Genomic DNA, 63,657 nt, shown 5'->3' with positions numbered 1-63,657 from the left:
CACACCACCATGCCTTGCTTGATAACTTTACCTAAAAAAAAAAAGCGTTCCTGTTTTTTGTTATTTCTTTCCTCTGTTCACTCTTAGATTGTGTGGTTATAAAATCACTAAAATTTAATCAACTCCAAAGTTTAGGATTTTTCATATTTTAATGTTTTTGAAATCTGTGTGAGTCTCAAAATTGACAGTCAACCCAGTAGGAGTAAGTCGTGACATGTTGGAATGTGTTCCTTTGTACGTGATAGCTATTTGCATTGCTAAAACTGTAAATTATTGAACTGGAGCTCTAATTGCCACTGAAAGTATCTTCAAATAACATTGTAGTGCATAATTGAAATAAGTTAATTGTATTCAAGGAAAATTTATTGTGAGCATTCATTCATTTATCCATTCCAGTAGGTCTTAGGCAGCATGTTAGGTGACTATAGTACTTTGAAAACTAGGAAAGATCACAGAACAGGTCAAAATTTTCTAATTTGAGAGAAATTGATGTAATAAACTATGATGTCATGAATGACTAACATTCAGGTGCAAATAGATAAGCTTCCAACTGACTTTCAAAAGAACTTGTTTAACTTCTAAAAATCCATAATTCAGGTAAGAAGAAAATGAAACTATGAATAAAATAAAATGGAATGTAGACAAAAATCCCTGGTATTATTTTATGTGTCTTAAAATTCTGAAAGTTCTAAAGGGATAGGAAAATGAATGTGATGCTGTATGTAACTGTAATTAGCTAAGAGTGATTCAGAATAATTAGACTCTTAATGAAAAGAGGACGTAGGGAATTTAGTTTTTCATTTTATGCCAAGTGATTTTTCTGTTGTTTATTAGCTAGTGAAACCAATATTGGTAAAATTAAGTTAACAATTTTAGAGTTTGTGCTAGAAAAGATGTTCTGAGGCCAGACGTGGTGGCTCACGCCTGTAATCCCAGCACTTTGGGAGGCCGAGGTGGGTGGATCACTTGAGGTCAGGAGTTCGAGACCACCCTGGCCAATACGGTGAAACCCCGTCTCTACTATAAATACAACAACCATCCGGGTGGGGTGGCACGCGCCTGTAGCCCCAGCTGCTCAGGAGGCTGAGGCAGGAGGGTCGCTTGAACCCGGAAGGCGGAGGCTGTAGTGAGCTGAGATGGTACCACTGCACTCCAGCACTCCAGCCTGGGCAACAGAGTGAGACTCTGTCTCAAAAAAAAAAAAAAAAAAAAAAAAAAGAGAGAGAAAAGAAAAGATGTTCTGATGATAATAGTGGTAACTTTTTAGTTGGTTTAACTTTTGGGGGTTTTGTAAATTAATAAATTAGGTAATTGTGTTTGTATATTTGTATGTATAGAATTCCCCTTCATAATCTATTGTATGGTAATAAATCTGCTAAAAGGTTACCTTAGAATCATTACCTGGTTGGATTATGGACACGTTTGTGAGCCTAATCTCATTAATGAAAAATGCCTTTTGTGGCTCATGCCTGTAATCCCAACACTTTGGGAGGCTGAGGTGGGAGGATCCCTTGAGCCTAGGAGTTTGAGACCAGCCTGGGCAACATAGGGAGATAAATAACCAATTGGTGTGGAACATCCGGGAATAGATAACCATTTCTTTCCAAAGTCAAGATAGCTACCCAATGAAGATCAAACAAACAAACAAACAAAAAGAAAAACAAAAAGACAAAAGAAAAATGCATTTATGGGGATGAGGACTTTGAGAAAGCTCCAACTCTAGAAAGCTGAAACAACAAGTTTCTAGTCCTTAATGTGACACTAAAAGATTGATTAAATATCACAGGACATTGAATGTACTATTATAATGCTCTTGGGACTTTTTTTGAAGATCATTTGGGGAACTTCAGTTACAGAAATTTATCACTTGTTTTTGGTATAATTTAATCACTGTGGATTATTTTTGATAAATTTAGAAAAAGTATCTCTTCATTATCACATAGGTGGGAGAGCTGATGTGTCCTTTAAATGATTGTTTGCAGTGCTTCCAAATACTTACAACTCTTTATTTTTTATATATATATATATATGTATTTTTTAAAATTAAGACTGTATTTCACTATGCTGCCCAGGCTGATCTTGAACTCCTAGGCTTAAGTGATCCTCCTGCCTTTGGCCTCCCAAAATGCTGGGATTACAGGAATGAGCCACCACACCCAGCCACAAATCTTTAAATCATTAAACTTTTTTAAAGAGATGGGGTCTCACTGTGTTGTCCAGGCTAGTCATGAACTCCTGGGCTCAAGTGATCCTCCTACCTCAGCCTCCCAAAGTGCTGAGATTACAGATGTGAGCCATCACGCCCAGCCCGTTTTTTTTTAATTAAAAAAAATTTTTTTTAAATTATAAATCAGCTGGATTTTGGGAAGATAAATGCAAAGCATAGGGTTTTAAGTAGAAAAATATATAAACTAGATCAGCTTATTTTATTTTGTATGAGTTCATGCCTTCTTTAGTATAAACTTTTCTGATTGTCTAAAAGTGCACACTTAAAAGTAATATTTTGGTATATTTTAAGGCTCCTATTTCCTAATCAATTACTGGCTACAGAACCTGGTTTACACACCGACATAAACATTCCACTAAGTGATACTAGTTTTCAGAGGCAAATGATGACAACATTTCCTGGATCAGTTCCTCCTGCCTTAAGCAGATACTCCACTGGATTTGATTAGTACATACTGTGTACTATGTATATACTGTGTTTGCTTTTATAAATTACTTAGGCCAACACTCGGTCCAGGTTGTCCTTGTAAATGAAAATGTAAATATTTAATATACTTTCAGTTACATCAGTGTTCGTTTTGATGCATGTTTGCAGACAGCTTTATCTGGTGAGATAGATGTTCTATTATTTGTAAAATTTAAGTTAAGCAATGTTACCATTTCATTTAATTCCAGTTTAAGCACAAGCTTTTCCTTTGTATACAAATCTCCATGAGAACATTTAACACATTTCATTATTTAGAAATGTAAACATTTATGTAAAAGTAGGTGGCAAGTTAAAAAGGAATACTTGCCTGAAATCATAAAATATAATCAAGTTCCTTTTAAACAGTTAATTTTTTTTCTATAATTTACTTTCATCGAAAGTATCTTATCTTTGTTTACATGCTAGAAGCAATTTAGCAACATAAAATATATTAGCTATAGTATGTTCAAAAGAATGAGAAATGTAAATTCAGAGATGAGACCATCATTTTTTGCAGTTTAAAAAAAATGCTGATCCCGTTGCAACATACACTAATTATCCAGGTTTTACATTTTTGGGCTGAAACCCTGAGGAGCCTGCTGGTGACTGTTTAGCACAGAGCAGAGTTCAGTGTGCGTGCGCTTCCAGAGTTAAAAGCTAAAGCAGACTGAGAAACAAACAAAAAACCAACATCTTTGAATTTTTGAGTTTTTACTTGTAATCATAGGCTTTCCCAAATTGTTCGAAGATCTATACCTTAGCTATTTTACCAGAAAAATGATTTATGCTAGTATCGTCACTTTTTAAGAAGTTGGAAAATATCATTTTTTCTTTTTAGAAATTACTAAGCTCTGTTGGTACAGCTGATCCTTCTTCAGTTCCAGAGGCTTCTTCTGGTGTCTGCAGCTCTTGACAGTGGTACTTCACTTTAAGTGGTTTGCCAGGGTACCAGACCAAGTGAATATGACAGGGAATTATTTCCTAGGAAATAAGAGTTATAAAATACTATAATCTGCAAAAACTTATGGTAAAAACAATTCTACATACAATTTTATGTTTTACCTGTGTTGATAATTCATGAAGTAGAACAGTATAATCGAAATCAATTGTATCATCATTAGTTTTCTAGAGGGAGAAAAAAGAGTTAGTGTAATAAATATGATGGTATTTAGTGTAATAACTATACAATACATTCTTGTTTTGAATGGGTGCCTTGTGTCTCCTACTGCCTTTTAGATTTCAGCCTCAGGGTTTTTGGTAGTATTTTGCTTCAAGATATGGAAGTCATGGATCCTCATTTTTGTCTTGTCACTGAGTTATATGAAAGTCTGGTTGAATGTCTATCACTTTTTTGATGGAGACTGAAGTCTGTGGGAATAGGGAGATTTTTTTTTAACAACCTTAATGATCTTGATACTGTATATGCACCTCAAGATGATATATTAGCCCTGATATGACAGGCAATAAGACAAGGGGAGGGGCAACCAGTAATTCTAGAAGGCCTACCATGGGCCGGGTTCTGTGCTAGGCACCTTCTACATGTTCTCATCTAATTCTCCTTTACGATCTATGTATTATAAGCCTGGTTTTACAGGAGAGGTAATATGAGGTTACAGCTAGGAAGTGACAAATGGGAATTCCAACCAGATCTACTGACTCCAACATCCACATTCTTCATATATACCAACATGAAGCTATACCACAGTATTTCTAAAACCAGCGCATTGGATATTTTTCAGTAGGCAGGCAGTTGTCTTCACCTCTTTTATTCACATCGTTTCTATACATTTTACTAGTGACTAAACCAACTGTGTATTTTTTTTTGACATTTCCTCCCCACCTCCTTTTTTTTTTTTTTTTTTTTTTTTTTTTTTTTGCAAGAGTGCTTATCTGTTCACTAGTAAAAATGGAAGAAAGAATATTTTTTAAAAATACCTTAATTTGGATTATAATTTTAGTCTTTTCCTACTATAACTGAGTACTCCATTTTTCTAAGAGAAAGAATGAGTTACTTAAAAAACAATTTTTTTCTTTTCTCTTTCCACCTATTCCCCCTGTTCTCTACTTCCTGCTTAGCTCTTTAGAAATGGAATCATAACCTTTACCTTCCCTTTTACCAGACACTCCCTGCATGGCAAGCTTATGTATGTGCTCACTTCAAAGCTCGAGAGCTGGAACTCTCTCCCACCGGGAGAAGGCCTCATGAGACAACAGTCAATTTACAATCTCAGTTAGGCCCACGAGGGAACTCTGTCCAAGTATCTTGAGATAATGGCCATTTTACAATCTAGCTCTGCCCACAATGGCACCAGCTCTACCACCCGGTAGATACGGCACCCAAGAGAGTCACACAGACCCTGCAACTGCTCACTCCCTCCCCTGCATGCCATTTATGTCAGCTCCCCCTCTAAAAGCCCTTGTTTTTTGTCCCAAAAGGGAAACAATACCTTAAAGGCAGGAGCCTATACTTCTTCCCCTAAGCTAGCTTTGGAATAAAGTCACCGTCTTTATACCAGACCTCACTCTTGTGAATTGGATTCTGCAAGCAGCAAGCGACTACACTTGCATTTTGGTTACATTACCAGGTTTGTATTAAGACTACTAAAGAATACAAAAAAGCAAATCCCCACCCCTCCCCCCCCCAAAAAAAAGTTTTGTCTCCCCTTTGCCTACATTGATGGAGATTTTTACAAGCCATGAAATTTCCAGTAGGTGAGGAAGTCTGGAGGGAAGATACAGGAGAGGGCCTGGATACATCAGAAATCAACTGCATTTTCTATGGTTTTCTTGGCAGTACTCAGTAGGTTTCCCTCCTGTCTCACAGTGTACCCACAAATGTTCAAAGCAAACATCTGAGGCACAAGCTGCAAAGTCAGAGAATTCAGAGAAAATTCAGTGTTTCTTTCATAAGGGAACAGTTACTGGAGGTTCCAGTGATCAGTCTGGCATTGTCGCTTTGAAGGTGTGTTTAGCCTTGTTAGACCTTCATTTGGTGGCTGTCTTGACCTTGGAAGGAAATGGTTATCTATCCCAAGATGTCCCACACCAGCTGAGTATTTGTCTCAGACTTTTGTGCTGTCTGCACTATTTTTTAAGTCTTGACTGTTTACCATGTATTTTTATGATTTAAAAATTGGTTTTAGGCTGGACATGAGGGCTCATGCCTGTAATCCCAGCACTTTGGGAGGCCAAAATGGGAGGATCACTTGAGCCCAGGAGTTTGAGACCAGCCTGGGCAATATAGTGAGACCTCATCTCTATTAACATAATAATAATAATAATAATAATAATAATAATAATAATAAATATAAAAATTGGTTTTACTTATACACTTAAAATGTTTTATTGAGAACAAGGCCTTATTCTGCTTTTGAAAATGGCATTTCGGAAGGAAATCATGGCAGTCTCCAGTGAGGCAAAAAAGAGGCAGAGCTTAAAACAAATGTTAGGATTCCAGCCCCATTTGACAGACTATTTTGGTAAAAGCACAAGAAGAGTGTTACCCATTTTTAAATACAAAAATGTGAGTCGTGATAATGCTGGTAAAACCCTATATCATTTGACTGAGAACTTCCTCAATAAAGTTATTGAAACATCCCCTTACATTTTTGTTTTTATAGATTCCTTCTCCTTTAGGAGGAACCACCTTTAAACCAAACCAAAAGCACAGCTTCTTAAAAAACTGCATAAGAGGACATTGTACATCCCAGCCTGGCAAAGGATGCCAAGATCTGACTGCCCTCCCCATGTCAAGCTCTGCCAAGAAGTCGTTATTTTTAATATTGTTCAGAAATTATCTTTTTGGCTTCAATTCAGATCATCACAAGTGCCAAATCTTGTGGCCCAAATGGATGATGATTTGTTGTTACATTTCCTGGTAACTCAGCACTTAATCTTGTTGCAGACAGACTGGAAGTGTTTTGTTTGTTCCCTTTCACTTGGTCATGACCCAGCCCACCCCCTACCCCTCCACCCTGCTTCCCCCAAAAGGGAGCAAAGGATCTCTAACAGAACCAGGGTGGTTTTAGTAGGAAAAATTAGGCTTAAGTTAGTAATAGAAGTTATCAAAAGTAGATTTCAGCATAATAGATAAGGTAGATAGGATGGTTTCTATATGTAGCTTTGGCTAATGGAGACTTTTACGTAACGTGAAGATGAGCTGACTGATAGTGATGTGCTGCAGGTTAGACAGTTTGGGATGCTTACAAATCTGGTACTGATTGATAAGAGTTAGAGCAATACTCAGCTTGACTTTTCTCAATTCATGTTAAAGGCTAAAGGTATGGGCTTATCCATTTTTTCCCTAGCCAGCAAATATCCCTTGTTCTTGGCACAGTCCTCATAGTATTGGGAATGACATCTATTCTTCAGTTCTAAGGAAAGTGTCGTGCCAGTAAGATGGGTCTTACTTTATATTTGTATTTCAGTCCTTCTTTTTTTTTTTTTTTTTTGCACACTCTTCCCTCAGGCCTTATTCATGTGGGGCTGTGAGTTTATAAGCTTGTACTTCTTTACACATTGATTAAAAGGTGAAATTAGCCCTGAGTATCAAGGTAGTAATTCCCACCCAGAAAGTTTTTGGAAAAATTATCATCTTTATACATTTTTTGAGCTACCTTGGGCCAAGAGCACCTCCAGTCACTTCCTGCCTCCGTGCCATACTGGCTTTCTCAGCCCTAGTGTCCTGTTACTAGTCTCTCAGAATGGTATTTAGACCTTCTGCTCATAGTGTCTTTTAAAAAATCATTGCTTGTTGCTTGTGTTGCTTCTTTTGGTGAAGGGTCACAGGAGACTTTAGTGGCCACTCATTGGCAGAATTTGAAAATCTTTGTGCATATGTACATGCTTTTCTTTAAGAGAACTCTAAGCTGAAATGCATATCAACCTTGAAACCAAATATCCTAATTGCTCCAGGGATTTAAATTTGTGTTAGTTTCACTTCAATCCTTTGTGAGTCCTCATTTAATAGGCCCTAAGAGAGAAATGATTTGCCTTGGGTGACCCAGCAAGTCAGCTGCATATTCAACTATCATTTATCTAACACCCAGACATCACAGGGGGAAAAAAGAAAATCTAAAACTCTAACTCAATGAGCATTCTCCCTCTGCATTTCTGTTTTTGTTTGTTTTGTTTTGTTTTTGAGACAGAATCTTGCTCTGTCACCCAGGCTGGAGTGTACTGGCACAATCTCAGCTCACTGCAATCCCTGCCTCCCGGGTTCAAGCAATTCTCTTGCCTCAGCCTCCCAAGTAGCTGGGACTACAGGTGCCCACCACCACACCCGGCTAATTTTTTGTATTTTTAGTAGAGACAGGGTTTCACCGTGTTAGCCAGGGTGGTCTCCATCTCCTGACCTCATGATCTGCCTGCCTCAGCCTCCCACAGTGCTGGGATTACAGGCGTGAGCCACTGCACCCAGCCTGCATTTCTGCTTTTTAACTGTCTAGTTACACATATGTCCTCACTTTCCTACTTGCAATTTGGTTAAGGCATATTAGTGGACAGATGATGGACATGAAAGACTGGTTAGAATGGGAGAGAAATACACCTGCTATTTTTTATACCCTAGTATGTCCTAGTGGTAAAAATGTGTCATATGCAACTGCAAAAGAAAGGGAAACATGTTCGTTATCTCAATGTGTTGCTCTATTCCTATTAAGTTTTCCTCTCACATTTACTACAATTAGTTCTGTATTATCTTGATACCATTTTCTATGCTTAAAACAACCTCTTCCCCCTAACTTTAAAATCAGGTACAGTAGGCCGGGCGCGGTGGCTCAAGCCTGTAATCCCAGCACTTTGGGAGGCCGAGATGGGCGGATCACGAGGTCAGGAGATCGAGACCATCCTGGCTAACACGGTGAAACCCCGTCTCTACTAAAAATACAAAAAACTAGCCGGGCGAGGTGGCAGGCACCTGTAGTCCCAGCTACTCAGGAGGCTGAGGCAGGAGAATGGCGTGAACCCGGGAGGCGGAGCTTGCAGTGAGCTGAGATCCGGCCACTGTACTCCAGCCTGGGCGGCAGAGCAAGACTCCGTCTCAAAAAAAAATAAATAAATAAATAAAATAAAATCAGGTACAGTAAAAGCCTCTTGTTGAGGGTGTGGTTATCTTGGTAGATAAGAGTGTGTCAGAAATAGATAGAAACTTACGTAGCAAAAGATAGAAACTTATCTAGCAAAAGAACTGGTACCATATCTTGACTTGTTATGTGGCAACAATCAATTAGATGGTAATTTCTATTTAAAAGCGTTCTATATGGGAAAAGACATGTTCATTTTGATAAGTAAAGACAAAATCTAGGTTTCTAGTTGATGTGTGTTGTACATGTGGTCTTTGGAAAGCAAACCAAACTTTATTATTGGCATTAAAAATGATGACTTAATGCTGGGTAAATCCTGTACTCAGAAGATACTCACTGATGATCCATCCATGGGTGAACCTATGAACAAAACAAATTTTTTAAATTGGTGCTTATGATTAGTTCAGCTTGCCTCTCTGATACTCCCAACACTTTCGCTCTTGTCCTGCTCTCAGCTGATTACTTTGCCTCCTTTTTCACTGAGAAGACAGAAGCAGTTAGAATAGAGCTTCCACAAGATCCCACTTTGATATCTGCCCTCCTAGACTGGGCCACTGTTTCCTGCTTTCCCTCTAGGTGAACTCTCTGTGTTTCTTAATATCATCTGGATTAATCACATCCTCTCTTGCCTACTCAAAGATAGTAACTCTAACTTTTCCCTCTCTTTCATGCAATTCCTACTTTGCCTCTCTCTGCCGGACTTTTCCTCATCAACATATAAACATGCTGTTACGTCTCCCAACCAAAAAAAATACAAAGAAAAAACCCTTTCAGCCCTATGCCCACCCATTGTCCAGCTATAGTCCTCTTCCTTCCTTTTACTCTCCTTTATTATAGCTAAATTTCTTGAAAGGATGGAATGTCCACTTCCTCTCCTCTCCTCCCATCCTTTCCTGAACCTACCCCAATCAGGCTTTTGTCCCCACTGTGCCAGTGAGAGGGCTTTTGATAAGCTCTCCATTTGTTGACTTCCAGTTGCTCAGTGAAATGGGCAGTTCTCAGTCCTCATCTTACTTGAGTCTCCAGCAGCATTTAATACTACCAGCCAGTCTTCATCCTTGAAATACTTTTTTTCCCCATATCTCCAACTGCTTAAGTCAGAAGTGTTCCATGATCCAATCCTTTACATAACTTACCTTCTTTGTCTACACTCATTACCTGTGATCTCATCCAGTCTTGTGGCTTTAAATACTATATGGTGACAACTACAGCTGAGACCTCTCCTGTGACCTTTAGACTCTTCTGTCCAGATGATTATACAGATTCTCTGGTTATAGAATTTAGAATGCCCCAAACCAAGATAATTCTCCCTCAATTCTGTTCCTGCTATAAGCTTCCCCAATCGGTAAATGAAAACTCTGTCCTTCCAGTCAATTATGCCAAAATCCTAAAAATCATCCTTAATTCCTCTCATTTCTGATATCCATATCCGACCCATGAGCAAATACTGTCAATCTGCCAGAATCCAAACATCTCTCTAGCCCCATTGCCACCACCCTGGTCCAAGCCAGCGCCAGGCCTTGCCTAGAATATTGCAATACTTTTTTCTTTTTTTTTTGAGACAGAGTCTTGCTCTATAGCCCAGGCTGGAGTGCAGTGGTGCGATCTCGGCTCACTGCAACCTCCGCCTCCCTGGTTTAAGTGATTATCCTGCCTCAGCCTCCTGAGTAGCTGGGATTACAGGCACCCGCCACCAAGCCCGGCTCATTTTTCTATTTTGAGTAGAGATGGGGTTTCACCGTGTTGGCCAGGCTGGTCTTGAACTCCTGACCTCAAATAATCCGCCCGCCTTGGCCTCCCAAAATGTTGGGATTCCAGGTGTGAGCCACTGCACCTGTCCGAATGTTGCAATACTTCACTGGTTTTTCTGTTCCTTTATCTCCCTGTTGTCTGTTCTTAACATAGCAGCCATAATGATCCTATTGTAAGTCAGATCATGTCACTCCTCTGGTAAAAACCCTTTAATGGGTAAAAGAGTGAAAGACAAGACTCTTTGAATGGTCTGCAAGGTCTTACATGAACTGATGCTGTCCACTTGCCCCCCTCCATTTGATCTGTCTCTTGGCATGCTCCCCTCATCACTCAGTTCCAGCCACACCAGCCTCACTGCTATTTCTCCTGCTCTCAGCTAATGACTTTGCCTCCTGTTTCACTGAGAAGACAAAGCAGTTAGAATACAACTTCCACAAACTCCCACCCTGATATCCGTCTGTCCTTTTACCAGTATCTGCACTGCTGTTTCCCTCCAGGTGAACCCTCTGTGTTCCTGAGATCATCTGGATTGATCATATCCTTTCCTGCTTACTCAAAGACGTGAATCTTGCAGCCTCAGCTCCTTCCGTCTGACATTCTCTTTCCTTACGGGAGCAGGGCTCAGCTCACCCTCACTTCCCTTTGGCCTCTACTCCAAAGTCACCTCTGCTCAAATTAGCCTTACTTCAGACTAAGTAGTAATTCTGTCAATCCCCGGAATTCCCTGTTCCCTACCTCATTTTTTGGGTTTTCTTACAGACAGCATCTCACTCTGTTGCCCAGGATGGAGTACAGTAGCGCAATCATAGCTTATTGCAACCTCCAACTCCTGGATCAAGCAATTCTCCCAACTCTGTGTCCCGAGTAGCTGGGACTACAGGCATGTGCCACTACATCTGGCTAATTTTTATTTTCTTTGCAGAGATGAGGCCTTGCTGTGCTGCCCAGGCTGGTCTCAAACTCCTGACCTCAAATGATCCTTCCACCTTGGCTACTTAATTTTTTTTTCCTAGCATTTACCATCCTATGGTACATATTTACTTATTAGTTCACTGTCTCTTCTCTCACTAGAATTAATCTCAATGAGGGCAGCAACGTTGTGTCTTTGTTTGCAACTGTATCCCCAGCCCCTGAAACAATACTTGGCCCATTGCATGAACTCAAATATTTATTGAAATAAATGTGATTAAAACTCCTGATATGAAATTAGAAGTTCACATGAATTCAGTCTAAGGAGACTGCATTGATTGTAACTCTTGCGGCATAAGTTAATTTTCAGGTTTTTCTTACCCACTGCCTCACACTAGTGAGCTGTGCCAAGTAGTAGTGTGAAACCTGTGTTGTCATCTCCCACATCACGTAAGAGCTTCCAAGGAAAGCCAAATCCCAGATGGGTCTCAGATAGGGGTCAATATGTCCATGATTATCTGAAAGAGACAAAAAAAGCACATTTGTATTAATGCATTTTTAAGACAAAATCTCAGAAATTACAGAAATGAAATAGGGTTTAAACTTAGTCATAGCAGTCATCTCTCTCTCAGCAAGACCTTGAGCCAGATATGTGATTTGTTTGTATCTGTTTCTATGTTAGTATGTAGATTTATATTCTTCAACTTGCCAAACTGAGTAAATCTATTATAAATCAATGGCCATTTGCTGTACTGTATACATGCAAAAATAAGAGCTACGAAGCCTACATTCTATCAAGCCTATGTCCACAAAGTATCTTGGACCCATCTTGTCTTCTCCGAACCCACTGCTACCACCCTTCAGGCCTGGGCTGCTTCTCCCTGAGACCACGGCCACAGTCTGCTACCAAATCTCTCAGATTTGAGTCTTCTCCTTCCAACTGTCTCGCACCTAGCAGCTAAAGTGACTTTTGCATACTCATTACTGAATACTCAAAGATGACATTCAATTTAACTTAAGTCTTGTTAGTTAAGAAGCTTTTTTTTTAAGAGATAGGGTCTTGCTCTGTTACGCAGGCTAGAATGCAGTGCCACAATTATACTTCACAGTAGCCTTGAATTCCTGGGCTCAAGCGATCCTCCTGCCATGGCCTCCCAAAGTGTTGAGATTACAGGTGAGGGCCACTGTGCTGGCCAAGAAGCATTTTTAGTTAGGTTGAAAAATCTATCACTGATATTCACTGATACAAACCTTACCTTCTGATTTAGGTCTACAGTGAATGTGATGGTGGTCTTTGCTTCCTAGTCTACCAAAATATCTTTGTGCTTCTCTGGTCATTCGCTTTAAAGCTAATCAATGTGTTGGCAGCAACTCTGTCACTCTTGTTTAACACGTGAACAAATCAGGTGGATTTTTTCTGTGGCATTGTTTTCGGACCTAAAATCTTTTAAATTTGGCAAACATCTTTATTAAAACTTACACAATATTAGACACCGTGAGAGGTTAGGGATACAGTGACTAATAAATTACTGTTTGTGACTTTTAGGAGCTCAAATTTTATGAGATGACTATTCATGAACCATCATTTTATGCAGTTTTGCAGGGATACTATATTAAGGCCTAATAATAGCACAATACATGAGGAATACTAACAAGCTTATTAGGAAACTAATCCTTCTGGGTAAAGTAATCCTTAGCATAAATTCTCTTCTGTATTGGTAGAACTTGGCTGGTTTGTACTCAGAGGTAATTCAAACAGCATTCATTGATTTCTTGGGATCTGTGAAGGATACCAAGATGGGTCCCCACCCTCCACATGTTGACATGGTGGGGTTATAGTTGATACATTCCTTAAGAGAGGGAGGATCAGAAAGCTGAGGGACAGCAGGGAAGGGACAGGTTTCTTTGGGCTGGAGAGGGTTGGGGGAAACTTCACAGAGATGAGATTTTGGCTGGGCCTTGAATTGCTGTCATGTGTGTGGGGTCTGAGTGAGAAAGCAAGCATGTGAAGGTAGGAAGGCACCAGGCAGGGGCAGCCTCAGTGGCTGGTCTTGATAGAATATACAGTATACTGGCAGGAGATTTTGAAAGGCCTTGTTTGCAGAGATGCCAGAGTAGGTATGAACTGCAGTTGAGTAGTAAGTGTGGAAGATGACTTTGACTGCCGGGTGCGGTGGTTTCAGGGAGAAGCCCAGGCATGAAGGATGGTGACAGTGGATTTGGAGATGACAAGATTAGTCCAAAATACTTTGTGAATGCAGGCTTGATAGGAAATGGCAAGTTATTAAATGTTAGGAGATTAGTTGATAATGACCAAAATTTCTGGATAACTCTAGGAGAATAGTAATACCATTAAATAAATGTAGGACAGAAAGTGGGAACATTTTGGGTGAAAACAAGTTGAGTTTGTTATTAGGTGTATTAAATACAGTATCAAGAAAGTCATGAAGGTGGATGACGTAAAGTGCTACAGATAGGCCGGGCATGGTGGCTCACGCCTGTAATCCCAGCACTTTGGGAGGCTGAGGTGGGTGGATCACCTGAGGTCAGGAGTTGGAGACCAGCCTCGTGAACAACAACATGGTGAAGCCCCAACTCTATTAAAAATATAAAAATTAGCTGGGCATGGTGGCACACACCTGTAATCTCAGATACTTGGGAGGCTGAAGCAGGAGAATCGCTTGAACCCAGGAGACAGGGGTTGCAGTGAACCAAAATTGCACCACCACACACAGGACAGAGGGAGACTCTGTCTCAAAAAAAAAAAAAAAAAAAAGTTCTACAGATAAATCAAGAAGGATAAGAAGCAAGATCTGGTGGTTAGGCTTTTTGGTGATCTGGGTGGTCCCTTTATGTACATAGGGTAGAAGCCAAATAGGAAGAGTTTGAGGATGTGGCAATGTGTATAGAATCTACTTTTGAAAAGTGGACAGAATAAAGAAAAAGAGGGGGTGATGGGTCAATGAAGAAACTGGTGAACAGAACTCTGATCTTGACGATCTTTATAGGACAAGAGAAGGAACTGGTTGATGAAGGTTCTAAAGGTGGGAAGGATACTGATGGGGCAAAATTATGAAAGAACCAGATAAACTAGAACCAAGGGTATAAATAAAAGGAGTCGTAGAATTAAAGAGAGGGTTGGGGAAGATGTAGCAACTTTGTGAGGTGGGAAGAAATGACAGAATCAAATGTCTCAATCTCAGTAAAGCAGGAGGCAAGACTATCTCTTGAAAGTGCATGAGGCTGGGGTATGGGCCTTGACAAAATGGAAAAGCTTCAACACAGCTGTCTTGTGGAGTGCAGTAAGATGTTAGAAATAAATAGCAGCATTGAGGGCTCAGCACTTGGAGAAATCTTTTAGGAGAAAATACCTGTTGAGAATAAAGCAAAAGGTATTTGTTGCCCTTCATTGTCGTCATATCACCCTTACGTGACATGTAAGTTTTTTGGTTCCATAATGCTTTCCTGTTAATATCGAAGTGCCTTCAAACTTGGAACTAAGGACTTTTCAGTACTCTTCACTGGCTTTTCTGTGTAATTTATTTAACCTGGTAATGTCATTTTTGCCTGTCACCATACGATAAGTAATCAGTAGGGAGCTGTGACTATTTTTACAGATGTTATTGTAGAAAGTGTGTTTCGGACTTCTACTTCCTGACAAGAATATCAGCATTTCACGAATGAATTTGTTTTTCCTCACTGCTATGAGCAGCTGAACCATTAGAACTTCAGAACATTATGTAATACAAGACTCTGAATTCAACATCTTGGATATAAACTCTTTTGCTTATTTTGCTGTTAAGAGGTTTCCCATCATTCCTGTCTTCATTGACTGAAAACTTCCTTGATCCAACTCATCATCACATGTTCTATCTTATGGTGCTGCTGTGAGTTCAGATTTGTGAAATCAAAACCCATGACCCTAGAAGATAAATCAATTATACTAAATACTGTTAATAGTGAGAACATTTGAAAGGATAAGTGCTGGCAACACTGCTGTAGAATCACTTTGGCAGACACAACTTTAGCTGGTTATTCCTAGGTCTTCAGTCTTGCACTCTGTATGTAGTATACTTGGATTCATCACTAGGAAGTTTGCAAATTCATTAGAAGTGAAACTTTTACTCATAAGAAGCAGACAGCTCAAGGGGGGAAAAATGTGGAGCAAGGATATTCCAAAATGGATTAGATCTTCTCACTTATCCATTGTACTACAACAGTCCAATGCCTTGGATTGATTAAATACTGAATAGGAATCTGCTGAGATTTTTTTTTTTTTTTTTTTTTTTTTAATTTGAGACAGAGTCTCACTCTGTTGCCCAGGCTGGAGTGCAGTGGTGCAATCTCGGCTCACTGCAACCTCCGCCTCCCGGGTTCAAGTGAGTCTTCTGCCTCAGCCTCCCAGGTAGCTGGGACTACAGGTGCCCGCCACCATGCCTGGCTAATTTTTTGTGTTTTTAGTAGAGACAGGGTTTCACCGTGTTAGCCAGGATGGTCTCAATCTCCTGACCTCGTGATCCACCCGCCTCGGCCTCCCAAAGTGCTGGGATTACAGGCGTGAGCCACCACGCCCGGCCCCCCTGAGATTTGAACTTGGGAAAATTTACCTTATCTAAAACCAAACCTTTTTGGTTTTAAGTAATTTTACATACACAGACAAGCTATAGATAGCACCATTAAATGTCTCTGCCAAATTTACTATGACAGCAAAACTTACAAGTTTTTTGATGAAAAGTTGCCCTCTATTAAAAAGTTTTTTGAAGTTTCACAGTAGCTACATTAAGTTAGATTATTATAGAATGGTCCCTATGGATATACAGGACTTATTAACTAAACATAATTCAGTTAACCTGCGCTGTTAAAGAGTGTCTAAAATCTCATGATCCTGTGGCAAATATTCAAAGAAAAGATCCAATACAATTTCTAAAATTTGTGTATGAAGGAGTATAGATAAGCCCTATTTTCCCAACTAAAGGAAAACAATCCCTAAATAAGTATAGATTTATAAGTATCAGTCATCAGCTCATTTATTTCAAGCAATACTAAATATAAACAAATTCTGCTACAACGTGAGATTTTAATTGCTCCCCTTGATTCCTAAGCACAGGATTTGATCCGAGTTGTCAGATAACTATCATGTGAGAATCATTCAGAGTTCAGAATTTTAGAAATGCAGGAAGCAGTATTCCACTTGGAAGTTTTTAAGGACATTTCATCTCAGTAAATCGATGGGGAGCAGAGACATTCAGGAATGGAGACTGCAGAGCCTCCAGTGTTGACATGGGTTTGCCACAGAATCTGGGCAAATGAGTGAACTGTGGGAGAGGGTGGGGTGATGAATGCTGCTGCGGTCAGACATCAAGCTTAATACCCAAGAGCAAGGCCAGAGATGACTTCTGTGGTTTTGAAAATTGGATTTGCCAGTAAATGTGCTGAGTCTCAACTGCTGCCCACACATTCTGGTGAGGGCAGGAACAAATGAGCTCTGCTTCAGTTCAGCTGAATCACTTCAGAGGGCAGGGCTCCTTTGTTAGAGACAGCACCACTGCCCGTTAACTACTGACCTGAAATGAGATAAACGTGACTCCCCTGCAGCATCCCAGAGAGCGCTCACCCGGCCCTAGGGCACAAGGCTGTGATGAGCAGAGTGGAGGCTCTGGAGGCTGTCGTCTAAAGTTTCCAAAGCCACTGCCAAGAACAGAGATGTCATCTCAGCTCCTGGACTCAACCCGGAGAACAGCACCCCTATATGCATATCCTATTTCAAAATCCTGTACCTCTTACCTGGGGGTTCAATTCTTACTGTACCCCTCATTCTGGGATGGAAAATGAGGAGGTTTTTTTTTTTTGGAGGTGGAGTTTTGCTCTTGTTGCCCAGGCTGGAGTGCAGTGGCACAGTCTCAGCTCCCTGCAACCTCCACCTCCTGGGTTCAAGGGATTCTCCTGCCTCAGCCTCCTGAGTTGCTGGGATTACAGCTGTGCGCCACCATGCCTGGCTAATTTTTGTATTTTTAGTAGAGTCGGGGTTTCACCATGTTGGTCAAGCTGGCCTCGAACTCCTGACCTCGTGATCTGCCTGCCTTGGCCTCCCAGAGTGCTGGGATTACAGGTGTGAGCCACCATGCCTGACTCGAAAATGAGGAGATTAAAGGGATACATACTGTTGGTGGAGTTACTGCATTGGACTAGAGATGAAGAACAGAAAGATGATACCTCTGAGTTTTGTTTAAATTATGAGGGATACCACAATCTTCAGTTGAATGAAAGTGCCACTTTAGGGATAAAAACTTAAATGATCTATTAAAGATTTAGTTATTACATACATTCCTGAATATAGAAATTCCAAATGCCGATTCATACCAGGTATGCTGACTATCTCCAAGGGGTTTTTCAGTTGCTTCATTTGCTTGTAAAGCAGGTAATCCTCCTGTTGTCTTTTCTTTTTCTCGATGAGCCGTGTACAAGTTACATTGATGGCTGGTCTGGGTTTCTGATTCTTGAAAACCACTCGAGCAGAACATTTCCCCAAACGTCCCTCACCTTCCTGAAGTAAAGACTTTGGAATTAAACAGGATACTTTCTCATCACCTCCCACTCACCCCAATACACACAAGCACACACAAGATTGAGAAGAGTTCATTGTACAAAGTGGGCAGGCTCTGGCATCAATAGATGGTAGTGGGTTTTACTTTATAGAAAGTGGTTTTTGTACTCACAGCTGAATACAACAGTCCTTCTCTTTGCTATCATTTAAACTCTTGTCTTCTGATTGTGACTTTATCAAATGATGCGGGGCATATTTCCAAAGAAATATCATCGACATCCATTGAGCACTGCTTGGCTGAAACCTCTAGGGTAGTGGCCACTTTACTCTCTAATGTGGACCAACATAATGCTTAGGTGGACCTCAAAGTTACTAACGATCTAGATGAAGCTGGCTCCTATTTACAAAAATAACAACAACGTCTTCGTGCTGCCTTATGAATTAGGTCCTCTTATTCCAGTTTGGAAGATTAAGATACTGAAGTTTCAGAAGGAACCTACTCCATGTCTCACAGCTAATAAGCCAGGGCTTGACCTCACCTCTGTCTAACACTGAAACCCAGGCTCTCTGTACTAACTTAATCTCTCAATGCCAAGATATAATCCAGAAGAAATGGGGGCACCGATCATCCACATGGGATTCATTCAACTACCTGAGTAATGTTTATTTGCACTCATGTTTTTTTTTTTTTTTTTTTTTTTTGAGATGGAGTCCCACCTGGGTGGGAGTGCAATGGCGCGATCTCGGCTTACTGCAACCTCTGCCTCCTGGGTTCACGTGATTCTGCCTCAGCCTCCTGAGTAGCTGGGATTACAGGTGCCCACCACCATGCCCGGCTAATCATTTGTATTTTTAATAGAGACGGGGTTTCACTATGTTGGCCAGACTGGTCTCGAACTCCTGTCCTTGTGATCCTCCCCGCTTGGCCTCCCAAAGTGCTGGGATTACAGGCATGAGCCACTGCCCCCAGCCTTGCATTCATGTTTAAATGTAGATGTTCTGGATATTGTGGGCTCTCCCTTACTTATTTTACAATCCAGAAACATCTGGAGCTTCAACTAGACATCAGATGTATGACTCATTTCTCGCCTAGTGGTTCTTCCCCCTTTTAAGGAATTCCCCAGATTCCTCAATCAGATAATAAAAGCCAGGGAACCTATTCCCTGAAAAATGCACATATCAACACTGTGCCTAGAATTTGAGGAAGTTCATGGGCCACTAGTCTTGGCCCTACTCAAATCCAACTCTCGTTGGCTGGTTGTGTAGTTGAGGCAATAATCTTCTTTTTACTTTTGTGATTGTTTAAACTGGGTGAAGTCCCAGTGAAAACAACCACCAAAAAGAAAAAGAAAAAAGTCCATGAGGAAACAAATTGTAATGAAAATTCTATCTGCACTTGAGCCCAGAAGTCAAGGTTGCCGTGAGCCATGATCGTGCCACTTCACTCCAGCCGGGGAGACCGAGCAAGACCCTGTCTCAAAAGGAATAAATAAAAATTAAAAATTAAAAAATTGGATCTGCTTAATAAGCGTATTTCTAAAACTACTTCAAAAAACTGAGAAACACTTTCCAGTGGGCAACTTTTCCTCCTGCGAGTGCTGGTTTTGAGTGAGAGGGAATTTCAGCACTGCTTTAAGATGTTAATTATTGGTGCAACATAGGAAAACAGTGAAGGAAGCATTCAGGAAGGGGCAGAAGGAGGCTAGTACATGGCCTCCTCTGTTGTCGAAGCCATTTCCAGAGAAGAGAAAAGGAAGCAGGTACTTCCCCCTTTCATTTTCCTTTCCATTTCCCTCTCATGATTCCCTCCATGGAATCAAAGCCGTTGCCGGAGGATAAAAGAGCTGCCCTTCACCCCCTGAAATGAAACGTTTCAGTTAGCTGGCTGTGCTCTTAATGCATCTGCAGGATCAAATCCAGGGAAGCATATTGTTGGTGAAAATAATCTAGTAATTGTATTCTCTCTAGCGTTAACACTTTCAGTTTGCAACACTAACAATCAAAGACATCTTTCGTATGCTTTAAGGAAATTTTAATTCGTAGGTTAATAAAGTCAGAACATACTGCCGTCATGTTGGAACTTGGGTACTGGTGAGCATTCTTCCAGAAGCATGGGGCTGGGGAGTCATGCCTTCACTCCCGAAACTCTGCCACCCTGGAACACTTTAATCCTGGATGCTGCCTGCTCCAGGCTGCTTCTCAGCACAAGACAAAGAGCCATTTGGGCTGGTCTCTCCGCCCATGCTCTGATTGCCGCCTTTCAGCTTGACCCAGCACAAGGAAGCTCATCTGGCTCTAATTTATGAGTTTTCTCTTTACTGTCTTCTTGAAAACAGGGAAAAGGAAACTTGGCAAAGCATGGTCTGCTTGGCCAAAGCTGTAGTGAGGCTAATAACGGCTGGAGCACGTGCTGGTGTTTAACAGAGTGCCTCTGTGTATGTTAGCTCAGGGGGTTGGTCTCACGCTATGCTGGCAAGAAATGTCACCATCTGACAGGAAGAGAATAAGTTGGCATTTGAGAGTGAGTTATTCTCAGGACTCTGAGGAGCTAGGAGGGATACCAGAGGGAGCATGAAATTCTCTTCCAGGGGTCCCAAGGAAGAGGAAGGTGATGGCTTATATGGATTGTTTTAAATGCAACCCTGCGTAAGACCATGAAGTTGAAGTAGTTAAACATTGAGCTCTTGCCTAGTTCTGTTCTTTAGTTCTTGATGACAAATAGCAACCAAATCAGGAAGAAACAGAACCAAATCAGGAAGAAACAAAACCAAACCTCCTGATCACTATATATTAAGATTCTCACTGTTTTACAAAGCCATATTTATAGCAGTTGCTAATAGGATATTTTGCCAATTGTGGCAGCTTACCTCTGGTTTGTAGCGCTCTGTGCTGAAGACCACGTCAACTTTACATCCCTCTTTTGGATTAATCTGGAACACAGAAGCTGACTCTTAGTATAGTAGAAGCTGCCTTAAACATCTTCATATCCAGGAATCACACTCTCAGGATAACATGGCACGCAAATGGTAGCTGTAGCATTTATACCTGAATAAAATTGGTGATTGCTTGGAAGAAAGATCTCAAATTTTATTCTGATTGTGCCATTCTGCTTGCTTGTTTGATGCCTATTCACAAAGAGGGAGGTTGAGAAAGGGAAATGGTTGCGTTCCGACTGGAGTGGCTTTGTGAGAAATGAACAGGTGTGTGCGGGGAGCTGGAGGGAATTCCTTCATCCCCAACTCCTCAGTGCCTGCTCCACGCCCCGTCCTGGTGCCACATGAGCGAGCAGGACGGACGAGGACTTGCTCTCCTGCCACCCACAGCCCAATGGGGGATGCTGGCAACAAACACATAACAAATAATTTAGATGCTTTCAGGGGCTGATGAGTGAAGAAAGAGAGCAGTGGTGTAGGAAGGTGCTTGGCACAAGGTGATCTCAAAGAGGAGACCGGCAGGACAGGAAGGAAGCAGCCATGCCAGATCTAGGTGGGGGATGCCTGGTACAGGCAGAGGGGACCCACAAGCGCAGGCGTGAGGTGGAACTTCAGTCTGCGACAGGATGAATCACCAACACTGAAGAAGTCTTCCAATGCTATACTCTTTCTTCCCTTTGCAGTTTTTACAGGCAAGCATAGTTTTAAACTTCTCAAATGTTAATGTGTAGCCTTTTAAAACTGTTGAATTGATTCCAATGCATATTTTGGAATATGCATATCTATGTCATTATGGCAATTTAAACTGTTTAGAAGAAGTTTATATTATTTGCCATCTTTTTTTTAAGAGAGCAAAATGATAAATCAGTAAAAGAAATATTTCCTAGAGAGGAAAGGGAACTTGCTGTTGTATAGAGCTGAAGTTACTTCAATAGCATTGATTAAGGTTAGACTCTGGAAACACTAGTTTCCTTTGAATCTTAGCGTAGCAATGCAATAACCAAACAACATTATTTTATTTTAAATAGACCGGATAGCATCCATTCCTATTATAGATTCTTTAAAAATGCTGGGAAACTGGAGAAGGGAAGGAAAGGATTCCTTGGCAATTATTTATGTAGGGAATATTTAAACTTGTACATGTATAGATGTTGCTGGGGGAAGGGAGGGAATTCCTGAGAGCACTGCACACAGAGCAGTTTGCTGAGGGCTCCTTGTCAGTCTTCAAATGAGTTCGGTTGTAAGCTGAAGCACTGATTTTGGTTTACACAATGCACACACACGAGTCTGTCTATTCACTCATTTCACTGTTCACCAACTACTATGCCAGGCCTTGGGGAGATATAAGGAAATATGACATCCAGCCCCGCCTTCCCAGAAACCTACTTCTATCTTGGAAACAGGTTTGTAGTGTAGCTGATCAGTGTGGCTGAGCACAGCCTGTGTGAGGGTGCTGAGTTTCGGAGGCTTTCTAGAGTGGGTGAGGCCTAAGCTAACTCTTTGAGGAGCCAGTGTTAGCCAGACAAAGGTGTGGGAGTGGGATGTAGGAGCTGGAATTCCAGGGGGACAGTGAAGCCGGAGAAAAGGTGTCTGGGGAGGTGGGTGCAAGGGCATGGAAAGCCACACTTTGTTGAAGATGACTTGGAACTTGATCCCAAAGTCTGGAAGAGCAACATTAAACATATCCACAGTACACAGGGTGTTGTGAACAGTAGGATACGGCATAAACAGAGCTTAGGACAGTGCCTGGGTCAGGGTAAAATTCAATGTCTGTTCACTATTTTTATTATTACTAAAATAAACAGGCATGAGAGAGCAGAAGAACTGGGCTAAACACAAGAGACTGACCCAAGTTGAAGGATAGGGGACGTTATATAACATGTTCTCCCATCAAGGTTGCTCCTGAAACACCCAATGAGTAGTGAAAGACTGTAGACAAGGCTCCCATGCCCTCCATCTCAAAGATTCCTCAAGTTCAGCATCTTTAGTACCTGCCAATGTGGGAGGAACACAAGGCTGAGGCTTGCTGACTCTCACGCTCCCAGCCACATGGGCACCTGCAAACAACTAACACTCAGAAGGCAACACTTCTGCTTGCCAGTGGGTTCTAAGCCTTGAATGGGTCAGTGCACCAGCCCTGCCCCTGCTACGTGCACCGCACACCTGGGAGTCTGCCTGTCCTGTTGAGTAGGGGTACAGCTTCCTGCAGAGGAGTCAGCGACGCCCTCAGGTTTCTAGCTGTGAGGTGGGCAGGGGTGGGCACAGAGGCCATTCACGAGATGAGGAGGAAGCTGAGTTGGGTGGGTTCAATCTCTGGCACAGGGGGACATTTGAGATGTCTCGGAAAATGCTGAGGGTTATAGAAGTAGGATCAGCAGAGGTGGTGAAAGCCATGGAATTTGATGCAACCCCCCAGGGAAGATGTGTAGAATAAGAATCCTGAGGAACATCAGCTTTCACATCAGTGATACATTGGGGCATGGTTATATGCTATGCAGAAAGATTCACTCAAGTCTTCCTTATTCTTGATATAATTGTGCATATTTTAAATACAGGACTTAAGGTATGATTTGACGCAACAGTGTTCTGGAAACACATGGAGGCAGTGAGAAGGGCTTTGAGCTGGTGTGGAGTCTGTGCTTTTAAAGAGTTATTTTCTTTGCTGATTTGATTTCTTTGTTTTAAGGAGGCACTTTTTTATTTATTTTATTTTATTATTATTATTTTTTTTTGTGGAGGCAGAGTCTCGCTCTGTCACTCAGGCTGGAGTACAAGTGGCACGATCTCGGCTCACTGCAACCTCCGCCTCCTGGGTTCAAGCAATTCTCCTGCCTCAGCCTGCTGAGTAGCTGGGACTACAGGTGCACACTGCCACACCCGGCTAATTTTTGGTATTTTAGTAGAGACGGGTTTTCACCGTGTTGCCCAGGCTGGTCTCGAACTCCTCACCTCAGGCAATCCGCCTGCCTCGGCCTCCCAAAGTGCTAGGATTATAGGCGTGACTCACTGCACCCAGTGAACAAGGCCTCTTAAAAGTGTCCACATTTCATCCAAAATAAAATTTTTATATTTTTGGTTGTACTTATCATGTATCAAGACACAGTGCTTTTATCTCTCACAGAGGCCTCTCTCTTCTCCCTTCCTCTGAGTCACAAGCGCCCCGTGCTGCTTTGCTCTGGTGAGATGAGCCACGCACAGCCACAGGCCTGTGTGTGGGGTGGGTGGGAGCCAGGGCCACCTTCCTCTGGATGCGGTGTCTCACACTTGCTCTCCAGTGGTTTTAGGATTGTTTTGGACTTTGGCTCTCCTTGATTTAAAATGTTCTGTGATAAATGGGTCCTTGTTGTTCAACATCACTCCATGATTTCAGCTTCTACCTTATTCCAAGTAGTGTGCTGGGTGCAGGAACGAGAGCAAAACAGCAGCAGCTGCTCTCAGGGCAGCCTAGCGGAGAGGGCCTTAAGTAGAGCATTGTAGGATTGATTATTTGATTGTGGCTGACTTAAGAGCTATGAAAGGATAGCTGGAGAATTAATCTAGTCTAGAGATCAGGGAAGCAACATTTGAGCTGAACTCCAAAGATGAAGAAGGAATTGGTCTTGGTTGGGGGAGGAGAGCTGGCAAGGGTCTGAGGAGCGGCCATGGGGCTTCAGGGCAGAAAGACTGGAGCTGGAGCTGGGACGTAAGCGGCTGACTGGGTGGCAAGAGCCACACCTGCAGGCCACAGAGAGGAGTTTGTCCTAAGAGAAATGGAAAGCCAGGGACGAGGAGGAGGGATTTTGAAAAGATCCCTCTAGCTGGAGTGTGGAGAATGATGCTGGAGTGAGGAGTTGTGCAGAATGAATGCAGAGAGAGCAGGAGGCTGGCTGAGGGGGCGGGGGAGAGGTGAGGACAGTGGAAATGGAGAGAAGCATATGGTGGACCAAGTATACCAGGTTGCCCCCCAGCCAGGCTGCAGCAGGCCACCCTCACACCAGCCGTGTGAGAGTAGTCATAAACCATCAAACCCCAAGTCCTATCAGAAAGTAAAAAATAAGCAGGTAATTCAAGATCAGAAATCATCACTAGAATACAACATTTTACATTAAGACAATTTTTTTTTTTTTTTTTTTGAGACAGAGTCTTGCTCTGTCACCCAGGTTGGAGCACAGTTGTGTCATCTCAGCTCACTGCAACCTCTGCCTCCTGGGTTCAAGAGATTCTGCTGCCTCAGTCTCCCAAGTAGTTGGGACTACAGGCACATGCCACCACGCCTGGCTGACTTTTTGTATTTTTAGTAGAGACGGAGTTTCACCGTGTTAGCCAGGATGGTCTTCATCTCCTAACCTCGTGATCCGCCTGCCTCAGCCTCCCAAAGTGCTGGGATTACAGGCGTGAGCCACTGCGCACGGCCTTAAAACATTTTTAACATTGTGTCATTTAAAAGATGCTTGTGTGTACAGAATAATGCAAGTAGCCCAATAATTGGGCCAGTTGCCTGCTACTGTTCTGAGCACCCTACATGTATTAAGTACGCTAACAAAGCTCTGAAGGCCTACTCAAACTCATTAGTAATTAGAAATGCAAATTAAATAAGCAATAAGTTAGTACAGTACCATTAGTAGACTGGCACTCAGAAAGTGGACAGGGCCCATTGCTGGGTGGGGTCTGGGCTTTACGACTGCAGTCTGGCCTATGCAATCTGGCATACGTGGTCAAATCAAGTTTATGTGTGAATGCCCTATGACCTAGAAATACCACTCTGGGCAAGTATCCCAGAGAAATTGTGATAGAGGTCTGTGAAGAAACTGACTCATAGGATATTCACTGAGGCATCATGTGGGGAGGTGAGGCTTTGGAGGCACCCACCTCATAAAGACCTCTGGTCTTGCCCAGGGATGCTCCCTCTGGGACTTACACAACAGGTTGTTACAGCCAAATGGTGTAAAGCTAATCCATTCAATTCAAAGCCATGAGAAAAGTAAGTAGACATTTTTGAAACAGCCAAATCTGACATGAGGCAAAGGTGACCCACAATTCTAGCTTTCCTGAGGAAAGGAGGATTCCTGTAATGTAGATTACGGTGATTTCATTCCTTTCCCCCACATACTGCCAGAACTGTCCGTCTGTGAAACAGATCAGGAAACTTGAATCCCTCTCTTTAAACACAGCCAAAGGCAGAGCATATTGTTCCAATATTTTTCAGAAAAGGGCTATTTAATAAGAAAAAGCAAGCAAATGACCATATGACTGTATAACCTGAAGGACTCAATTAGTAGCTCTTCACTGAAGGTTTTTTAAAAAATATGTATAAAAGGGGTCTTGTATACTACAGCCTGGAACTAAATTCTTCATAATCATGGGCCAATAATAACATGGTTTATGCTCTAATCTTTTTTATTTTTATTTTATTTTAATTAATTAATTAATTAATTTTGAGACAGAGTCTCACTCTCTCACCCAGGCTGGAGTGCAATGGTGCAGTCTTGGCTCACTGCAACCTCCACCTCCCAGGTTCAAGCAGTTGTCCTGCCTCAGCCTCCCAAGAAGCTGGGATTACAGGCGTTTGCCACCATACCACCATACCTGGCTAATCTTTGTATTTTTAGCAGATACAGGGTTTTACCATGTTGGTCAGGCTGGTCTCAAACTCCTAACCTCAGGTGATCCACCTGCCTCGGCCTCCCAAAGTGCTGGGATTACAGGTGTGAGCCACTGCACCTGGCCCTTACTTTTTGTATGTTTATTTAACAGGTGATTTTTGGCCCCACTGGTCTGTGAGAAGTGGCAGTCCCATCCCCCTCCCCATATACCTTCCACCTCCTGTTCCGCGTATGCCATACCACCATGTACTCTTTTTTTGTTTTGTTTTGTTTTGTTTTGTTTTGTTTTTGAGACGGAGTCTCTGTCACCCAGGCTGGAGTGCAGTGGCGCGATCTCAGCTCACTGCAAGCTCCGCCTCCCGGGTTCACACCGTTCTCCTGCCTCTGCCTCCCAAGTAGCTGGACTACAGGCGCCCGCCACCATGCCTGGCTAATTTTTTGTAGTTTTAGTAGAGACGGGGTTTCACTGTGTTAGCAAGGATGGTCTCGATCTCCTGACCTCATGATCCACCCGCCTCTGCCTCCCAAAGTGCTGGGATTACAGGCGTGAGCCACTGCACCCGGCCTCCACCATGTACTCTTCAGGGACTGATCAACACTTTGAGTTTGGTTTGATTTACAATCAGTTTGGAGGGAAAAAGGCCACTTTCAAAGACGTATTTGAGAGAGAGTACAATGGAATGCCTTCAAAGACCTGAACTCATCACCCTAGATTTTATTTATTTTTTGGTAAATGTTCCTCAAATCCTTAGCAAATCAATATTAAGCATTCATTCAGTGCTTACATATGAAGCATCCTGCCACCATCAGAGGGAATCATGATAAAAGCGATTGTTATACTCTTACTATGTGCCTCACCTGACCCAACATGGTACCCATGTACTAACTTATTATTCACTAAAGCCCTTTAGTAGGTATGATTGTCATCACCATTTTAAGGATGAAGAAATGGAGCCACTTGACCTAAGTTAAGGAATTGGCCAAAGTCACAACACAGGAAGCAGGAAGACTGGCCTGCAGAGCCCCTGTTCTTCCCGAATACTACACAGAACTGCCCAGAAAAATAGAGCCCAGCAACCTCTCTAAGAAAAGGAAGAATAAAAGCTGGCTGCTGGAATGTGTGTGTGAGAAAGAGAGAGAGTGCAAGCACGCTGGGATGCTCTTGGACTGTGCTTGTAACCAAGGTGTCTGTGGACAGGAACCACTCCAAACCTTCCTCTGGAAGGGAGACTGCCAGGCATGGTGTGTGTATTAGTGTGCTAGGGCTGCTATAACAAAGTACCACAAACTAGGTGGCTTAAAACTATGGATATTTATTCTCATACAATTCTGGAGGCCAGAAGGCCAATCTCAAGGTGTCAGCAGGGCGATGCTTCCTCTGAGACTCTGGATAGAATCCCTCCTTGCCTCTTTCTAGTTTCAGATGCTGGCTTTCAATCTTGGTTCTTTGTTTTGCAACTGAGTCACTCCAATCTCTGTCTCTATTATTGTTTGTTTGTTTGTTTTTGAGGTGGGTCTTGCTCTGTTCACCCAGGCTGGAGTGCAGTGGTGCAATCATAGCTCACTGCAGCCTCAAACTCCTGGGCTCAAGGGATCCTCCAGGCTGCCTTTATCTTTAAATGATGGTCTTCCCCTGAGTCTGTTTGCATATCCACATGGCCTTAATATTATATAAGGACACCAGCCATTGGATTTAGGGCCCATTCTAATCCAGTATGACTTCATCTTAACTTGATTACATCTTCAAAGACTCTGTTTGCAACTAAGGTCACATTCCTAGTCACTGAGGGTTAGAACTTTTTGGATATAACATTTCTTTTTAGAAGACACACCTCAACCCATAACAGATGGAAGTAAAGGTGATCTGAGACTTTAGAAGGAGCCCCTGGATGCAGACCCTTTCAGACAAGGTATAAATGAAAGCATGACCCAGTGCAGGTGGGGACATCTCCAGGAAAGACTAGGATTAGAAAAGCCAAGAGAGAGAGAGAGGGTGCTCTGGAAAGGTAGCTTGTGTGCCAGGGCATGGAAGCGAGCAGCCCAGCCTAGGGCAGTCAGCACATTAAGTCAGGGTAGACTTGGGGCTGAGGTTACAATGGTGGGTGCAGGCCAGATTAGAGATGGTCTCTTATAGGGACTTCATTCTAAAGCGGTGAGTCTCAAACCTGAGTGTGCCACGCTAATCCCCTACAGGACTTGCTAAGACCCAGCATGCTGGGTCCACACCCAGAGTTTTGATTCAGGAGGTGTGGGGTGGGGCCTGAGAAGTTGCATTTTAACAAGTTCCACATGATGCTGATCCTGTTGGTCCAGGGACCACACTTCGAGAACTCTTTAGCTGCTGAGCGGAACCACTGAAGGTCTGAGGGGTGCAGGTAGGAAGTGACATGTAGATCAGATGACAATCACTAGGATATAGCTGACCACTAAATAGGAGATTGATGCCGGGACCATCAGTTCTCTCTGAATGCCTGAGAGTCTCATCAGGACCAGATGAAATGGAGGAGTGTTCTTTTGAAGTGTGCTGACTTCAGGAGCCTGGAGTTTCTGGTGAATCAGGTTATGATACCTTAGAAAGTGCAGGCGGCAGGTCTACCCTCTGCTTCAGCAGGTGCAACTGATAAACTCCATGGTGACACAGTATGTGCTGTTCTTCAAGAAGGAACACTTGGGCTGGGCGTGGTGGCTCACGGCTGTAATCCCAGCACTCTGGGAGGCCAAGGTGGGCAGATCACCTGAGGTTGAGTGTTCAAGACCAGCCTGACCAACAAGGAGAAACCTCGTCTCTACTAAAAATACAAAATTAGCTGGGCGTGGTGGTGCACACCTGTAATTCCAGCTACTCGGGAGGCTAAGGCAGGAGAATCGCTTGAATCCAGGAGGTGGAGGTTGCAGTGAGCTGAGATCGTGTCATTGCACTCCAGCCTGGGCAACAAGAACGAAACTCAAAAAAAAAAAGAGTATCTAGAAGGAACACTTGAAGAAGGCACTTTGGACTAAAATAATTTTTAAAGAAAATTCCTTCCTTGCTTCCTGTTACATGGATAACTACTTTATTTTATAATGACATTTATATATGCACCAAGAAGTTAAAACTGTTCATTCTAATACAACTCTACAATGTCATGTCCTGTTTTCGTGAAAGCTGTTTATAGTAAACAACAAAGCTTTGTTTTCATGTTAATGGATCAAAGATTTTTCTTCCAGTAGGTGTCTGTACTATCTTTACATTAGGCACTACCCACTTTTTTTGAAGATTGCATCAAATCACCAAAATTGCATAAAGTCAATTTGAAATATTAAAATATTTAAATATTTTCCAGTATTTGAAAGATTGGGTAAAGTCATTGAAATATTAGGTGTGTTAGAAATGAACCCGAGGAACTTGATGAGGGATAGAGAATAGGTATTTATGTGTTCTAAGAGCACATGTAAAACATCAAACATCCTGGCCGGGCACAGTGGTTCATGCCTGTAATCCCAGCACTTTGGGAGGCTGAGGCGGGTGGATCACGAGGTCAGGAGATCGAGACTGTCCTGGCCAATATGGTGAAACCCTGTCTCTACTAAAAATACAAAAAATTAGCTGGGTGTGGTGGCGGACGCCTGTAGTCCTGGCTACTTGGGAGGCTGAGGCAGGAGAATGGCGTGAACCCAGGAGGCGGAGCTTGCAGTGAGCAGAGATCGCGCCACTGGGCTCCAGCCTGGGTGACAGAGGGAGACTCTGTCTCAAAAAAAAAAAAAGATCTAACATCCCCTTTAAACTCTCTCAAAACACCACAAAAACGTGGAGCAAATAAAAGAGCAGGGATGGTATCGTGGAGAAACCTTGCTGTGCACCACCACATGGAGGAGTCTCCACAGACATGATTCTGCCCAAAGCTCCTCTACAGAAAACACTTCCCATTTATCTTCCTCTCTGTGGTGTCTGTCATTGGTTGCTAAGTGCTGGTCCTTCCTGTTGCGTTAGTGCCGACTGTGACAAGGTTAAATCTCCTGTTCTCAGGCTGGCAGTGCAGGTAGGGGGGGACGAGCTCACAGGTAATTCCAGTCTCCCTCCATGCATCTTGGGACTCACTGGTCTAACAGCTCCTAAATGTTGCCTCCAGCATTCACATTTGGTAAGAAAACATAAATGTCAGACTATTCCAGTAAAAGCAAACTTCTTCATTTTATAAGGTTACTTTTATGAGTCAGGCTTGCTTGGAGACAAGTAAACAACTCATTTGTGAATAGAAATTGCTGTGCTATCTTATGTTCCAGACGGAGACGGCATCAGTATATTATATTATACCCTGGAATCATCTTATTGCATTTTCCTTCTCTCGAGCAAGGCCAGATAAAGCAAATACAGTTTATGGAACAGAAGTCAGTTACCTTCCGATCAGGCCCAGGCAGTGGGGCCCAAGGAGCCCTTTGCGTGCGAATGCTTTGCTTTCTCAGGCTAAGTAGCAGTGGAGAGGACAGCCAGAATACTGTGTGTCTTCTCTCTCAGCCAACCCTGGGTCCCACATTCTTGATTTGGGGTAGGAAGTGAGAGGAAGTGGCCAGAGGCAGCTGCCCCCTCCAGATCCCCTCTGGCCTCAGGGGGGGATAATCAGAAAAGGCTGGTTGAGAGCGGGACATGAGGCTTCAGGTCTCCTTTTCTCCTGCCTGAAGCAATGGGAATGGGCTAGGTCCTGGCCTGTCTCCCTGTTCCAGGTGCCTCAATGATTTCAGCATCCTTCCAGCTACCTTCATGTAATTTAACAAATATCTAATATTTGTCTCTAGCAGGCTGTGTGCTAGTGCCATGAAGAGATAAAGAGACCTTGCGCCCTGTAGAAGCTGACCATCTCATTTGGGATAGGCAAGCACATGGGCACAGTGGAAAGAAAATTGGCTGTTCAAAAGCTTTGACAAAGCTGCCTATGGTCGAGTACTGAGATCGACAGGAGAGGGCAGGTGGGTTCACATGTGAGATTAGCAAGACTGCAGAGGCCAGCAAGACAGGAGGTGGGAGCAAGAGCTGCATTTTCTGGGTACCGGCATATGTCGGGCAGGGTGGTAAATACTTGCAGGAGCTCACAGCCAGCCTGGACACTGGGTGTGGTAGGCTGAGTAATGTCCCCCACACACACCAGATGCCCAAAGATGTCCACTTCCTAATCCCTGGCATCTGTGAATATGTTATTTTACATGGCAAAAAGGATTTTGCCAATGTGATTAAGGATCTTGAGATGGGGGGATTATCCTGGATTATTCCTGTGGGCATAACGTAATCACAAGGTCCTGTGAGAAGCAGACAGTAGTGCCATAATCAGAAGATTCTATGCTGCTTGCTTTGATGGAGGATGCAGTCATGAGCCAAGGAGCACAGGTGGTCTCTAGAAGCCGGAAATGGATTCTCCCCTAGAGCCTCCAGCAGGCACAAAGCCCTGCAGACACCTTAATTTGAGCCCAGGGAGACCCATTTCACGCTTCTACCCTCCAGAACCATAAGTGAGTAAGTTTGTGTTGTTTTAACTTACTAAATCTGAGGTCATTTGTTATAGCAGCAGTAGGACACAATAATGATACAGAATTACTGTGATCCTTAATGTCACGTTCTGTGTGGGCATGTGCCCTTGGGATGACCATGGATCGCATACATCCCATACACGGCCATGGTACAAGACTCCCTTTCTTTTTTTTCAGACAGGGTCTCACTCTGTTAGCCCAGCCTGGAAGGCAGTGGTGCAATCAGGGCTCACTGCAGCCTCAACTTTCCTGGGGTCAGGTGATCCTCCCATCTCAACCTTCCAAGTAGCTGGGACTACAAGTATGTGCCACCACACGCAGTTAATTTATTCTTTGTAGAGATGGGGTCTCATCACGGCAGGCTGGTCTTGAACTCTTGGGCTCAAGCAGTCCTCCAACCTCGGCCTCCCAAAGTGCTGGGAATATAGGCGTGAGCCAACATGCCCGGCCAAGATTTCCTTTCGTAATTTGACTTTTCTGGCTAGAGACATCCTGAACAACCATGGCAAGTCAGCCAGAGTGGATTTGTTATGGCTACTGTCTCCAACCACTGTGGGACCATCTCTGTGAAACATTCTTCAACTGAGGCACCATCCAAAAAGGCAAATAAATGCTGAGGTCGCATAAGTGTCATACATCTCTGGGGTGATATACTGCTTAACAGCAAGTGAGATCAAGGGTCAGGCTGGATTTGGGCAAGTGTGTGTGTGTGTGTATGTGTAACCTTCCACACCTCATAATGTCAGTCGTTGTGCGCGGATTATTTACATGCAGTCTCCAGCAGAACAACCTAGGTCCTTAAAGGATGAGTCTGCAGCCAAGCCAGACTTCTGGCAGTTAACAATCATGACCCACCACCGCCAGTCCTGATGTGGGACATTACTAATGCTCTGTGATTACATGCATCCTTGGCTATGACTCCACATGTGGAAAGCCAAGTGGAAAATGTTGTGGGCTGTTAAAAAAAATTGTGGTTTAAAAACAATTTATTATAAAAAAGGGTAAAACAACATTCCTACTGGCTAGCTCATCTGGGTGCAGTTAGCTTAGGAGATTGGGGCAAAGTGCCAAGGAGGTCAAAGTCAAAGCTTTAACCCCAGGCCCAAGTGGCCTTTCCCACCCCATGCTAGACCCAGACTCTGCAATCAGAGTCTGTGGACCGGGTGGGTGCTGTGGTGGGTGGTGGGGTGGAGACTGTAGGCACATCTGTGCCATTTCAGCATGAACATTGCCTGGAAGGAGAGATTCCTGCCTGTCCTGTGCTTTCAGAATTGTTCTGTTTCATCCTTAGGGCAGTGTGAGGGCACTGAAGAGATCCTAGTATAATCTTGCAAATATCCCCCTCCCTGCCATTCTTTCCTAATGCCTATAAAAGCCCTTGGGAGCTTTCCTTACAGGAAAATTAAGACTAGTTCACTTGAGTATTTTATTACTTATCTTCTCCCTCTATGTTCATTGCAGCCTTTTTAGTTCTCCAGTTTTTGTTTCTATGGACTATTTAATGTCTTGCTTTCCTAGTCTTCTGAATGATCACCTCTGAATTATTGACATTAATGGAGAGAGAGAGACCTCAAGAGCAGTACTTAGATAAATTATGTTGTAGTAACGTGCTTTATAGATTGAGAAGTCACAAAGGAATAAAGTTTTTCTTAGTAGAGTAAGTGCTCTCCTAACTGCCTTGTGGCCTAGAGGACAGGGCTCCATGCTTGCTGTCAGACCCACGGTGGCCTGAACCCCAGAGCATGGGCTCCTGCCTAGTGGCCTGTATGGGCCCAGCCTGACGCTTACCCAAAGCCAGCTGCTTTGCTCCCAAACTTGCATATATTAGATGTACTTAGTACCTAATTATATAAGTAAATATTATGTAAACTGGTGAAGAGCGGGTACAAACAAAGACGTAGTGTCCATGAAATCAAGTTAAATGCTTTAGAAATTTAGCTGTTGAATTGGTGTCAATAAGCCGAGATTAGGCAAGAAAAAGCAAAAGCAGAGGATTGTTCAGTGTATTCTTTGCACGCTCATTCCACTATAACAAAAATGCAAACCACAAACGATTCCCCATGGGTGTGTTTTCTTGCTAGAAAGACTGTGATATGGTTTGGATGTCTGTCCTCTTCAAATCTCATGTTGAAATGTGCTTCCCAATTTGTAGATGAGGGGGCCCTGGTGGGAGGTGACTGGATTATGGAGGTGGGTCCCTTATGAAGGGTTTAACACCATCCCCTGGTGATACGTGAATGCTTGCTCTGAGATCTGGTTGTTCAAGTATGTGGCAGCTCCCCGCTTGCTCTCTTGCTCCCGTTCTTGCTATGTGACATGCTGGCTCCCTGTTGCCCTCCGCCATGATTGTAAGCTCCTTGAGGCCTCACCAGAAGCAGATGCCAGCACCACACTTCCTGTGGAGCCTGCAAAACCATGAGCCAATCAAAGCTCTTTTCTTTATAAATTACCCAACCTCAGATATTCCTTTATAACAATGGAAGAAATGACTAATGCAGACTGCAAGGAGCTCCAATTAAATGGCCTTGGCCCTATATCAAAAGATAGATGATAAATGTACACTTTCAGATTTTATTTTAAATCAAAGCAATTAAGATATGGGCATAACTCCCCTCTCCCCATACGCTTCGATCAACTGTTTAAAGTATGTTTCCAACAACTGGTCTTGACCTGGTCAGAGGGTGTTTTGTTTAAGTGGCCAACTCCTAAACAGCAGCGGATTCCAGAATGGGTTGACTTTCTTATGGAGTGTGTGCACTTGAAGATTTCGGCTAGTCTCTCAAAATGTTAGTAAAAGGCCGACCTCTCACCAAATGCTGCATGCAGAACCAGTGGTCCCAAAACTTGCTGAGTGGCAAGAGGAGACTTGTCTCCAAGTAAGGGACAGCCTAGAATAGTCAGGAGCAGGGCAAACATTGTGGGGATGATCCAGGCATCCCTGGGAAGCATAAGATCGCTCAGCACGATCCAAAATCTCCCACCACTCCAACTGTGGGTCCTGAGCCTATGCCATGTAATATTAGAAAAATAAAAGCCTCTGGTTATGGAAAGGTAGTGTAAGGCCAGGTAAGAGAGGCATCAGGTGAGGTCAGTGAGGGAACACAAATCGTGGTCTGTGATTTCGCCTACAATTAGCAACAAAACAAAACACTTACTCCACTCCACTCCACCCGACTCCAGCTAGCACTTAGTTCTTCCTTGAATTTACTACCGTAGCTATTGCTGCATTTCACCACCAGAGGGCAACAGTGTTTTTAAAATGAAAGATGACGTGCCAACAGCTCACGGAATCAAAGAATTTCAGAGCGAGAAGAGGTCTTAAACATCATTTAGTCTAAAGGCTTTCAAAACTTTTTAAAGCTGCAACCCACAGCAAGAACTGCGTTTTTCATTATGACCTAGGTCATACATATATATCTGAAACACATTTGGAGACACTACTTACCCTCGCTTTTGCAATGCATTCTAATCGTTTGTAGTCTATACCATTTCGTTTAAAAAAAAAAACAAAAAACGGATCCCACACTAAATTGACTTTATAACCCTAGTGAGCTCTTAGTTTGAAAAACCCTGACTTCATCTCAGCTTCTCATCTTACAAAGGAATGCAGTGACCCCTAGAATGGGGAGGGATACCCATGAGCTACACTTCTCTCCCCTACCTGGCTACCTGCTCGCCCCTCAGGGTCAGTTCTGGATGGATGATAGACATTGTGCAGCAGCTGAACACTCAGTCCAACAATGCTCTGGTTGGGTAGAGTGCAAACCTGAGTTTGGAGATCAATCGTGGTTCACTTTTTTTCTTTTTTTTTTTTTGAGACAGATTCTCGCTCTGTCACCCAGGCTGGAGTGCAGTGGCATGATCTTTGCTCACTGCAACCTCTGCCTCCCAGGTTCAAGCGATTCTCATGCCTCAGCCTCCTGTGTAGCTGGGATTATAGACACGCACCACCATGCATGGCTAATTTTTGTATTTTTAGTAGAGATGGGGTTTCACCATGTTGGCCAGGCTGGTCTCAAACTCCTGACCTCAAGTGATCTGCTTGCCTCAATCTCCCAAAGTGCTGAATTATAGGCGTGAGCCACCGCACCTGGCCCATGTTTTATTTCTCCCCAATGCTATGACTGCTCTTATAATGGAGGCAGGAATTTCTTATGACTACACTGAAAGCTCCATGTAGGCGTGTCTGCACTCTTCACTCAGGCAGCGGAGTGCTTCAAAACTGAAGGAATCTCAAAGAGGCCTTCCTAATGACCCTATGTTAAATGTGAATCAGGCCTCACTAACTAGCCCAGTTCCTGGCACAGAGTAAGCATTCAATACATAGCTAATGGATGAACAGACTACCCCTGAACTCACGTTTTTATACTTTCTAATTGGCACTCATATCATCTTATATGACTCTTCAGACCACCTGACATCGTTGGCAGAACATGAATCATTTCCATTCCAAACAGGGAAATAGGCAGAAAAGACTTAAATAACCTTCCCCAAAGCCACTGGACTAAATGATGTTTAAGACCTCTTTAAGATTTATATAACTTATATAAAATTCCCAGCCCTTGCGTCCTCATTGGAGCAATGCAGGGGCTGAGAATTTTTACTTTATTCACTCAGGTTTTGAGAGCTAGTTTGATTATTTTATGAAGGATGTCAAGTATCTTATTTGATTTTCAAGGGGTGACTAAGTGCATAATAATGCAAGTTATTTTTATTTATTTATTTATTTTTTTGAGATGGAGTCTCGCTCTGTCGCCCAGGCTGGAGTGCAGTGGCGCCATCGTGGCTCACTGCAACCTCTGCCTCCGGGGTTCAAGCATTCTCTATCTCAACCTCCCGAGTAGCTGGGATTACAGGCGCCTGCCACCATGCCCGGCTAATTTTTTTTTTTTTTTTTTTTGGTATTTTTAGTAGAGAAGGGGTTTCACCATCTTGGCCAGGCTGTTTCTGAACTCCTGACCTTGTAATCTGCTCACCTCGGCCTCCCAAAGTCTGAGATTACAGGCGTGAGCCACCGCGCTCGGCCTATTATTCCTTTTTAAAATGGGTTTGGAAGGGGAAAAAGAAATATCTGGGATTGAAAACTGGTGTACATTAGAAATCGGAGTGAGCTTGGTTTTCTGTAGGGAATCCTGCCCCTGGTAACCAGGGAGCAAATCCTCAGAGGCCCCTTTTTTAGGCTCTGGGCATTGGCTACTCTCCTACCTTGATAGAAAGTTCTCAAGCTCCATTATCTCACTGCTCTGTTGGACAAGGAAAACTGAACTTTTTTGTATCTCAGCAAGGATTGTTAAGACAGATGACAAGATGGCCGGGCGCGGTGGCTCATGCCAGTAATCCCAGCACTTTGGGAGGCCCAGGCGGGCAGATCATGAGGTCAGGAGTTCGAGAACAGCCTGACCAACATGGTGAAACCCCGTCTCTAGTAAAAATAGAAAAATTAGCCGGGCATGGTGGCAAGTGCCTGTAGTCCCAGCTACTCAGGAGGCTGAGGCAGGAGAATCGGTTGAACCTGATAGTTGGAGGTTGCAGTGAGCCGAGATCGTGCCACTGCGCTCCAGCTCGGGGCAACAGAGCGAGACTCTGTCTCAAAAAAAATAAAAATAAAAATAAAAAAATAAAAAAAGTGACAAGAATAAGTTGCCCCTCCCTCCCTCCCTCCCTCCCTCCCTTCCTTCCTTCCCTCCCTCCCTCCTTCCTTCCTCTCTCTTTTTCTTTCTTTCTCTCTCTCTCTCTTTTTTTCCCCATAGGGTCTCACTCTGTTGCCTAGGCTGGAGGGCAGTGGTGCATTCTCTGCTCACTGCAACCTCCAGGTCCTGGGGTCCTGGGCTCAAGCGATCCTCCCATCCCAGTCTCCTGAGTAGCTGGGACCACAGGCCCACGCCACCACATCGGCTAATTTTTAAAAAATTTTTAAATTTTTTAATTTTTGGCAGAGACAGTGTTTTGCCATGTTACCCAGACTGGTCTACAACTCCTGAGTTCAAGCGATTTGCCCACCTTGGCCTCCCAAAGTGCTTGGAGTACAGGCATGAGCTACCCTGCCCCGCCAGGTTGCCTTTTTCTTTATTATTTTATTTTATTTATTTTATTTTGAGAGGGAGTTTTGTTCTTGTTACCCAGGCTGGAGTGCAATGGCACAATCTCGGCTTACCGCAACCTCCACCTCCTAGGTTGAAGCGATTCCCCTGCCTCAGCCTCCCAAGTAGCTGGGATTACAGGCATGCACCACCACACCCAGCTAATTTTGTATTTTTAGTAGAGACAGGGTTTCTCCATGTTGGTCAGGCTAGTCTCGAACTCCCGACCTCAGGTGATCCACCCACCTCGGCCTCCCAAAGTGCTGGGATTACAGGCGTGAGCCACCGCGCCTGGCCAGGTTGCCTTTTTCTAGGAACAATTTGATTTAATCATTCAATAAATATAGGCGTGCTGGGTGCAGGAATAAGTTTTGAAGAACCGAGGCTGAGCTTCTTGAAGAACTTTCCAATGGTGTTTGGCACTGTTAAATGAAAATCCTGCTGCTATGCTTTAAAACTCCACCTATTTATTAAGTACACGCGATACTCAGTTCCAGATTCTTTGAGGCCGTGTGTCTGCAGGCCTTGTGGAATATCTGGGGGTTGTAGAAGGAGCAACTTTGCTTTTGGGACAGACTTAACGTAGTTCTGTAACTTTTGTAATCTATATGATGAAGAACGCAAAGTAGCTGCACACACACAAGACAATACCTACAGTCAATGCCTTGAAATCAGCAACCAACCAAAGGGTTGCAAAGTTCTCATTCATTCGGTTCATATAGAACACTGACCCCTGATTAACTCACTTCTATTAGATCAAAGCAGACGCTAGCATTAGCAGGTTTCTGCCCAGGCCTACGTGTAAATTCTAACCACATTACCCTGAAGCCCTAGCGTGGTGGCCTGCAATTAACAAGAGACAGCCGTCCGCGGTATGGTATGGCTACTGGCTTAGATTTTGGAAATCCCGCCCAAAACTTTGGCTGCAGTCACTAGCAGGGCGCGTGCACAATAAGCGCCCCCATAGCAACCAACTCTGGGTACCTCCAGACAAAATTAAATTTTGCCCTTTCAGTCTGTTCCTCAATTTCCCAAAGCATCACTCTCCCAGGTATAGAAGCAATCAAGAGCGCTGCCCTATGAAAAACCTATGGCCTCATAAATGCTGGAAGGAGCGAGCCAGATTTCTGCGGACGCTGTGCACCGAAGGGCCCCTTCCACGCCCTGGGACACTTCCGGGGCGCCGCCCAGCTGGGATCTCCCCTGGCGTCGTGCGCACCGCACCTTCCCCGGCAGATCAGCCGCTGGGCGGGCAGGCGCGCGCACCCAGGTGTCACCGTCCAGCGCCGTGCGCGGACAGTCAGGCGCGTGCCCCGGCGCCTCCCTCCGCACTCACCCACGCGCGGCCCTCCTGCACCTCGGCCAGCACTCGCAACGCGCTGGGCGAGCCGGCCCGGAAGTTGAAGAAGTGAAGCGCCGCGCGCGCCGCCTGCTGCAAGAGCCTGCGCGGGACTCCCGCATCCTCAGGCTGTGCAGGGTCCTCGGCGCTCCTGGACCCCGCGGGCGCCACCACCGGGGCTAGCAACAGTAGCAGCGCGAGCAGCGGGGCGGTGGGGCGCGGGTTCCCGGGCCCAGACCGGGGAGCGGGCGGCGGTTGCCGGCGGGGCTGCATGGACGCGGGAAAGTTGGCTCGGCACCCGACAGACCCGGGCTCGGAGCGGGAGGTGCCGGCGCTCGCGGAAATAAGGCCGTGGTGGGCCCCTCCCCTCCGCCCCCGGGGCGAATATCTGGAGCGAGCTCGGGTCCCCGTGGGGCCACTCCCTTTCCACGCTTCCTGCAGCCCTTGGGCTCTCTCTGCCCCTCCGCACTGCCGCGGCTTGGTGCCAGGATGCGGCGTCGCCTCCGCGGCGAGGGGCCGGGTGTTTCTGGCCCAGGCCACGAGGGGAGAGGGACGGGGTTGCAGGGACAGTGGGGACGCCTCCCTCGAGGGATCGCGGCCCGCCCATGCTACCTCGCGCCGCGCCCCTAGCCCAGCTCAGGGATTCGGCGTTGCCCCTGCGGTTTCGCAACCCTGGGGTTTTAAGGGAAACTGCTTGGGTTCTCCAAGCCTTAGGGCTGTGATTTCCCAGCAGGTGAAAGGGGACCAGCGCAGAAAGGGGCATGTCGCAGCGGGCATTGATGGGGCTCCTCATGGCATAGCCGCTGTGGAAGTGGGAGAAGTCGCCAGAGGGCTGGGGCTGGAGAGGAGGCTGAAGGTGGACACCAGCAGGGAGCCCGGGACTACGGAGCCAGTGGCAGGGGACGGGCCTGAGCACCTGCAGGTCCTGCCAAGGAGGAGAGGCGTTGAGGAGGGAGGAGTGGGCAGCAAGGCAGGGTAAGATAAGGCCTGAGAGTCCCATTGGTCTCAGAAGCAAGTAGGTCATTGATACATTGATAATCCCGGTGCGAGACAGATTTAAAGGCCGGGGGTGGAGGTCGGATTCCAGCGGGGTGAGGCATGCATGGGGCTTCCGGGAATGGAGGCAGCAAGTGTTGGCAACTCTTTTTTTTTTTTTTTTTTTTTTTTTTTGAGACCGAGTCTTGCTCTGTCGCCCAGGCTGGAGTGCAGTGGCGCGATCTTGGCTCACTGCAACCTCCGCCTCCCAGGTTCAAGCAATTCTCCTACCTCAGCCTCCCGAGTAGCTGGGATTACGGGCGCCCGCCACCATGCCCGGCTAATTTTTGTATATTTAGTAAAAACGGGGTTTCACCATGTTGGTCAGGCTGGTCTCAAACTCCTGACCTTGTGATCCCCACGCCTGGGCCTCCCAAAGTGCTGGGATTACAGGCGTGAGCCACCATGCCCGGCGGCAACTCTTTTTAGACAGTTGGCAGTGAAGGGCTGAGATAGCCATTGTTTTTAAACCACAGACAAGAGAAAAAGCCCTGGAGGACTAGGGCTCAGAGAGGAGAACTGCTAGACACTCCCAACATCCATTTCTCCATCCTGCATTTTGTTCAGCGGTCTACCCCTGCTCCAAACCTGGACCCCAGTGCTGTTGTGGGACTAAAGGAAATCCCTTCTTGCCAGTGGGTGGTTGAGAGTGGGCATGTGCCAGTTCTGCATGGTGAGCAAAGCCTGTGACTTGATGGACGTGGTGCCATCTCTGGCAAGATCCTGTCTCACTGCACTTCTTCCTCTGGCTGTTGTCTGTCCCTTGTCTGTCTTTCCTTCCTTCTGCAGATAATTGTAAAACACCTACTCTGCCAGACCCTGGGGAAATGAGGGTGAACAATCTTAAACATCTCTTCCTTCCTGGAGCACACCTTCTAGGCAAGTGGGGCCCAGACAGTCAATGAGGCGGAGGGAATGTGCCCTATGTTGGACGCAGTTACATGCCAGGAAGAAAAATTAAGCCAGAAAAAGAAGTGGGGAGTTGGGAGGTGGTTAATCATAAAAGGTGTGGTCAGGGCAGGCCTCTCTGGGGAGGTGATACTTGGGTGAGGACGCGAAGGAGGTGAGGGAGCCAGGTGGACATGTATGCAAAAGCACTGTAGGCAGAGGGAACACAAATGCAGAGGCTGGGGCAGGAGTCTACCTGGCATGTTTGAAGAAAAGCAAGAAAGTCCATCTGGAGGGAGAAGCCAAGAGGGAAAGTGCAGGCCCTTGATAGGCTCCAGTTAGGTCTGGCTGTGCTGCCCAGAAGCATGCCCCCGTCTTGCTGGCTGCCTGAGAATGAAGCCCATTTCAAGAGTGGCAGAGCAGAGACAGGGGAGGGCCCTGGGTTCCTGATGGCATTGTTGGACACAGGAATCAGCTGATCCTGGAGCCTATTTCTTATTATTTCACTTCTTTGAAGCTGGAGTTGCTGTTTCTTGTCCTCAGAGGCAGCCTAGCACAGGTAATCACCTCCCAGAACCCAGTCATCTCCCCATAGTTTGTTTTGTGCTATGATAATAGAATACCTGAGACTGGGTAATTTATAAGAAACAGATATCTATTTCTCACATATCTGGAGGTTGGAAGTCCAAGATCCAGGCACCACCAGATTTGGGGTCTGGTGAGGGCTCAGCTCTGCTCCCCTTCCAAAGTGGGGCTTTGCATGCTTCATCCTCTGAAGGGGAGGAACACTGTATCCTCACATGCTGGAAGAGCGGGAGAGAACCCACTCTTATGACCTAAACACCTCACTCTAGGCCCCACCTCCCAACACTCTTGCATTGGGAATTGAGTTTCATCATGAATTTTGGAGGGTACAAAAACACCCAAACTGTAGCACCCTCCAAGAGGTTATAGTAGCAGACTTGAGAATGATCACCTCCAGGTTTTATAAAGATTAAATTTTCCTCATTTTACTTCAGTGCTTTGTCCCCCATGAGTATGTTAGGTTGCTTTTAACTGTATGTAATGGAAAACCCGATAAACAATGTGGACTATTTATTGGTCTGGAGTGGGAGATCTCAGTGAGTTTCTGAAAGACCCAGGCTCTCTCCATCCTTCTGCACAGCCATCCTCAGCTGGCTGGCTTTTTGTCCATGGACTTGTAGTTTCATGGTTATAGAATGGCTGCCACAGCTCCAGACAGCACATCTTCACATGCTGCAGCCAAAAGCAGGTAGCAGGGAATAGATTGCCAGAGTGGAAAGAGTGGAAAGAGAGCTGGACATTATGCACCTGTTTGTTTTTTGCATCAGTAAGAAATATCTTTTCCAGAACCTCCTGCCTACACCTTTCTTCTCCTGAGACCTTCCTTTATACCAAATCTGCCAGATCTGGGTTACACTGGCAAAGCCTCGCTGCAAGGGAGGCTGGCAAACAGTATCTGTCATTTTTCAGAGTCAATGGTCTGGTCTGTAAACTAGGATTAAATTTAACTGTATGGAACAAACACCCGAATGACATTGGCTTAAACAGGAGAGGAACTTATCTCTCACATAAAGGAAGTTGTAGGGTAAAAGTGGGGTAGTAGACAATCTGTGGTTGGTATTGGCAGATCCATGAGGTTGTTAGAGGTCCAGACCTTTTCCAGATCTCTGCTCCCACATCCTAAGGGTGTATTCCTTGCCCTCAGGGTCCAAAATGGTCACTAGCCATCAGCAGGGCTCCCTTTATGGATTTCCTAGAAGTCTCACAGGGCACTTGTGCCCTGTATCTTATTGGCAAGAACTTGGTTGCAAAGGAAGCTGGGAAATGTAGTTTTTATTCACGGTGGCCCTATGCCAAAATAAAACTCAGGATTTTGTTACTAAGGAAGAAGATTGTGTCTTACATTGGGTATCCTAGAAGCAGGCCTGGAAACAAAGATTGTTCACAGAAGAAATGCTCCTAGAAGAATTCAGTAAGGAGCTAGAAGAAGGATAGCCATGCAAGGATGTCAGATAGTTATATGACTTATATGACAGGTAGGTTCAGCCTGACCTGAAGGGGAGCTCTCAACTGTAAACGATGCCTCTGAGATGTCCCTGCCCCAGGCAGGGTATCTGGGCTTCCATTCTTCTATGCCTGTCAGCCACTGGCTAAGAGCCATCCTTGTTGATAACTCAGGTACTTCAGTCTTTCTGTAGGTGGGCATAAAAGGGCAGTAGTACAAGAACAGCCCTCCCAGAAGAGCTACAGGAGCCTCAGGTCAGAAGCAAAAGTATGCCAAGTGGAAGGGGCAGACTCAGAGAAAGGGATCCAGGAATCTCTGCAGAGCCCCAGTGGGGTCCCTGCAGGGATAATGCCTAGTGGGAAGGAAGTAGCCACCTCTGTCACTGAGGCGAGGAGGGGAAGGGTGGGAATGGCTGATAGTGTCCAACAGTCAGCCTGTGCAGCATGTGTGCAGTTCCTGCCTATGAGATAGTGAGAATCATGGAAAGTCATAAGCAAGAGGGAAGACAGAAAAGACAAGGAGACCAAGTGCTGCTGTGTGAGCTCTGGGTGCTCTTCCGAGGTTAGGTATTTTAAATAGTGACAACAGTTACAATGGGGGCAAATTGATGCTGATCAGGAACACATGTAGACATTTAATTATAGTATTTATTTTATAAACAGGGATTTTCTGGAACACAGAGTATTTCCTTTGCAAGAACTGTCCATGTTCTTTGCCCACTTACCTGTGGGGTTGTTGGATTACTGGTTGATTTGTAGAAGCTCTTTCAATACGAGGGAAATCAGGCCTTGGTCTGTCATGGGTATCCCTGTTTTTTCTCAATTCATAGACAGATTTTGTGTGTTCACAGATTGTTCTTCCTTGCCACGTACTGTGTCGGGAGTGATGTTGCTAACTGTTCACCACGTTCTCCAAAAGACCTGTCATCATATCCCACCCCCAGCCTGGGGCCGCTGGGAGACTGTGCCACATGGGAGGGGAGGAAAGTATCAGCCAGCAGGTCTGCTGTAGCCTCTGCACAGAAGCAGATGTGTCCCCACAAGGGTGTCCTGATATATCATGTTCCCTAGTTCCTTAGTCATTGCTCAGTTTATCATGAGCATTTTAGAGAACTTACTTTGTGTTTAAGAAACCTAGTGGTATATAAAGCTATAATGACTTTTAATCATATGAAAAGATAGTACAGACTGTGAGAGGGGAAATTGACATGACCTGTTTGGTGGACTATTTGCAATATCTATTGAAATTAGAAATGCACATGGCTTTGACCCAGCAATTCCACCTTGAGAGTTTATACTAACAACACATTCACACATGTAAATGAAGAAGTATGTGCAAGGATGTTCATTTCCACATATGGATTGTAAACTCCTCCACGGCAGTGACACTGAATGTCTCATTTTCTTCTCTATCTTCCCTAGAACAGTGACTGGCACACAATAGGCGCCAATACAGATTTTTTTTTTTTTTTTTTTTTTTTTAGTAATGAAGAGTTAAGGGCTGGAAAAACACCTGTGTTTCATGGTTGAATAATTATGGTACCTCCATAGAATGGAATATTGTACAGTCATGAAGAAGAGGTATATTGAGGTGTGTGTGATACTGAACCATCTCTAAGGTATAATGTTAACAGCAAGGTGTAGAGTAGGGCAAGTAGTATGCTGCTATTTGTTTAAAAAGAAAAAAATAACATACATAGATGTGGAAATATGCAAAAACAGTCTCTGCGAAGGTTTACAAGAATTGCCAATAGAGGTTGAGAGAGAAACTCTTCACCATAGGCTGTCTTTTGTGGTGGTTGCTTTTTTCATGTGTGTATAATGTATGTTACCTGTTCTAAATAAGTAAATAAATGAGGTGCAGTTTCCGAGTGCACTTCAATCAGTTTCTCCTCTGGTAGGGAAGACCACCACAGGAGCTTTCCAGTTCTGTGGTTCCGCGTAGCCAGAGCAAGCCTGCTTTGCTTGTTGTGTAGTTCCAGCTTGTCTCCCTTTCTCTGAGTCTTGCCTTGCCACACTCTTTCTTGCCTCGGACCTAGTCATGTTTCCTCACATTGAAACTTCCAGGGAAGGAGCTGCTGAGCAGATGCATACTATAGTGTCAGTGGCTATCATAGCTCACTGCATGGCTCATCTCGGAAGTATTGTTATTTAAATAGGGACCAGGTCTTGAGCCAAGATACCTAAGTTCTGACTGAGCATATTGCAGCACTGGCTCCTGTGCCCTATGCTAGGTAGAGGTATCCAGCAGCCCCTGAACAGCTGTACTTGCACCCCTCCTATCCTCTTGACTACATAAAGAGGCCAGAGAGCAGAGAGAAAGGGCTCTGAGAGGCATTGGCTGTTTATTTTCCTTGTCTTAACCAACTCGGGCTGCCATAACAAAATACCTCAGACTAGGTGGCTTAAACAACGGAAATGTGTTTTCTTATGAATCGGAAGCTGGGACGTCCAAGATCAAGATGCCGGCTGATTCACTTCCTGCTGAGGCCCCTCTTCCTGACGTGGCCTGGAACGGTGTGCTCACACAGCAGAGAGGGAAGCAGCAAGCCTCCATGTCTCTTCTTACAAGGATGCTAATCCCATCATGGGATTAGGAATTATGGTTAGACTTCATCTAACCTTGATCGCCTCCCAAAGGCCCCACCTCCAAATATCATCACATTGGAGGTTAGGGCTTCAACAAATGAACTGGGGGGGGACGCAATTCAGTCTATAGCAAACCCCTCCCAGAGGGCCTGGGATGTGTCTTTCCGGCAAATGAGAGGACTGGGCATGAGGAGACTGGGTGGTTGGCTGTGGAGAAAGAAGGGTATGGTGACACTGCCATCCTGGCTACCTTTGGCCACCCCAGCTTGTGGAATGTAAGAAGGCCCAGGAACCAGTTCCCATGCACCTCAGGCCCCAGGTTTTCTTAGCCAAGCCCTGAGAATACATCAAGAACAGGTGAGGGCATGTGGACACAGGTGTGCGGGGGGCCTCCCAGCAGCTGTCCCCGCTTCCTGCTAATGCTGCTCTGATTTTCGCCTTTGCTCACCTCTCTCCAGTGCTGCTGAACACACCCCGTTCTGGCGATCTGACTGGAGAGAGACAGTGTCACTGTGGTGGGCTCAGGGATAGACTCAGGACCCTATTTGGGCAAGTAAGTCAGGAGAAGCGGTTGGTGGAGTCTCGGAGGGAAGTTGTCTTGCTCTTCTGAGAGCGTGTGCACTCCCGTTCTCTGCCGTGCGTGTGAGAGGAAGCCTGTGCCCCAGAAGCTGGTGGTGCCATCTTGCCTCCTCAGGAAAGAGGGCTCAGGATGGTGTCGACTCAGTGGAAGGCAGAGATGAAGCTCGGAAAGAAACCAGGCCCTTGGGGGTGTTACTGACCCACTGGACTGTGACCCATTTGAGGCCTGCCCTGTCTCTAGACTTTTTATTGTAAGAACCAGTAAGTCTGTTTCGTGGTTAAAGCCAGCACGAGTGTGGTTTTGTAACTTTGGTTGAAAATTCCTAATGGATTGCTGAGGCAGTTAGTATTGGCAGGAAACACAGAGATCTAAGGCTGCCTCGCAGTTGGGGTGGGAGGTGGGAGGCAGTGGGGAGACTGTGCCGGGTGTGGTGGAAGCCAGACACAGTCTGGGAACACCACAGCTGCTACCTGCATTGGGACTACCATATCTTCAGAGTCCACCAATTTTGGGATGACCTAGCTGGAGAAGGGACATTTCCCTTCACCAGCAACTCCCAGCCATGGCAGTAGTGCCTTGTCAGCCACAGGGGCCAGGCCAAGCCTTGGCCCCAGGTCAGAAGTGACTGCTCCCAGGCTAGACAACTGTCTGTTCCCATTTGAGCATCATCTCTCAGCTCCACAAGCCCTGCTGCCCTCTCTAAGGCTGTGAGGCAGAGCAGGGTCGGGGGGAGAGAGGAAAAAAGACCCTGGGGAAGGAGAAGGAATCCCTGAGATAGAGGCTTTAACCTACATCGTGGCTAAGAGTCACATCAGAGAAGACAGCAGAGTCAGTGGGGTGGATGGAGTATTTTGCAAAGGTACCCTTAGTTGAGACTGTTTTCTCCTCTCTCCTTGCCCCTGCACTCACCAGTGTAAGCACTCACACAGGCGCTTGGAAAGCAAAGTTGATATCAGTTATTAGAAAAGATAAAAACATCTCCTATTTGTGCATGAGTGTGACTACCCAAGGTGATACCAGAAGCTTCTTCCTTCTAGATATGCATTTAGAAAGGTGTGCACACAGACCGTCTCTGGAAGGACAAATCAGAAATGACTAACAATGGTTAGGGGAAGAGAGAGGATGCTTGGGGTCAGAGGGACTTTCTCTAACTGTTAAGTCTTTGGGTTATTTTCTGTTATCATTTGTAGGTAGCACAGTGGCTCAGAGAGTGGACTTGGAGCCAGGCTGCCCGGTTTGTAGCCCAGCTTGACCTGTGTGATCCGAGGTGAGTTATTTCATCTCTCTCTGTTTTGTGGTACTTCCTACCTCATTGAGTTGTTTGTGAGGTGCAAACAGCTCACTATCTGTGTATACAAAAAGCATTTAGGACAATGCCTGGCACAAAGTAATGGCTATGTAAGTGACTGCTGTTATTATTATTATTATTATTATTATTATTATTGCCATTAACTTAAAAATTAGATACAATCTCAAAAAATATGCAGTCACCTGTGGATTTCATTTCACAAAGGATGAGAAGGGATGGCAGGGACTGAAACCTACTAGGCCACTAAATAAAATCTCAGCTATTACTTGTAGCCCCTGTAACCTAATCTTTCATTAGAACTATTTGCAGTTAAGAAAATAAGAATCTGTAATCATTTTTGGTCTTCCCCTTGCAGAGGTAAGGGTGGGTGAGGTTGGCAAGAAGAATATGGAAATCCAGCCTTAACTATTGAAATCTGATTAACCAAAGCTAGAGTGTGACCGAGATGATTCTTAGAGCTTTGGAACCAGAATGCTGGTGGAGAAAAGGGAGCTCTCCTGGTTCCTTGGGCCTGCGTCTTGCATGCTCTGAGGGGAACTCAGCTTTTGTTTAGGTGAAGCCCTGTAAACCTACACATTTACCGTGCTGTGTTCCTGGGCCCATAATGCCTGTCCTGAAGCCCTTGTAGGAAGGCACTTAGCTATCCACAGAAAGAACAGAGCCCCTGATCAATGGAGCGAGCTGCGTTCCTAGAGCATTTGGCTTACTGGTCTCTCCTGTGAAGGTGCTTGGGACTCATATGGGGAATTCACAATGTCCTAAATATTGTGCCTGTAAGCTACCTGAGGTTTATGTGGCTGTGTTGAGTCCCCAGCGATGGTATTTTGCTTTAGGAGCAAGACCCAGGACTTGGAGCTTTCAGCATTATGCCCACATCCCATCAGACTCTCAGCAGGAAGGCAAAGGCCGCAGTGCAGAGAACCCTCGAATCTGTATCTGGGCTGCAATGGAACAGCTAACTAGAGTTTTCTGAATCCATGAGGTTAAAGAAGAAGCCTTTCCAGCTTGAATCTAGTGAGACTGAATTCTTTGGGGATGCGGAACTGGAGATGAGGTTCTTTCTAAAAGAGATGCCACAGAAAACAGTGGTTGCATTTATTCCTGTCACCAAGGAAAGATTTCACATGACATAGTTTAGGTAGAGACTGACATGGATGTGTTTGGAAGTGTCAACACCCAAGGGGATAAGGTAATCAGCCCTGTCCAAGAGAGCTTTCTGATGACAATGATCCGTATCTGCACTGGCTACATGTGGCTACCAAGTGCTTGAATTATGGCCAGTGCAGTCTAAGAACGGAATTTTTAATTGTATTTAATTTAAGTTGATTTAAATATACATAGCCACATATATTTACATGGTGTCTGATGATAACTATATCATACAGCACAGTTGTAGACAACCAACTTTTCCCTATGGCACTTCGTTTGGGAAGAGAATATTTTGGGGAGCTGTGTTTCAGACATGATGCTATGTGCTTTCTCTTACAGAATAATCTTGTTTAATCTCCACGAGTTTGAGGACTAAACTGGGTGCCAGAGAGAAGTTAAGTAACTTGCTGAGGTTGTGTCAGTAACAAGGGAGCAGGGAAAAGATTCAAGCTCAGGTATGGCCCACCCAAGTACTGCTTGTGCATTCCACAACTGGGGAGACTCTAATTTACTTAAGGGTTTAGATTACGGCGGCAAAGTGAATTAAGGGCCAGGAAATGTGGCTTTGTGATTAGGTAAGTTGAGATATTTCACTTCAAGAGAAGAATACTGAAGAAGTCACTCGATATTTAGAACTATATTCAAAGATCATTTCCTTTTCTTTTTTTTTTTTCTTTAGATGGAGTCTCGCACTGTCGCCCGGGCTGGAGTGCAGTGGTGTGATCTTGGCTCACCTCCCGGGTTCAAGCAATTCTCCTGCTTCAGCCTCCTGAGTAGCTGGGATTCTAGGTGCCCACCACTACACCCAGCTAATTTTTTGTATTTTCAGTAGAGATGGGGTTTCACTATGTTGGCCGGGCTGGTCTCAAACTCCTGACCTCAGGTAATCCACCTGCCTTGGCCTCCCAAAGTGTTGGGATTACAGGCGTGAGCCATCATGCCTGGCCTCAAAGATCATTTCTTAGAGAAGAACAGCTGGCTGTCTCTGTCACCATTAATGAAAGCTTCACTTTATTCTGGTTTACGTAGGGGCTATGGAAGAATGTGATAAAGTCTTGTTTCTGACATGGGCATTTCTCTTCACATCTCAGGGAGCCTGGTTGGACTTCAGGCCCCTGTGAGGCTGACTCTCTAGTCCTGGAGAAACTCAACAGCCAGGAACTTAGGACCATTTGTGTGTGGCATTTGGGCTAACCAGATTGGTGGCTTCTAAAGAAGATGGAAAGCATCAAGTTTCCTATATTTAAATTATTTGGTGATCTCAATACTGGTTGTTAGCCAAAGTACACGATGGAGACAGCCTATTTGCTCTACTACTTTTGATGTAGAAATATTACTAAGCTTGAGCTGATTAATAGAACTGTTACACATTTCTGTGCTCCCCTTACCGGTGGCATGAAACAATTCTTTTAAAACCTGTCATGTGTTCACATTTAAAACTAAAAGTAATTTAGATTACATGGATTTGAGAAGCACATGTTGACACGTAATTGCCAACAGATGGGTTTTCAAATGTAATGAAGTAAAAATGGTCAGTACCCCATGTGTTGGATTTTGCAATTTTCCAAAGTAAGCCCTCAGTTTTGGCATGTCATGCTAGTTAAGAACACAATGTATTTATAGGTCGATTATACATTTTCTGATGAATTTGGCATGGTATTTTGTTTTTCCATCAGTCACTTAAGACAGGACATTTGCCATTCCAAGAATGAATTAACACTCTTCTAAGTGATCTATAAACTGAGATGTAAAATAAATTACAAATTGGGACTGTTTTAGTTTTCCAAGCAAAGGGTATTTAAATAAAGCTTGAAATCATAAACCTTATTTCCTATTTGAGAAGATGCTATATTCATTACAGAGTGAAATAAATGATTTTAACTTTTTTTTTCCAGCAATAATAGTTAGAATCTTATGTTCTTCAAAGAAAATTCATAATACTTGTTAATATTTGTATGCCATGAACTTTCTGGAGTGATTGATTTATGCAATTCTGTTTATGACACTGGCGTTCGTCAGTCAAATTTGCATAGAGTATGTTATCAAGGCAAACCACAACCAACTCTTCATACCACAGAGGAAGGCATCTGCCCACATGTGGCAGCCTAGATAACAGGACAGTGTGTTAGAAAGCCCTCATTCTATTTTCCCCTCTTCACCATTATTTCTACAGGGTGCACAGCAGGGCATATGTATACTAGTGAGAGCAAACAGAAGTACTGAGAAATAAATCACCTGACTAATAAATAGACAGCACAATCACCCAGACGACTTAGAATACATGAATACGTACAGACAGAGGTTGGTTGATTCCTTGGAATGTTCTTATGACAGTGCTGATTTGTGTGTGTGGTTAGTTGTTAAAATTTGGTGCTCCTGCAGGGAGGATGATTGGTGCAGGCTTCTATTCAGCCGTCCTGCCCCTAGTTCCTTGGAATGTAATGTGCGGTAGGTGGATCTTCAAGTCCAGAAGCAGAAAAGCTGGATCTGTGGGCGTTCGGAAGAGTCAGCAAGTTGCTAGAACAGCAAGGGGCAGACTAGTCTAGGCAGATGGTGTGGGCTGAGTGAATGAATTGTAGGGAAGACCAAACAGAACAGCAGTGAAGCTGGCTGGAATCATGCCAGTGGCTACTTGGCAGTAAAGGAAAATGGAGGAAAACCTTGAAGCCCAGCAATGGGCATTTGCTCTTAGAGGCTTCTCTAAAGTCCCAGCACACCTAGCCTTGAAAAGAGCCTACTGTGCGCAGGGTGAGTTGGGTTGGATTATTTTTTTTTGAAACAAATGCTAGTGTAAACATGTTTTTCTCTTCGGTGGTAAATATCAGAATTATGATGAGGCTTTAGGATAAGGAGATACTATTGTTGGCTAAAATGAAATTCTATCTTTTGATTCTTAAAGAACTAAGAAGGATAGTACAGGGCAAAGAGCTCTTGTCTGGAGTCAGAAGGCATGGGGTCTAGTCCCAGCTCAACTGCTCAAACTGGCTCAGTCTCTTCTGTGTAAAGTGCTGGGTGTAGGAAGAATTACATGGTAATCAGAGGGAACTGCCGGTTTGAAACACTGTAGTTTTATTCTCTTTTTCCTGTGCCTACCTGGTGCAGAGAACCTTGCTAAGCTGTCCTTTCTTTGGGCTAATCTCAGTAGCATCTTCCCACCTTCTGAAAGAAGGCTTATGCCTTCTTACCATCATGCATGTATCATGCATGGCCTTATTACCAGATATTTTAAGTTAAAAAAAAATCCAAACCACCAAAGATCAGAGTTTAATTGATATGCTTATTGTTCTGAGCTAAATGAAACAAATGATTGTCTGGAATTTGGTAAATGAGATGACTCCTATTTTGAATTGTAAGTAAACTAATGTGATAGTCAGGGTAGTCTAGGATATGCTGCAATAACAAACGATGCCTACATCTCAGGGCCTAAGATGAAAAAGGTTTATTTGTTGCTCTCATCACAAGTCCATTATGGCTTGGCTGGGGGTTTTACCATAGCATTGTCAGTGTTCTTATTCCACAGGGCAGGCCGGTGGAGCAGCTGCTTCTGGAGCATTTCTTGTTGCTACAACTGAGGAAAAAGAGAACAGGGTGAATTATGCTTAGGCCCTCAGAGTTTCTGTTCAGGAGTGATATATGTTACTTCTGCTCACCTTTTATTGACAAAAGCATGTCATAGGTGGTGCTTAACTTCTTCAGGGGGTGGGAAAGTACAATATCATCATCTTCTCCAGGAGGTGGAGAGCTGGAGGTATGTGGAACAGCACAAATGCTTACCACAGCAGTGACTGCTGGGCGACACCCAAACTCATCACGAGCGAGTCTTTCGTATATTGTATTAGTTTGCTGAGCTGCCATAACTGAATACCACAGACTGGGCAAATCAGACAGCATTTATTTTCTCCCAATTCTGGAGGCTGGAAGTCCAGTCATGGTGTAGGCAGGGTTGGTTTCTTCTGAGACCTCTCCCCTTGGCTTCCCTTTCTCTGTGTGTCTTCACATCATCTTCCCTCTGTGTGTGCCTGTGTCCTTGTCTCCTTATAAGGGCACCAGTCATGTTGGACTACAGCCCACTCCAATGACCTTACTTTAACAAATTACCTCATTAAAGAGTCTGTTTCCAAATGCTGTAATATTCTGAGGCGCTGGGGGTTAGGGCTTCAACATATGTATGAACTTTGGGGGGACACAATGGAGCCCATAACAGATATCATATTAACATTAGAACCGGGGGTATAAAAATGGTAATTGTTAATAGCAATTAGTAATTAGCAAAACTTTTTGATACATATTTTCCCTATCTGTATACTTGGTACCAAAAACTCTTAAGATTTTTTTTTTTTTTTTGTAGGGTCTTGCTGTGTCACCCAGACTGGAGTGCAGTGGCGTGATCTTGGCTAACTGCAACCTCCACCTCCTGGGCTCGGGTGATCCCCCCATCAGCCTTCTGAGTAGCTGGGACTACAGGTATGTGCCACCATGCCTGGCTAATTTTTGTGTTTTTAGTAAACATGGGGTTTTGCCATGTTGCCCAGGCTGATCTTGAACTCCTGGCTCAAGCAGTCCACCTGCCTTAGCCTCCCAAAGTGCTGGGATTCCACGCATGAGCCAGCACGCCAGGCCACAAAATCTATTTGTGCAAATAAATTATTTCTTGCTATAACATTCATGACAGCTCTAAGATGCTGTGATTAGAGTTTAAAAATTGTAGATTTAATTGCAGACCTATAGAAGGTTTTCCTAATATACCTCATACCCTAAACTCTCTTTAAACACATTAAGATACTACAGAATCCAGAAGACTGACTGAACTTTTTAGTGGTTTTAATATTTCTCCTGTGATATGTGTTAGAAAACCATTGACCTGTTACTTTTACTGAGTATTTTCCTGCTATTAGACATGATTGGCTGGGCACGGTGGTTCACGCCTATAATCCCAGTGCTTTGGGAGGCTGAGGTAGGCAGATCACCTAAGGTCAGGAGTTTGAGACCAGCCTGACCAACATGGTGAAACCCCGTCTCTACTAAAAATACAAAAGTTAGCCAGGCGTGGTGGCGTACGCCTGTAATCCCAGCTACTTGGGAGGTTGAGGCAAGAGAATCACTTGAACCAGGAGCGGAGGTTGCAGTGAGCTGAGATCGCGCCAGTGCACTCCAGCCTGGGTGACAGAGTGAGACTCCCTCTCAAAGAAAAAAAAAAAAAAAAGATATGATCTAGCCTGGTGGTTCTGAGACTTGAGCATGAATCAGCATCCCCAAGAGGGTTTGTTGAGACAGACGACTGAGCCTCTCCCCCAGAGATTCTCATTCCGTAGTTCTGGGATAGATCTAAGATTCTGCATTTCTGACATGTACCCAGGTTGTGCTGATGCTGCCAGTCAGACCAGACTGCAAGAAGCGCTGGTTTAGGAAGTTGCAGGTGAGGTGATGGAAAAACCGTCTTTCTGTGTTTCCTCATCTCTGGGGCTTGAGGTCCTGGAAGGCAACCAGGCTAATGTGGGTACATCACTGATACCTTCCAGTCACTGGGAGACAGGGAATCGGAATTGTCAGAATGGTGAATGAGGCACTGTGTAACCAGGACCAGCTCTTTTGTATTTCTTAATCCTTACACAAACCATATAGTATTACCCACTCTGTGTAAGGCCTGCTTCCTCTTGAACCATTCTTCAGTCATTTTGTTTCTGGTTTTAGAACAGAGGGGCTGGTACAACATTCTTTTTAACAGTTATGCCAATTGCACCAAAATCTTGAGAAAAAACACCCAGTCATTTTCTGTTTCCAACTGTGCTGCTTTTCATACACACAAATTTCTGGGGCCCAGTGCTAACTGTAACCACTTTTGCTTTGGGAGTCCCAGAGCTCCTTGCCAAGGCTCAGCCTCGTGGCCCACACTCACCTCTCTTCCTGATGGCCTTAGCCTCCTATTTGAGACTGCACACTCAGACCATGCTGTTAGGACTGATGGATTTTTAGTCCCCCAAGTAACAGTGAAAACTGGAGAAGTGACAAGTGGATGTGTCCAGAGAAGGAGGCCGAGGCAGACTCTGCTCTCTGCTTCTGCAGTATCTGTTCTCCATTTCTTCCTTACTGTGATGGTCTGAGTTTTGTGTTCCTCCCGAATTAACATGTTTCAGTCCTAACACTCAAGGTGATGTACCCACATTAGCCTGGTTGCCTTCCAGGACCTCAAGCCCCAGAGATGAGGAAACACAGAAAGACGGTTTTTCCATCACCTCACCTGCAACTTCCTAAACCAGCGCTTCTTGCAGTCTGGTCTGACTGGCAGCATCAGCACAACCTGGGTACATGTCAGAAATGCAGAATCTTAGATCTATCCCAGAACTACGGAATGAGAGTCTCTGGGGGAGAGGCTCAGTCGTCTGTCTCAACAAACCCTCCTGGGGATGCTGATTCATGCTCAAGTCTCAGAACCACCAGCCTAGATCTTTTTTTTTTTTTTCTTTGAGAGGGAGTCTCACTCTGTCACCCAGGCTGGAGTGCACCGGCGCGATCTCAGCTCACTGCAACCTCCGCTCCTGGGTTCAAGTGATTCTCTTGCCTCAACCTCCCAAGTAGCTGGGATTACAGGCGTACGCCACCACGCCTGGCTAACTTTTGTATTTTTAGTAGAGACGGGGTTTCACCATGTTGGTCAGGCTGGTCTCAAACTCCTGACACTCAAGGTAGGGCCTTTGAGAGGTGACCAGTGGCTGTATGAAAGAGGCCCGAGAGTGACACGTCATCTTTTGCATCATGTGAGGACGCAGCAAAAAGGCATTGTGAACCATGAAGTGGGTCCTCACCAGAACCTGAATCTGCCGGCACCTTGATCTTGGACTTCCAGCCACCATAAATTTCTGTTGTATAAGCCACTCAAGTCTATGGTATTCTGTTATAGCAGCCCAGATGGACTAAGATACTTACTGACCAGATCCAAGGGTCATGTAGGGTGGTGATGTGCCCAGCTAAATACTGTGCCAGTGACACAGTATCCAGGAGCAGCTGTGTGACCTGCTACTGGTTCATGCATGCAAGAGTTCTGTGTGGGGCTTCTGAGAAAACCTTTAAAAGGAGGTGTGGCTCAGCTGGGGTGCTCTTATTGTCCTCTGCCCTTCACCCTTCCCCTTCTTCCTTCCTGGAATGCAGATGCTAGGCTTGGAGGTGCAGCAGCCATGGTGCTACAAGGGAGGCTCCATGCTGAGCACATTGGAGCAGGAGGAGAGCAGGAGCCTGCTTCTCCAGTGGCAACCCCAGCAGCTGCTGAACTCCAGACTTCCTCTGATGTGAGAAAAACAAACCCCTACTAGACTCTGCCTGTTTGTTAGATTTTTCTGTTACTTGCAAGGGCTCTGCCTCCATCAGCACAGAGTCTGAGAAAGAAGAGAAGTGACTGGGAAGTGACATGTGAGTGTCCCACCACTGATGACAGTGATGAGAATCAGCAGACTAGCAGCCACGCGAACAAACATTTCCTGAGTACTGACTCCAGATCAGGCACAATGCCAAGCCTTTGGCGTGACATTTTACAGATGAGGAATCTAAGGTTCAGAGGGTTTTAGTAACATGCCCAAGTCACGCAGCCAGGAAGGGTAGAGCTTGGATTCACACCCAGGCCTGTCCAACCTCCCTGGCCCTCATCAGGACTCTTGACCTCTCTAGCTCTGATCCCCAGGCCTGTCTTTGGTGTCTAGAGTCAGGCCTTAGGCACCTGTCCACTTTCAAGGCCCTGGCTCTCATGGCTTGTATCTCCACCAACCTCCCTGATCCCTTCCCTGCAAACACAGCTGCTCCTCCAGGGGTGGGCTGGGGTTGAAGCCCCTCTTCCCCTGCTGTGCCCACCCTCTTCTGTCTGGTGACTCCTGCAGGATGGGGCTCCTCCGCCTACTATTCCCTGTGTTCTCCTCCTTTGCTTTCCTTATCAGAATGAGAACAGGCATGGCGCCTCTTCTTAGAGTTTTGATTTTTCAGAGTAGCAAATACGTGTGGTCTTCACATTGTATCTTTATCATTTTGATTGATGTCAGTTTCTAGAACACTTCAGCACTGGAAACAAGTACCAGAGGAAAACAACATACATTATAAAGAAAAATACGTGTAGTATTGATAAATGATAGAATCACAGAGTTGAAAGGAATCTTGGGGCACCGTTCAGCCTCACCATTTCCCCTGAGGCTGAAAACTCAAAAGGTGAACTGGGTGGGTAGTGGGCTCAGAGTGCTTGCAAGGGAACTGAGGCCTGAGCATTCCGTACAGAAAGAATAAATCCCATGTCTCCCACACAATGTGTTCAAGCACTTTCAAATGTACGAAGACACTGTTGTGATTGATAGAATATGGATTCCTTTAAAAGCATCCCTGAACGTAGAGGTTTTGACCATGATGCATTTTCTGGTATATGTGTGTGTTTAAGGGGTCTTCGTACTCAGGGAGTCATGAACTCCTTCGCAGGCAGACCTGGCGCATGCTGCTCACTCATCCACGAAAGCTCCTTGGGAGCCTCAAAGCTAGCCTTATCTTGCATCCAGCTCTGCCTCCGGGTCACTTCTACAGTTGCCCTGGTCCTGTGTAGTGTGACTGAGAATAAGCCCTCCAACTTTTGGAAATCAGAGTCTGTGTCCTGGTCCAAATGTGTCCTGGCACCTCTTACTCATTCTCATCTTGACCTACGGTGGCCAGCTTCTCCTGGTCTGCCAGACAGTATCCTGGATTTAAAACTAAAAGTTCTGGGTCTGGAAACTCCCTCAGTCCCAGGAAAACTGGAATGGTTGGTCACCACTGTCTACTCTCTTTCAGGCTGAATAATGCCATTTCCTAAATTGTTTATGGTAGACAAGGTATCTATATCCCACCATCCTGGTACCCCTCTGGGCTCATGCTCCAGTTCATCACCGCCACTCTGAACATGCTGCATCTTGAGCTGAAGGAGATCCTCCGTGTTGAGACTGTGGATCTGTCCATCAAAGCATTCAACTTTTAACCAACTGGTCCACAACACTGGCTTATAATGCATGTGTGACCAATTAAAACCACAGGGCGTTCTCCATAAGCTTCTGTCAGGTCAGGTTTCCCACCTCCACCCTGTACATGGCAGTTGGTCTTTTGAGCTAATGGCAATTTATTTTAAATTTAGTTTAATTCATTGGCTTGGGCCTAGCCAATGTCCCTTTTCAGGTGATGTGAAATGTGAGCCCGTGGCCCATCTTATTGGTCATCTCACCCAGGTGTTGTGGCCTCTGCTTATTTGATAAACACACCTTCTGTGCCCTCCTCCGAATTGTCAGTACAAATGTTTGGCACAGATCCCTGGGGCACATCACCTGAGACATCCATTGAGATTCACATCAAGCTGTCAGTTGATAATCTCTATTTTCTTGTTCAGCTACCAGGGAATAGATCTAATTGGATTTTGACTTTTGATCCTTAGGGGTAACCCCAGAGGCTTTGGACACATGCTGATGAAAAATCAAAATCTCTTGGTGGCTGAAGCATATTCCAGAAAGACTGTGATGCCACCAGGTCAATACCACTCTGAATAAGCACAGGTAATTGAGGCATTGACCCTATAATTATGTGGGTGGTTTACTCCCAGCAAAGGACTAATTCTCAATTGGCTTCTCTTTGCCACTCAGAGGTCTCTGAGTCACTTTCTTTCACCATTTTTAGTCAACTCCTGGGGAGTTCGGATCAATTTGCTAAATATTCCAAGATTTTATTCCATCACATAAAGAAATAGAGTCGTAGGATGTACCTTCAACTATAACCTCTTAGAATTTGTGTTTTAACTTTTGTCCCTGTACCTGTGACCTTTTTAAAAAATTGAATTAATACCTACAGAGAAATGCCAGATCTTAAACATGCAGTTCCATGAGTTTAAGCAATTGTATAATCCATGCCATCAGCACCCCAGTCAAGATACACATCCCACCCGTCACCCCAGAAATGCTTCAGTGCCTCCTTCCAGTCAGTTTCCCCCTCGCCCTTCATATGGCCTAAGACTGTACCATTCTTAACACGTCTTAGACACCAGGCAAATATAACCAAAGGTGATTAGAAACAAATACCCTATGAAAATAAAATAAGACTGATATACATGGTTTGAAAATAACTACAGTTTATCATTTTCCATCTCCGTCTATGTTACAGGTAACTAAGTGTTTACTACATTGTTTTTTTTTTTTTTTTTTTTTTGAGACGGAGTCTCGCTATGTCGCCCAGGCTGGAGTGCAGTGGCCGGATCTCAGCTCACTGCAAGCTCCGCCTCCCGGGTTTACGCCATTCTCCTGCCTCAGCCTCCCAAGTAGCTGGGACTACAGGCGCCCGCCACCTCGCCCGGCTAGTTTTTTGTCTTTTTAGTAGAGACGGGGTTTCACCGTGTTAGCCAGGATGGTCTCGATCTCCTGACCTCGTGATCCACCCGTCTCGGCCTCCCAAAGTGCTGGGATAACAGGCTTGAGCCACCGCGCCCGGCCTACTACATTGTTTTCTTACATTTTCTATTGCATAATTTTCTTTGAATAGTTCAGTGTCATACCAATTAAAATGTTTATTCTGTGTTGCAACTGGTAGTATCTTAAAAAAAATATGTAAAATTGAACTTAAAAGGGGGGACATTCTGCTGGAACATGAGAGTCATTAGGTGTATAACAACCAATGTCATCATTCCTGACTGGTAGAATTGTCTCATGAGGCCTGCAGCCAGCAGGGGTGCTCATAGATGGAGGAGTGGATACTGGCTGGCCTCTACCTGGTGGTTTGTGTTGGCTGCTGTTTGTGGAGACCTGCATTTGTAAGAGCATCCCTGACTTCTGTGGACACATCTGCGAGTGTCTGTGGAATGTAATTAGTGCAGCCCAGGCTTGCAAATAATTTCTCTATATATCCTCTTGGCCTGTTTCTCTGGAGAACCCTAACTAATACGGCATTTTGCCTAACTATGGTAAGGTGCTACTCAGACCCCTGCATAGCAATGAAGAAATAGTAGTAGTAACAGCAATAACAAAAACCACCATGACAATAATAGCAACCATTTACTATTGCTCACCATGCTGGCAGCTGTGCTGAGGAGCTTGTATAGATCATCAAAATTAATTCCCACAGCTGTACCATTTATAGATCAACTAATTGAAGTAAAACAGGTGAAGTAACTTTTCTAAAGGGGTAAACAACATTAAAAGTAGAATTTGTACCAGGTGTACCTGTCAGTGTCCCAGGAGAAAATGGCTGGTCTATTTAAATTGAGCGATCAGAGGCAAGTATGATAAATAAATAATGGAGTTTTCATGTGTGTGAGGAACTGCACCTAGATGTGTTCTTTGGTCTGTCTGTCTGGACCATTCCATGCTATGAAGTCCTTTTAATATCTCTAGCTTTCATAGTAAGTCATATTATCTGGAAGAGTGAGTCTCTGGCTCTCCCTGCTGCTCCTCGTCCTCTTTCTTCTTCAATTTTTTTTTTTTCTTAGCTCTTCTTTTCTGTTTATTCCTTGCATTAATTTGAGGATGTACTTGAAAAGTTTCATGAAAAAAATATCTGGGTGGGGTGCATTGGCTCACACCTGTAATCCCAGCACTTTGGAAGACTGAGGCTGGCAGAGCATTTGAGGCCAGGACTTTGAGAACAGCTTAAGCAACATAAGTGCCACCTTATTTCTACAAAAAAGGAAAAGAAAATTAGCTGGGCATGGTGGCTTATGCCTGTAGTCCCAGCTACTCGGGAGGCTGAGGTGGGAGGATCACTTAAGCCCGGGGGTTGAGTCTGCAGGCAGCTGTGATTGCACCACTGTACTCCAGCTTTGGAGTCTACAAGGCTTCATTCTGTCACACAGGCTGGAGTGCAGTGGCTCACTGTAGCCTTGACCTCCCAGGCTCAAGCAATCCTCCCACCTCAGCCTCCCAAGTAGCTGGGACTATGGGCATAAGCCACCACATCCCGCTAATTTTTTATTTTTTTGTAGAGATGAGGGTCTCACTATATTGCTCAGGCTGATCTCAAACTCTTGGGGTAATGCAGTCCTCCCACCTTGGCTTTCCAAAGTGCTGGGATTACAGGCATGAGCCATTGCACCTGGCCAAACTATCATCTTACAATAGTTTTTAACACTCTCCTGGATTTTCTGTACTAAGGTAGTCAAAATTCTAAGGCCCCCAAGATTTTCACCTCTTGATGTACATACCCCATATAATTCCTTTCCCTTGAGTGTCAGTAGAACCTGTGAATATGATGGGATAGTCACTCCCATTATTATGCTGTACCATTTAAGATACTTCTAGGTGACTGAAGGGAGAGATTCTCCGATGGCTTTGAATAAGTAAGCTGTCACAGTGTAGGCCAAGTGGGAAGGGACTGCAGGCGGCTTCTGGGGGCTGAGAGCAGGCTCCAGGCAACAACCATCAGAAAATGGAAGCTTCGGTGCTATCATCCCAGGGAACTGAATTCTGCCAACCACATGAGTTTAGAAGGGATCATGAGCTCCAGCTGAGAGCAGAAGTAGGACCCCTGCCTTGATTTCAGCCCAACCTTGATTTCAGCCTGCTGATACCCTGTGTAGTGGTACTGACTTCTGACCTACAGAACTGTGCCATAATAAATGTGGGTTTTTTTAACTGCTAAATTTGTGGTTGTTACCCAACAACAGAAAGCATTGTAAAAATTAATGGCATTTGCAATTAATGGCAAGATTGTTTCTTCCTTTCCAAACCTTTTACATTCTATATTTATTCCTGGCCTTATTTTCCTGGCTAAAACCTTGAGTTAAATAGAAGGGATGATATTGAAAATCCTTAAATTTTTCTTGATTATAAGGTAATTCTTTTATTTTTATTTTATTTTATTTTTTTTTGAGATAGAGTTTCGCTCTTGTTGCCCAGGCTGGAGTGCAATGACTCGATCTCGGCTCACCACAACCTTCGCCTTCCAGGTTCAAGTGATTTTCCTGCATCAGCCTCCCGAGTAGCTGGGATTACAGGCATGAGCCACCATGCCCAGCTAATTTTCTATTTTTAGTAGAGACAGGGTTTCTCCATGTTGGTCAGCCTGGTCTCGAACTCCTGACCTCAGGTGATCCACCTGCCTTGGCCTCACAAAGTGCTAGGATTACAGGCGTGAGCCACTGTGCCTGGCCAATTGTAAGGTAATTCTTCTAATGTGTCATCATTAAATGTTTTTGTAATCTTTTAGAGAACATCGTTGATGAACTCATGAGCTTTAGCTTCTCTTCCTACTTTGCTAAGAGTTTATTTTCCAATTACGAATGGGCTTTAAAGTTGTTAAGTGCGTTTTCTAGATCTGTTGAAATAATTATATATTTTTTCTTTTTTAACATGTTAGGCTAGCTTCTACATTGACAGGTATTCTGAAGTTAAGCCATTGTTTCATTCTGGGAATAAATCATAAATTTAAAAATGTAGTACATTGCCAGTTTTAGATTGCTGATGTTTTATTTAAGATCTTTGCTATCTTTCTTCAAAGGATTAGTAAAACAATTGTAAAGTCTTCAAAGATTGTAGCTCTTTTTTTCCCTCTTAAATAGACTTTATTTTTTAGATCAGTTTTAGGTTCATAGCAAAACTAAGCAGAAGGTACAGAAAGTTCTCATATTTCCTCAGCCTCTCCCACTATCAACATCCTGCACCAGAGTGGTACACTTATTATAACTGATGAGCCCACATTGGCACATCATTATCAACAAAAGTACATAGTTTACATTAGAGTTCCCCCTAGGTGTTGTATATTCTATGGGTTTGGACAAATGTGTAATGACATATATTCACCATTGTAGTATCATACATAATAGTTACCCTGTCCCAAAAAGTCTTTGTGCTGTTGAAAATGATGTATTCTTTAACATCTTTCATCCCTTCCTACCAATCCCTGGCAGCCACTGATCCTTTTACTGCCTCCATAGTTATGCCTTTTCCAGAATGTTGCATAGTTGGAATCATATAGTATGTAGTCTTTTAAGATTGACTTCTTTTCATTGAGTAATATGAATTTTGTTTTCTCCATGTCTTTTCATGGCTTGGTAGCTCATGTCTTTTTAGCACTGAGTAACATTTCATCGTCTGGATATGCCACAATTTCTTTATTCGTTGACCTACTGAAGGTCATCTTGGTTGCTTTCAAGTTTTGGCAATTATGATAAATAAAGCTGCTATGAACATTCATGTATGGGTTTTCGTGTGGCTGTAAGTTTTCAACTCATTTGGGTGAATACCAAGAAGCACAATTGCTGAATCATATGGTAAGAATATTTTTAGTTTTGTAAGAAGCTGCCAAACTGTTTCTAACGTGGGTATATCGTTTTGAAAGATTGTTGTTTTTGTTGTTGATTTTTCTTGTACCTTTTATTCAGCTGAATAGAATAGTCTATTTTCATTATGGAACCATGCATTTTAGTCATTTATAATAATTATGTGGATTTAATATACTTATAATGTGGGTTAACATTTGGTAGTGCAAGCCCATCGTTCATCCCAATGTATGCATTATTTTCTTTTTCAAAATTTGTGATGCTGAAGTGTTATTCTATAAACTCCTCTCACCCCTTTGCCCCCAGTTGTTGATTTTTAAAAAAATTGATTAAATTTTTAAATTATTGTCTCTAAATGCTTACAGATCTTTTCAGGTATTTTATTCATCTTGAGTTTTTAAAATATTTCTCTAGAAAA

At 44.2% G+C, this 63,657-nt stretch overlaps 1 protein-coding gene across 2 annotated transcripts; it reads right to left on the bottom strand.

Annotated features, from left to right (window-relative positions):
- Positions 1 to 2,960: 2,960 nt before the first annotated feature.
- RARRES1 (retinoic acid receptor responder 1) lies at positions 2,961 to 39,960 on the bottom strand. 2 transcript variants are annotated; one of them, XM_021934717.2, is made up of 7 exons: positions 39,411 to 39,960; positions 20,848 to 20,910; positions 17,797 to 17,980; positions 11,818 to 11,954; positions 9,113 to 9,135; positions 3,755 to 3,817; positions 2,961 to 3,673 (listed from the first exon to the last, which is right to left on the bottom strand). In XM_021934717.2, the coding sequence occupies exons 1-7, from the start codon at positions 39,684 to 39,686 to the stop codon at positions 3,667 to 3,669; spliced, it is 753 nt and encodes a 250-aa protein (XP_021790409.1). In that variant the 5' UTR covers positions 39,687 to 39,960; the 3' UTR covers positions 2,961 to 3,666. The 2 variants fall into 2 exon arrangements, with proteins under 2 accessions (XP_021790409.1, XP_009199716.2); XM_009201452.4 differs by lacking the exon at positions 9,113 to 9,135.
- Between the last annotated feature and the right edge of the window lie 23,697 nt (positions 39,961 to 63,657).

Source organism: Papio anubis, chromosome 2 (genome assembly GCF_008728515.1).
Source record: "Papio anubis isolate 15944 chromosome 2, Panubis1.0, whole genome shotgun sequence".
Taxonomy (NCBI): domain Eukaryota; kingdom Metazoa; phylum Chordata; class Mammalia; order Primates; family Cercopithecidae; genus Papio; species Papio anubis.
The sequence above is the reverse complement of the archived record's forward strand: the minus strand, read 5'-3'. Positions and strand labels throughout refer to the sequence as shown.

Bases quoted from the DNA above. Each gene is read 5' to 3' on its own strand.
- RARRES1 (XM_009201452.4), bottom strand. From the start codon at position 39,686: ATGCAGCCCCGCCGGCAACCGCCGCCCGCTCCCCGGTCTGGGCCCGGG. The intron at 20,911-39,410 runs GTGAGTGCGGAG...TCTGTGTTCCAG, and splicing joins TGCAGGAGGGCCGCGCGTGG to ATTAATCCAAAAGAGGGATG. The intron at 17,981-20,847 runs GTAAGCTGCCAC...TCTTTACTTCAG, and splicing joins CAGAGCGCTACAAACCAGAG to GAAGGTGAGGGACGTTTGGG.